A 72089-nucleotide genomic window follows, 5' to 3' on the forward strand; every position below is an offset into this window, starting at 1 on the left:
TTCTTTCTATAGATGTGCCCTATAGTTTCAGTGCAGGGTACTTTGACTTTGGTTCTGGGTGGGTGCAATAGCGTAGTTTTCCTGTGATTTCTTTGGCTGTAATCAGCATCAGCAGTGTCAGAAAGTGCCTCAGTGGCCTAGATTGTGGGTGTTTGTGGAGGCAGTGGTGTAGCTTTGCTAAGGACCAGGGTCACTACATAGGCTGATTGTCAGGCTCTGTGGGGATATACACAAGGCACAGTTGCTCCGTTGGTCAGTCGGCAAAGGTTGTCAGTGGTATTGGGTGCCAGTCAAGACAGTCCTCAGGTTCCAAGATGCATGTGTGGGGTGTGGCAGCTCAACTTACCTTGCGTTTTGGAAAGATCTTATACTTCCGTATGATTTTGCAATCCCACGTATTGGTCATTGAAAAATATCAATTTACTGAGTGATACAGATATTTTTAATGTTGACACATTTCATTATACAGAGTTCTGTGTCTTTCAGCACACTTTGTTTAAACTCTCAGTTTCACTTTTGTCATTTGAATATGGAGGCTGAGGAATCCAAAGATCTACTGTTGACAAGCTGAAGACCCAGGAGAACTGATAATATACTTCCAGTCTAAGTTTGAGTCCAAAGACAGGATGAAATAAGAAAATAATACATAAATAATAAATAAAATGTAATAAAATAAAATATAATAAAAAATAATAAATAAATAAATAAATAATAAAATCAGCTTAGAAGCTGATTGCTGCCATGAAGTTTCCTGAAATATGTAACCTTGACTTTGTGGCCAGGTAGCAGACAGTTACAAAACTATTCCAGACATCTGTGTACTTATTATTATTTCACAGATGCCACACTATTCAAAGAATTTCCGTTTTGATTATGCCTTAATTTCCAGAGAGTTATTGCTATTAAAAGTGATATATTATTTTTAATTACATTTTCTAATCAGTTATTGGGGATATAAAGAGATATCATTATTTTTCTTTTTTTAACTTTTACTTTAAGTTCAGGGGTGCAGGTGCAGGTTTGTTACATAGGTAAATTTCTGTCGGGGGGGTTGTTGTACAGATGATTTTATCACCCAAGTATTAAGCATAGTACCCATTAGTTGTTTTTCTTGATCCTCTCCCTCCTCCCATTCTCCATCCTCCGAAAGGCCCCAGTGTGTGTTGTTCCCCTATGTGTAAATGCATTCTCATCATTTAGCTACCACTTGTAAGTAAGAACATACAAGAGCTACCATTATTTTCATCCACAAATGTAGTATATCGATTTTATCATTTTGTATAATTTGCTGATTATCTTTTTTAATGTAAATGTTTCCATCATTACAAGTAATAATTGATTTATCCTTTCACTTCTAATTCTTCTAGGTCATTTAATTTCCTGGCCAGTTCTGTTAAATAGTAGAAGTGATAATGCACATCGTAATTTGTTTCTTACCTTAAAATAAATGTATATAACATTGAACACAGATGGATATAAACATGGGACCAGTAGATACTCTGGACCACTAGAAGTAGGGGAGAGAGGTAGTGGGGAGGGGGGTGAAAAGCTACCTATTGGGTGCTATGCTCCCTACCTGGGTGCAATACACCCATGTAACAAACCTGCACATGTACCCCCATAATCAAAAATAAAAGCTGAAATTTTAAAAAAAGAAATGAAACTATAAAAACAATCGATATTATTAAATTATATTTAAATTTAGAAATGTAAATTAAATACATTCTTCACCATGAAAAAACAAAAATAAATGTATTTGTAAATTTCTGGTAAAGCTTTTGTCAGCACAAGAACATTTTTATGTATTCTTAGTTTTCTGATTTTTAAATTATTTTATTAGCCTTGTTTTACTCAATAAACAGTACCAAAGTATAATTACAATTAATGCCATTAATAACAGAAACGAGACTAATATGAATGCGATAAGAGCTGAGTGAGTGAAGGTCAGGAAGAGTGGCAGTTGAGGGGTCAAGGCAAGACTCACTGATGATTTCAATCTGAACCACTAAACAAGTGACTCTCCCAAGTTTGCCAGGAAACTGCTGCAACTCTCCGATTTCTGGGAAAGGCCAAGGTGTTGGTCTTGATCTGCAGCAGCCAAGTAGGAATTTGTGCAGAAATCTATGAAACCATGGTATCTGGCTCTCACAACCTCCGTGGAATAAAAACCTCTCCTATAGTTCACTTTCCAAATATCGTGCAAGGTCCTTTCATTGGCAGGCTCTAGCCTGAAAGTATATAGGGAAGAAAATTCTGTAAAATAAATTTTCTGGCATCTGCAATGCAGAGTAGACCACAGAAGAGGGTGGGTGGAGTAAAGCAAAGTTGACAGCTGATCCTGCAGCCCAATGCAGTTTTTTTTTTCCTGTACATATTGAGATGACTGTGTAGATTTTCTTTTTTTTGACTCAATATAGTGAATCACACTAGTATATCTTTCTGATGTGGAACACTTTGGATTCCTAGAATAAACTCTGTTTTGTCTTGATGTCCTATCTAAAAAAACACTTTAGGATTCAAAATCTTAAATATACTATTATCTGTGTTTCCCACAGATAGATACTCATTGTAAGGAATCTAAGAGGATGTACTCCACTAAAGGAAAATGAATTTAGAAGAAACTTCTGTGATATGGAAAGTAATAACAAATAAAATACTTAGTAATAATTATACTGTCAATATTTGCAGTGACTAAAGTATTTGCCATGTAAATTTGCTTTTAAAATTCCATTTTCCACTTAATAAACATTAATATTTATTTATATAATAAAATACTACTTTTATAGTATTTATTATTTATAAAAGATACTAGCTGATTAGATACTAGTTGATATTAATCATCTGGTATCTGATAAATATAATTCATTTAATTCTTATGACAAATACTAATTCATTTAATTATTATGACAATATTTTGAGGAAGGTAATACTAATATCCCCATTTTACAAATTAAAAAACTGAGACATGAAGAATAGTTGACTTTGCTCAAGGTCACAGATTGATCAACTGTGTAGCTGGGATTTATACCCAGGCAGTTAGTTCCATGTACTGCTATTACCTACTATGTTAAGCTACCTCGATGCCAACATTTGGTAAAGAGAGAATGGAGATAATCCAGAAGAAGATAAAGACATGACAAAATTCTTATATTATTCATGAGGAAAATATAGAACATGAGACATTGTTCTTTTGCTTTTTAAATCAAATACTTGTATTCACGACATGATTGAATATGACCACATTACAGCTGTTAAATTTACAAATCATATTTCTATCCACCCACATACACTAATTTTTTGTCATTGTATTCCACATTTGGAGTTCATACAAATTGGTGGGCCCACCATGGGCTGTATGATTATTCCTGGTCTAGAGAACTATGGTGAGAGAGTGGCATGAATATAAACATGTTTGATGGTGATCAATCCTTACTGTTAAATAATTTTTCAGGGGAAGTGAGGGAAATAGAAGAACACCACTCCCAGAAAAGAAGCATTGTGTTGTGTAAGTGAAGTATGTTCCTTAGTGTAAAAATGAAACTTAATTTAAGAAAGTTTTATCTTTCTAGAACTGGTGTAATTGGGCCTCTACTCCTGTGGTGTATTTTTTGTGGAAAGGTATGTGCCAGTACACCTTAAGAGTGCTCTTTATAATTTCCTCTGAGACAATTTTAAATAATATATGTTTTACTAACAATGTTTTTCTTATTTTTAGTCAGACCTCTCTTAACTGACACCTGTCATTCTGTAAAACTCATATGCCAGAGACAGCAAATTTATTAAGGCATGAAGGGATAAATACATATAGTTATCTCTTTTTTCCCTAGGAAAACATTGACCTCAGCTATTTCCTGGTCATTTTGTTTCAGTTTTCTGAAAATATGGCTTAACATAGCATCATCCCATAACATTTACTCTATGGAGCAGTCCATCAGCAGTAAGAGAACAACAAAGTGATGGCAAGCACGTAATCACCATCACATACCCACAGAATGTTTTAATTAAGAAAACCTACCAGAAAGACAAAGATATGGCAATATCCTGTGATTGGAAGAAAACATGGGAGAATATTTCAAAAAAGTTGAATATATACAAGCTAATAAATTCCTATTGTAATTGTGTAATTCCCACAATGGTAGTTGTAGAAATAGAACTATCCACCTGCTTACCCTGTCTTCCTCATTCTATCCCTCCTAGACTTGAGAATTTGCTTCTGCCTCTAGAAATCCATCTAATGTTATCATGTTGACACATTTGTCTTATAAATAAATGACTTGAAAGCAAACTATAGGCTTTTAGAGGGGGTCAGGATTATAGTGGGGCAATGTAACAGGAGGGCAGCATAAGTGGGGAGCATTGGAGGCATTTTGGGGTGCTGCCAGGGAAGATGGTTCAAAGGATCTATATCTGAGATTCATTGATAACATTACTACTTAATAAAGACAATAAATGTGAAGAAAATAACATCTTAGAATCATAATCAAGCCAAAAGCTGATGTTGTGCTCAGTTTTTCCACATAGCTTTATGACATAGAAATACGGAGTCACAAGAAGGCTGAACAATGTGGAAAATGATTCTAAATACTCCTAAGAGAAAAAAAATGTTGTTTTGGTGCCACAGTTCTGAAAGAGATTTAGGGAAAAGAAAAATGAGCAGATCCTTAACTCTTGCTACTATGGGGTTTCTAGTAAATTGATTCTGTCCTTTAGGATCTGCTATACTCCTGCTTTCGAGCTCTGAATTGCTTAGGAATAGGTTCAGCAGCATATAAAAATGCTTAATGTGGCTGAACAAAATAGGGAGATTTTTTCCCTCATGCAACTAGGAGTTTGAAAGTTGGTAATTCAGGGCTAATACATTAGAATCACAGTCTCATCAGTGTCTCAGGCTTACTCTGGTCCCCAAGGTTGCAAGATTTCTCTTCCCCAATTCCCCAGCATCACGAATTTTCCTTTCCCCAAGAGAAGAAAGGAAAGCTATGAGCCAGCTAAGTCTGTGACTGTTTTGCAGAGCATTTCTCAAAGTTCCGCATAATGGCCTCCACTTATATTTTTAGCCAGAACTGTGTCTAAAGCTACTTCTGTCTACAAAGGAAAATGGAAGATGTAGTTCTTAGTTGTTCCCATTACTGTCTTCAGAAAAAAAAAGACATTTGTTGAGAGAGAATAAAGGGAAATTGAATACTGGATAGTCAGGCACAGTGCACTATGTGGTATACACTTCATACACTTCACTATCTGGCAGGGGCTATAATAATATCAGATATTATTGTTACTTGAGCAAATATGTATGATTTTCCTACAAGGCATATTTAGAATAGTACTTCCTTCCCTCATTGAAATTAGGTGGGTCCATGTTTCTTGTTTAGCCAATAACATCAAGAAAAGTGATATGTGTCTTTTCATGGAGAAAACTAAGAGCTATTGTGCAATTGGCAACTCTGCTACAGGATTTTTAGTGTTCCAGATGGTGGTAACTGCTTCAGCCTAAAGACCCTGAGTGATTACAATGAGCAGGGTTCCTCTGTTGATAATAATAGGCATGAAACCTGAAGCCTGTACATGGTGTCAAGCCACAGAGAGTCAGGGGTTACTTTTTACTACCATATCATCTAGCCTACCATGATCATTGCCTCCTGGCGCTAGACTCTATAGAATATCTGGTCATTTCTATTTCTTTATCATATTTTTAGTCATCTTCCCCTTTTATGTTTCTGATCCCTTTCTCTTCCTTCCTTTCATTAGCCACCCTCCTCCACCCCTTTATCTTTATCCAAGTGAGCTGCACTTGTGAATACCACCTAGCCTTATTATTTGCACTGAGGTCAAAAGAGTTACTTTCTCTGAGCTGTGGAATAAGATACCATAATTTACAGAAGCTCTGTTTTGCTCTACTTAGCACAACTTAAAACAGCCAAGTGCTGTTGACCAGCCAAGTGCTCTGTGCAGCATCTGAGATTGTCTTTTTCTCAGCATTCCTTTCAATATTTGGATAAGATTAAAGACTGGCACAAAAAGAAGTCTTCACTAACATAATTATGTTACTGGATTAAACTTGATGATAGCTGAGCAAGTAAATAATGGTTTTAATTTAAATTTTTACTGTACCAGCCAAGAATGCAGAGAAGAAATAGGAAACTGGATGTGCTATCACAAAATGTAAGTCCTGAAATCTAATTGAAATGACATAAAAGAGCATGTATCTGGAAGCTTCACACATTCTACTTAGAGTAGGCTTAATTGGCTATATAGTGCTATATTTAGATGTCATGATTATGGTATGTTTTTAAAGCAGAGATAAATAATAACTTTCACTGCTAAGCAAGATTTTATGATTATTATATCCTACACAGATGATAAAAATCATCTAAATATGTCTTGCTTTAGAAGCAAGATATTGTGTAGTAATTAGATCAGGATGACCAGATTTTTAAGAAGTGTATTAAGTGCATATTAAGAGTAGAGGATATATAAGACTCTTAGAACTTAGAACTCATTTTGGAAGTTTAATTAAGTTAACTCATGAGTGCCTTGGCATGAAGATTAGGAGTTAAAGATCCTATTTTTACCACTCTCAAATGGTTTAGGATCCTATTTAATTAGACATATTCTTCTTTTTGTCCTAACCACCTTTTTACTGATATTCAGGGAGTTGCATTCATTTATTCAAGTTAAAATAACACCTCTAAAATCTGAGTTAATTGTCTCAGCAAAAGTGTGCATAATGTCATCAGAAATATCAGAAATTTTGCCATTTGTGGTAGGTACCAGTTGTTTTTGTTGTTGACTATTTTTTTCCACGTTCCTCTTCAGGCTGTGGAGTTGCTCCTACCATACCTCATGTGGTTCTTTCGTAGTGGTCAATTCTTGTGTTCAAGGGATAATTCACGAATTATGTATTTGTTGGATGTGATTTGCTAATATTTTTAAAGTATTTTTTCCATCTATTTACGTGAGGCATACTGGTCGGTAATATTCTTCCGGGTTTTTTGTTATAATTCTTTATCAGATTTTAGTATTAGTGTTATATTGACCTCATAAAATGAGTTGGGCATTTATTTCATCTCCTCTAAATTGTCTGTAGAAGATTAATTCTATTTTGTCCTTGAATATTTTTAACGTATTAATAATTCATTAATGAAAATATCTTTGCCTGGATACTTCCTATCAGGATTTAGGCAAAAACACTTCATTTCTGTAATAGACGTAGAGCTGTTTCTTCCCGTTGATGGAACAAGTTCAAAAATTTGTCCTTATTTCAAATTTGTCAAATTTGTTGCCATAAAATTGTTCATAGTATTTTCTTATTATCCTTTTAATGTCTTTCTTATAGGGACACCATCATAAAACGTATACTAAAGACTCACTACTTTTAAATTTTTTAACCTTTTAAATATTGGTAATTTCCAGGGTATAATCTTTACTCCTTTTCTTTTCTCACTTTATGAGCTACCTGAAAGAGGTCTTCTCTACTTCATAACATTTGAGAGTAAGGCCAGGCACTAGTATAACAAACATCTCTCCTAATGGTTCAAATGTGCATCCATAATTGAGAATTGCTGCTTTAAATGCTCAAGATTCTAACCTCTAACTTCTGATTCTTCCAAATTACTTCCAAGAACCTCCAGTAAATTTGTTTTCAGCTGCATACTAGAATGTTTGAGAAATTTGAGTTCATTATCATTATCTCTAAGACTTGCTCTTCTTTCTCTAAGTTTTTTCTTTATAAGCCAACTCAGTTAAGATAAATTTATACTAAAATGCCTCATTTTTAGTGTAGAGACCAAAAGCTTTTGAAAAATGTATTCACATATGTAACAACCACCCTAATCAAGATATGCATTCCTGCCATCCCAAAAAGCTCCCTTATGTTCCTTTGCATTCATTTTCCCTTTTATGTATCATGTCAAATTAGTAAAAATAAATGCAATGAATTGGAAAACAAGTAGAGTTAAGATTGGGCCTTGGAAAAGCCAAAGAAATGAGTTAGCCAGAACCCCAGCACTTCTTATATACTTCCTGCTATGCCTGATCTTACTCTTATTATAATCTACTGAGATATTTCCCAGGAACAGAGGACATTTTGATCTGCCTTGCAACTGAAGTCTGAGGCCATGGGGGAGACTGTTAAACAAGACTAGAGCAATAGTCGTAGGGCCAAATAAGTCCTAGACTAAAGGTTTCTCTGAATTCGTACCAACAAGGCATTAGACAAGCTTTGAAAGGGTATAATTTACTTGAGTAACTTAACTAAATTAAGGTAACTGTGTAACAGTGCAAACTCCATCAATAGATAAAGTATACAAAAATCTAGTACCAAACAGAATTGAAAATAGCCAGTATTCAATTTTTAAAAATTTACTAGGCATGCAAGTAAGTTGAAAATTAAGACCTTTAGTTATGAGAATATTTAATCATTAAAAAGAGATACAGATATGGGATAATTAACATAAATAAGTTAATACAGCTGTTTTAAATATACTGTATATGTTTAAAAAGTAGAGGAATCATGATTATGATGAGGAGAGAAACATAAAATTTAAAAAATAATTCAAAACCTAGAAATAAAAAATACAGCATCTGAAATGGATAATACAACTGAAAGTGATCAATAGAAATTAGACAATGTAGAAGCAAAATTTTGAACATAAATACTTAGCTATAAAAACTATTCCCAAAATAAAACACCAAAAGAAAAAATATGACATAAAAAATTGAACAGAGCATCAGTTATGTGTGATACACTATCAAATGGTGCAACACACGTGTAATTGGAGTCCTAGGAAAAAGAAAAGATGTTGAGGGTAGTGGAAAGAAAATATATTTGATGACATAAAGGCAAAATTTTCTAAATTTGATGAAACATTTTTAAATAAAATAAAACACAGAGAAAATACTACCAATGTACATCACAATAGAAATGCTAAAAACCAGTGAAGAAAAAGTCACACAGAGCCAGTGAAAAAAAGACTCTATCTATCTATCTGTCTATGCAGGAACAAATTTAAGAGTTATTGTAGATGCCTTGTAATGACCTAAGGAAGCCAGAAAACAATGTAATGACATTTTAATGTACTGAAAAAAAACTGTCATCCTAGAATTCTATTTACAGAGAGATAAGAAGAAATTTTAAAAATTAAAAAATTTAGAGAATACATTATTAGCAGACCTGCATCACATGAAACGTTAAGAAAGTTTTATAGGCAGAAAAGCAATGATACTAGATAGAAATTTGGATCTAAAGAAATAAAGAACACTAAAATGGTAATGTGTATGGAAATATAAAAGTTTGTACCTCACTTTTTAGACTCTTTAAAAGATAATTTACTATTTAAACAAAAAGTAGTAACAGTATATTGAAAGATTTATAAATTATGTGGAAGTAAGATGAATGATAAAATTATTACAAAAGATAAGGAAAATGGAAGTACATTACTGTGTGATTCTTACACTGTATATGGAGTGATATAACATTATTTGATAGTAGCCACAATAAGTTGAAGATATGTTATGTAAATTTTAAAGCAATCACTAAAAAAGAAAGAAAACAGATACTGCTAATGGGTCAAAAGAAGAGATCAAATGGAGTCATAAAATATACTCAATCAACAAGAAAGCAGGGAAATGGAACAAAAAGGATATAAAAAATTAGAAAAAAATACCAAGATGGTAGATTTAAATTCGACAATATCAATAATTGTATTAAACTTAAATTGTCTAAGAAATCCAAGTAAAAGGAACATTTTTCTGATTTCCTTTTAATTAGAAGAAACAATTATCCTTTTCTACAGGGAAGCCTCTTTAAATATATAAACATAGATAAATTAAAAGTAAAAGGATACAAAAAGACATATCATGCAAGTATATATTGAAAGAAAACTGGAGTAGATATATTAACATCAGACAAAGTACATTTCAGGGCAAGGAGTATCACCAGAGATAAAGTGGTCAATTCATCAAATGAAATAACATTTAATAACATTTAATAAAAGAGCTTCAGAATATATGAAAAATAGGTGCAGTTGCCTGCAGCTGTAGTTCTATAACAGCTACTCAGGAGGCTGAGGCAGGAGAATCATGTTGGCCCAGGAATTCAAGGTTGCAGTGAGCTGTGATCACACCACTGCACTCCAGTCTGGATGATCTGGATGATAGAGTAAGACCCTGTATATCTAAAAAAATTAAATAAATAAAAGAAAGAAACAAAGAGAAATTGCTACTACTTAATGGAAAAATAGAAAAATCCACAATCCAAGTCTTGCTTAAATTGCATACTGAAAAAAAACCTTGGCATTATAAGAAACATCTATCTTGATAGTCCATATCAGAAAGATACAACTTTTTTTCTACCATTGCCAGATCTTAGCCTGTTCATGAACTTAGAACTCTGAATAAAGCAAATGTCTGCTCCCTTTGAAACTACTGGCACAGGTATGTGCTATCAATCTTTCTTCTAGCCTCTACTAAAGACTTGTAGTCATTTACTAGAGTGGTAGTGCATTGGGAAAAGGACATATTGAGACTTTGGGGGGGACTTTTGAACATTTCTTTAAACTACTTTAATTTTTTGTGATCCAAGAAACATCACTGTGATGAGAATGAGGGGTTGAGAAGTTATGGCAGCCAGCTGATATGTGAACATTTGGTGAGAACTCATTTTACAATTGTCCAGTGAATCTAAGAACATACTCCGTGGTTATACAAATGCATAATTGGAATAGACATGGAAATATTGAGCAGATGGTAGAATTCCTAGATTGGCTCTTTAAACCAAGGAATGAGAATTGTTATGATAGAAATCATTAAGTAGAAGCTTGATTTTCCTTGTCCATCAAAAGAGTAGACTGAAAAGCAATAGTGTATTCTTGAAAAATAATCCTAGAGTTTATTCCATCATCAAAGATGTATGAGGGATGATATCACACCCCTACTTAACTCATTTATTAGGACTATGTGAGAAAAGCAGGGAATTTGAGGAATGACAGGGGATTATCATAAATTTAATAAGGTGGTGATTCAAAGTACAGTTACCGTTCCAGATGTGATTTCTTTTTTCTATTTTTTTTTTTTAATTTTGAGACAGAGTCTCACTCTGTTGCCCAGGCTGGAGTGCACTAGCACAATCTCAGCTCACTGAAACCTCTGCCTCCTCAGTTCAAGCAATTCTCATGCCTCAGCCTCCCAAGTAGCTGGGATTACAGGTGTGTGCCACCATACCCGGCTAATTTTGTATTTTTAGTAGAGACAGGGTTTCTCCACGTTGGCCAGGCTGATCTTGAACTCCTGACCTCAAGTGATCTGCCTGCCTCAGCTTCTCAAAGGGCTGAGATTACAGGCATGAGCCACTGTGCCTGGCCCGGAAGTGATTTCTTTACTGGCCACAACTAAGCTTTGATCTGGCAAAAGAACTTTTTTTTTGATTAGCAAAAACTTCCAAAAGTAGTTTGTATTCACGTGCAAAGACAGTAGTATATTCTTTTAAGACCTCTCAAACTCTGTGTTTTAATAGAGGATGCAAAGACCTTGATATTTCACCATTCCTTGAGGTATCTATTTTTTTGCTTATTAAATTGATGGCATCGTGTTTATTTGACCTTTAAATAGGAAGTAGCATACACACATAGTAAAACGTGTATGTCATGGGGAGAGAAGTCAACCCCATTACAATTAGGTGCTTGCCTCTCCAGGGAAGTTTCTAGGCATCCAGCTATCTAGGACATAATAATTTTTCTAACCCAAAGTGTAAGAAAAGTTGCTGCACATTGCATAACCTGCCACTGAGAAAGAGGAACATTTGATGGATCTCGTAGTAATTTCTAGACAATATATGTCCATTTCTCTATGATGCTTTGGCTCATTTACTAAGAAATTTGGAAGGCTTCTTTTTAGTAGATCCCAGAACCAGAGAAAGTTCACTAGCTAGACTCATCTCCAAAATAATTTTCTTTCAATTAGGTTTTATTACCCAAAATTTCAAAGATGCTCAAAATGTCTGCTGTAGGTACAGATTACTTGTGGAGTCTCTGGCAAACTCTAATACAAGAATCACAGTTCCGTTTCATAGGGTTTGGAATGAAACTGTACCACGTTCAAAGAAAAACCTTCTTTTTTAAAAAAAACTAAATTAAACAAAACCATACATTTCTTAGCTCACTAATGGTCTGTAGTAGAGACCAAATATCTGACCAAGTGACACCAAATGACTATAAAATCTCAGCTGCCCATCATGAATTAGATATCAGCTGGTTCAACAAAGCATAAAGTTGAACATATTAGCTCTATGGTCAAGTAGAAGGGATATATGAAAGAGAAAGAGAGGTCTAATAGACACTGAAGTTATAGGTATACTTTGTTCACAGAATGGTAAGATGCCAGTAGCCTCTATCACTTCTTGCATCATCCTCACCTTTGACCTCATGATGAGTTTTCTAAAATTCCTATTGAATACGAAAAGATTCACACTTTACTTACAGATCATTTCACCCAGTATCTTGTTGCTAGACTGAAGTGGATTTCTGCAACATTATAATTTATCAGGAGTGACCCTGAATGACAGAGGAAAGGGAAGTCCTACAAATGGGCAAATCTTCAAGCAGTTGTCCACTTGCTTAGTAACATAAATGGCCCAAAGTATAGGTTTATAGCATTACTTTTTAGAAATGGCTAAAGGTTTTGTCAGATTCTCATGAACTTGGAAGGAATGAAATGAGATGGTTGGTAAAAAAGATGTCCAGAAAAGTTGTCTTAATGAATTTCTTGGAATAGTCACAAAATGTGAGGATATTTGCATCTCAGCGAAATAATCATTGACGTGCACCCACTAATAAGGAGGTTCTCTGTGATCAGGTTGACAAGAAGATGTGTCCTGTAAATATTAATCAGCCTCTTTCCCTTGCACAGTTTTTACACAATAGGCTTATGTGGCCATGGAGGCAGATATGAAAGTTACAAATGTACTCAACAAAATAGACTGGTCCTCATGAAGTTTTATCTGGCCGTTAAGTGGCCATCTAAGTGCCCAAACTGTCAAGATTAGAGAGCACTGTTGAGCCCTTTCCTTAGCCCCATTCTGCAGAGAACCAATCAACCATAACGTGGTGGGTTGATTACATAGAGGCATCAGTGATGATTTGTTCTCAAATAGACATGTAGTCTGGATATGGATCTGTATTTCCTACCTGCAATGCTTGTATAAGTATAACAATTTGTGAAGTTGCTGAATGCCTTGTTTGCCATTTATGGTATCCTGCCATTTATGGTATCTTACCAAAGAACTCATTTTACAGTAAAATAGGTAAGAAAAAGGCCAACACTCATAAGATTCATGGGTATGATCATGTACTCCATTAGCTGACTTGATGAAATGGTACAATAGCCTAATGTTGACTGATTCATGTTCCTTACTGGTTGACAAATCCTGCAGGAATACTGAGCTCCCCTATCAGGTTGCGATATATGCTTGCAGATAACGGCAGCATACGTAAGTTCAAAAACCAAGGTGTGGAAAGGGAATTGCTTCTATTTTTTTACATAGTGTTCTCATTTGGGCTTAATTTTGCACTCCTACTCCCACCAGACATCTGGCAATGTCTGGATACATTTTTTATTTTCATGACTGTGGGAGAGGTAGAGGGCAAAGATGCTGCTAAACATCTTGCAATAAATAGGAAAACTCCCTACAATGAGAATAATCCAGTCTGAAATTTCAGTTACGGTAAGTCTGATAAACTTTGATCTATACCTAATGACACACTTAAAAAATACATGATTCCCATTAGCACAACCTTGGGTTCTGCTGATTAAGAATCCTTCTTAGTTCTCAGGAGTGGAACTAATATGATTTATGGCCTCATGACCAATTATAGAAATGAAAACAGTAGTAGCTATGCATGTTTTTCTGTTTCTTTGTCAGGTATGTATGTATTATGTATGAAATTTCCTTCTTCATTTAGCTGAATATCTTACATAAAGTGCATTGAGGGGAGTTATCTTAATAATTTAGTCTCTAGGTTATAAAATGCCCAGAAGGGCTGTGACTAACTGGAAAAAGGAATTACATGATCCAGATATGAATATGGTGTTTTCTGAAATGTGTTTTCATTTTGGGGGGATAAGTTAAGCTCATCTTGGTTTGTACAAGGAGAATTTCATCATTTTAGATGGAAACATGATGTTATTCTTTTTGTTGTTTGGAAGCTTAATGGAAACATGATGTTATTCTTTTTGTTGTTTGGAAGCTTAATACTGGCATAATGATGGAAATGGATGCTGACTGGAAGCCAATTGGGGCTTTGAAACTTTCCTGTTAGCAACTTAGTACAATTTCCACTTCCTTCTATGCTCTCCTGTTGCACAACCAAATTCACACCTTATCTTTGCAGAATTCTGTTGGTTAACTTTCCCACATCCACTTCATTCACTCTAAACTCCATTCCCGTGAATGCCTTCTGCTGCTGACATGTCTTTATATGTTTGCACATGACATAGTCTATCTACCAACCTCCTTCCCTTTTTCAAATTTAAGACTCACCCTGAATGCCACTACAGAGGTGAATATTCCCTGAAATCTCTAAACATGATGAATCACATATTTCTCTATGTTCCCATGTATTCTATACGTATCTTTAGGATGGCACTAGATATATTGTGGGGGGTTAGCTAATATTTCTTTACATTTACTTTTAGATCATTCCAAGTGTTTAAGCAGTGTGCTATGCATGGTAGGTGTCCAATACATGCATTGTTTAAGTATCATAGAGGTTCAATAAATGTTCGATAAAGTGTATTTATTGAAGCACCTCTATATTTTTCTTAGTTTTCTCAATTAGAAAAAATAACACAGTTGGCTACATAAAAACACATGTATTAATTTAATTATAAAAATGAAAAATTATCAAAAACCTACCTTGAGATATGCATAAAATAAAGTATTAATTTAATAAACAATTATGGAATTTTTTTCACCATGAAGCAGACGTCATGGAACATGCTTAGAATAAAAGAAATATAAGATAAAGTCTCTGAGGATTTCACAGTCAGTGTAGAGAACTAACAAATAATTACACTATAGTTCAATTATACATCTATGTTTAAAATATGATCAGAATATAGACACTTTTTAATCCCTGGGAGAAGTGGGGAGGCCTTCACAAGGCAGGTGACAATTTAGTTGGGTCTTGATCGATACATTGAAGATCAACATGAAAAGAATGAGAATAAAATTGGTTTCATGAACAACTTCCACATATGCTATTTATATAAACAAAAATAATTACGTAAATATAACACATGTATTTAGAGATGGATGAGCATTTGTTCTATGCAGTTAGACAAGAGCAACAAAGATTAATATTGCAAAGGCAGGTTGAGGCCAGATAATGAAAGAGTTTTATGCCATGCTAAGTAATTTGGGCATTCCCCTGCAGGTAACATTGAGCCACTGAAAATTTTTAATTAGAAAAATCACATTTGAACTTGTGCAAAGAATAAACTACGCTGTAGAGAAACTGGATAAAGGTAGGCAGATCATTACAATAGTCCAGGTGAGATCGCTAAGATGAGGAGGAGGAGAGAAATCAAAACAGCATTTAAGTAATATAATTGCACATCTCCTTCCAAAAATATGTAAAGAATAGCTAATGCAAAAGAAACCATGACAATCTTGATTAAATTCTAGCATCATGTTTTAAATTAAGGCATTATTTTCTGAAGCTACTGATCTGGGATTTGAGCAATGCAGGGGACATGTTATCACTCTGTTTTAGTGTTTATCATATACCAGCTAGTAATTTTCAAATACATTATACATGATCTTTGAAAGCACTGTATCTATTAATTCTTTTGTGAAAGTAGAGATACTTATAGGAAAGAAAAAAGTTTAAAATCTAATACTTTTAGGTAAGAACGATATATGCTTCAGTGGAGAAAATACATTATTTTTTTGAAGTTCAGGATATGTTTTGTTTGACTTTACCAACTCTGATAATTCTATTATGAAAAATGAGTAAAATTATGAGCATAGCTTGTAAAAATCCTCTTGGAATCCTTCTGGGGTTCAAATTTGAAGTCATCACGATATGCTTTTTCTTGTAGCCAAAGTATTTAGTTGAATGCTTTGCAGTGTTAGTTAAATACTAAGAACTTCATATGCTAGTCTCCAGACTCAAGCAGGTTTGGTGGGGAGGTATTGTAGATGAAACACTAATGTAGAGTGTTTCTGTGCATAAATGCACAAATGGGCAGTGTGTAAGTATATCAAGGAACCCACTGTAGACTCCTATGTGTGCCTCCTTAGAAGGAATCATAATTTGCAATAAATGGTCAGTCTTGAGTACATTGGTTATATGTATAAGACATGGAATGTATCAACATGCTACGTTATATTTAAGCTTAGTGTCAGCCTATAGCCATTCCCAGAGATTGATCTCAAAGAATGCAAGATGGAAGGCTGTAAATATATATATACATATATATATGTATATATATATAATATTCACAGGAGAGACTGGGTAAGAACACTGCAAATATATATATAAAAAAATATATATATACATATACATATATATGACTCATGCTAGAGATACTTCTTGCTGGCTTCAGTAAGTGGCCATGTTGGGAAGACCATATAGCAAGGAACCCAAGGCAGCCTCTAAAACTGTGTGTGTCCTCTGGAGCTGAGGGCAGCCTCATTATATGTCATTACCATCAATACCTAGCAAGCACCTAGGCCTCTTAATCCTACCAGATAAAGGGAGTAAATTCTGCCAACAACCTGAGTGAGCTTGGAAGTAGACTCTTGTCCAGTAGAGCCTCCAGATGAGAATACATCCTCACCAACACCTTGATTGTGAAACCCTAAGTAGAGAACCTAATTAAACTCTTCCCAGGTTCTTGGTACACAGAAGCTATGAAATAACAAGCGTGCATTGCTTTAAGACACTAAATTCATGGTAAATTTGTTTTGCAGCAATAGAAAACCGATACATCCTCTAAACTCAGTAACTCAAATTTCCTTGCAGACAAATGAAGTCTGAGGTGCTTCTCTCTTCATTTGGCCTAGTTGACTTGAACAGACACACAAAATAATGATCTGGGTGGAGAAAAAATGAGAGAGGAGAAGGAGGAAAAAGGGAGTGTATAGCAGAGAAAGGGTAGGAAGGCAGAGGCATGGGGTAAAAAAATCAGAAAGATGCTTAAGTACATAATATTTGGGCAACGATTCACATTTCAAAATTATAGTCTAATTAACCTAGAACGTTTTTTCACTTTTTTGAATCCCTTTTTCTCCTGTGCTGAGCTCTAAAGCTGTACATACCAAATACGATCCTGACTAGTTTGGGGGCTTCCTCATCCTCCTAGATGATTTATCAGATCTAGCTTGGTCCCGGGGGACACATGGACAAAAACCTCCTGCCCATTCAGAAATCTTGGAAGGGCAAAGGAGAACAGGGATGAGTGTGGTTGAAGAAGGAGGGTCTCTCTGTGCTGACAGCTGCATACTTAGAGCTTTTTCACTTGCTGTCAAACACTTGTGACAATTGAAATATTCACACATATCCAATTTCTTTCCTACTATTTTTCTTTTTTAAATTTACCTTTTATTTATTGACTGATACATAATGTTTTATGGATTTATGAGGTACATGTGATATTTTGTTACATGCTTAGAATGTGTAATGGTCAAGTCAGGGTATTTGAGTTATCCACCACTTTGAGTATTTTTCATTTGTATGTGTTGGCAATAATTGAAGCCTTCTCTTCTAAGTACGTTGAAATATACAATACATTGTTGTTAACTATAGTCACTCTATTGTCGAACAATAGAACTTACGTCCTTTGTCTAACTTTATGGTTATACCCACTAACCTATCTGTCTTCATTTCCCTACCCCCACCCATCCTTTCTAGCCTCTAGTATCTATCATTCTACTCTTAGTTTTATGAAATCAACTTTTTTAGATCCCGCATATGAGTGAGAACATGTGATATTTGTCTTTCTGTGCCTGGTTTATTTCACTTAACACAGTGACCTCCAGTTCCATCCATATTGCTGCTAATAAAATGATTTCATTCTTTTTTATAACTAAATAGTATTCCATGCATATATATGCCATATTTTCTTTATTCATTCATCCATTGATGGACACTTGGGTTGATTCTATATCTTTGCTATTGTAAATAGTGCTGTAATAAACATGTGAGTGCAGGTATCCCCTTGATGTACTGATTTCTTTTCCTTTGGATAGATACCCAGTAGTGGGATTGGTGAATCAATATAGCAGTTCTATTTTTAGTTTTTGGAGAAATCTCCATATTGTTTTTCATAGTAGCTGTACTAATTAACATTTCCACCAACAGTGTATAAGAGTTCCCCTTTCTCTACACCCTTGCCAGCATCTTTTGTTTTTTTTTTTTTTTTTGTATTTTTAACAATAGCCACTGTAATTGGTATAAGGTGATATCTCATTGTGTTTTTTCTTGGCATTTCTCTGATGATTTTGAGCATTTTTTCATATATCTGTGGGCTATTTGTATGTATTTTTCTGAGAATTGTTTATTCATATGCTTTGCCCATTTTGAATAAAATTATTGATTTTTTATTGTTGAGTTTTTTGTATGTTCTGGACATTAGTTCCTTGTCAGATGAATAGTTCGCAAATTTTTTCTCCCATTCAACAGGCTGTCTCTTGACTCTATTGATTGTTTCCTTTTCTGTGAAGAAGTTTATAGTTTAATATAGTCCCATATATCTATTTTTTGTTTTAGTTGTCAGTGCTTTTGAGGTCTTAGCCATAAAATCTTCACATAAGTCATTGTCCTGTAGTGTTTTTCCTATGCTTTCTTCTAGTAGTTTTTTTTTTTTTTATACTTTAAGTTTTAGGGTACATGTGCACATTGTGCAGGTTAGTTAGATATGTATACATGTGCCATGCTGGTGCGCTGCACCCACTAACTCGTCATCTAGCATTAGGTATATCTCCCAGTGCTATCCCTCCCCCCTCCCCCCACCCCACCAAAGTCCCCAGAGTGTGATATTCCCCTTCCTGTGTCCATGTGATCTCATTGTTCAATTCCCACCTATGAGTGAGAATATGTGGTGTTTGGTTTTTTGTTCTTGCGATAGTTTACTGAGAATGATGATTTCCAATTTCATCCATGTCCCTACAAAGGACATGAACTCATCATTTTTTATGGCTGCATAGTATTCCATGGTGTATATGTGCCACATTTTCTTAATCCAGTCTATCATTGTTGGACATTTGGGTTGGTTCCAAGTCTTTGCTATTGTGAATAATGCCGCAGTAAACATACGTGTGCATGTGTCTTTATAGCAGCATGATTTATAGTCATTTGGGTATATACCCAGTAATGGGATGGCTGGGTCAAATGGTATTTCTAGTTCTAGATCCCTGAGGAATCGCCACACTGACTTCCACAATGGTTGAACTAGTTTACAGTCCCACCAACAGTGTAAGAGTGCTCCTATTTCTCCACATCCTCTCCAGCACCTGTTGTTTCCTGACTTTTTAATGATTGCCATTCTAACTGGTGTGAGATGATATCTCATAGTGGTTTTGATTTGCATTTCTCTGATGGCCAGTGATGTTGAGCATTTTTTCATGTATTTTTTGGCTGCATAAATGTCTTCTTTTGAGAAGTGTCTGTTCATGTCCTTCGCCCACTTTTTGATGGGGTTGTTTGTTTTTTTCTTGTAAATTTGTTTGAGTTCATTGTAGATTCTGGATATTAGCCCTTTGTCAGATGAGTAGGTTGCGAAAATTTTCTCCCATGTTGTAGGTTGCCTGTTCACTCTGATGGTAGTTTCTTTTGCTGTGCAGAAGCTCTTTAGTTTAATTAGATCCCATTTGTCAATTTTGTCTTTTGTTGCCATTGCTTTTGGTGTTTTGGACATGAAGTCCTTGCCCACGCCTATGTCCTGAATGGTAATGTCTAGGTTTTCTTCTAGGGTTTTTATGGTTTTAGGTCTAACGTTTAAATCTTTAATCCATCTTGAATTGATTTTTGTATAAGGTGTAAGGAAGGGATCCAGTTTCAGCTTTCTCCATATGGCTAGCCAGTTTTCCCAGCACCATTTATTAAATAGGGAATCCTTTCCCCATTGCTTGTTTTTCTCAGGTTTGTCAAAGATCAGATAGTTGTAGGTATGTGGTGTTATTTCTGAGGGCTCTGTTCTGTTCCATTGATCTATATCTCTGTTTTGGTACCAGTACCATGCTGTTTTGGTTACTGTAGCCTTGTAGTATAGTTTGAAGTCAGGTAGTGTGATGCCTCCAGCTTTGTTCTTTTGGCTTAGGATTGACTTGGCGATGCGGGCTCTTTTTTGGTTCCATATGAACTTTAAAGTAGTTTTTTCCAATTCTGTGAAGAAAGTCATTGGTAGCTTGATGGGGATGGCATTGAATCTGTAAATTACCTTGGGCAGTATGGCCATTTTCACGATATTGATTCTTCCTACCCATGAGCATGGAATGTTCTTCCATTTGTTTGTATCTTCTTTTATTTCGTTGAGCAGTGGTTTGTAGTTCTCCTTGAAGAGGTCCTTCACATCCCTTCTAAGTTGGATTCCTAGGTATTTTATTCTCTTTGAAGCAATTGTGAATGGGAGTTCACTCATGATTTGGCTCTCTGTTTGTCTGTTGTTGGTGTATAAGAATGCTTGTGATTTTTGTACATTGATTTTGTATCCTGAGACTTTGCTGAAGTTGCTTATCAGCTTAAGGAGATTTTGGGCTGAGACGATGGGGTTTTCTAGATAAACAATCATGTCGTCTGCAAACAGGGACAATTTGACTTCCTCTTTTCCTAATTGAATACCCTTTATTTCCTTCTCCTGCCTGATTGCCCTGGCCAGAACTTCCAACACTATGTTGAATAGGAGCGGTGAGAGAGGGCATCCCTGTCTTGTGCCAGTTTTCAAAGGGAATGCTTCCAGTTTTTGCCCATTCAGTATGATATTGGCTGTGGGTTTGTCATAGATAGCTCTTATTATTTTGAAATACGTCCCATCAATACATAATTTATTGAGAGTTTTTAGCATGAAGGGTTGTTGAATTTTGTCAAAGGCTTTTTCTGCATCTATTGAGATAATCATGTGGTTTTTGTCTTTGGCTCTGTTTATATGCTGGATTACATTTATTGATTTGCGTATATTGAACCAGCCTTGCATCCCAGGGATAAAGCCCACTTGATCATGGTGGATAAGCTTTTTGATGTGCTGCTGGATTCGGTTTGCCAGTATTTTATTGAGGATTTTTGCATCAATGTTCATCAAGGATATTGGTCTAAAATTCTGTTTTTTGGTTGTGTCTCTGCCCGGCTTTGGTATCAGAATGATGCTGGCCTCATAAAATGAATTAGGGAGGATTCCCTCTTTTTCTATTGATTGGAATAGTTTCAGAGGAATGGTACCAGTTCCTCCTTGTACCTCTGGTAGAATTCGGCTGTGAATCCATCTGGTCCTGGACTCTTTTTGGTTGGTAAACTATTGATTATTGCCACAATTTCAGCTCCTGTTATTGGTCTATTCAGAGATTCAACTTCTTCCTGGTTTAGTCTTGGGAGAGTGTATGTGTCGAGGAATGTATCCATTTCTTCTAGATTTTCTGGTTGATTTGCGTAGAGGTGTTTGTAGTATTCTCTGATGGTAGTTTGTATTTCTGTGGGATCGGTGGTGATATCCCCTTTATCATTTTTTGTTGTGTCTATTTGATTCTTCTCTCTTTTTTTCTTTATTAGTCTTGCTAGCGGTCTATCAATTTTGTTGATCCTTTCAAAAAACCAGCTCCTGGATTCATTGATTTTTTGAAGAGTTTTTTGTGTCTCTATTTCCTTCAGTTCTGCTCTGATTTTAGTTATTTCTTGCCTTCTGCTAGCTTTTGAATGTGTTTGCTCTTGCTTTTCTAGTTCTTTTAATTGTGATGTTAGGGTGTCAATTTTGGATCTTTCCTGCTTTCTCTTGTGGGCATTTAGTGCTATAAATTTCCCTCTACACACTGCTTTGAATGCGTCCCAGAGATTCTGGTATGTTGTGTCTTTGTTCTCGTTGGTTTCAAAGAACATCTTTATTTCTGCCTTCATTTCGTTATGTACCCAGTAGTCATTCAGGAGCAGGTTGTTCAGTTTCCATGTAGTTGAGCGGTTTTGAGTGAGATTCTTAATCCTGAGTTCTAGTTTGATTGCACTGTGGTCTGAGAGATAGTTTGTTATAATTTCTGTTCTTTTACATTTGCTGAGGAGAGCTTTACTTCCAAGTATGTGGTCAATTTTGGAATAGGTGTGGTGTGGTGCTGAAAAAAATGTATATTCTGTTGATTTGGGGTGGAGAGTTCTGTAGATGTCTATTAGGTCCGCTTGGTGCAGAGCTGAGTTCAATTCCTGGGTATCCTTGTTGACTTTCTGTCTCGTTGATCTGTCTAATGTTGACAGTGGGGTGTTAAAGTCTCCCATTATTAATGTGTGGGAGTCTAAGTCTCTTTGTAGGTCACTCAGGACTTGCTTTATGAATCTGGGTGCTCCTGTATTGGGTGCATATATATTTAGGATAGTTAGCTCCTCTTGTTGAATTGATCCCTTTACCATTATGTAATGGCCTTCTTTGTCTCTTTTGATCTTTGTTGGTCTAAAGTCTGTTTTATCAGAGACTAGGATTGCAACCCCTGCCTTTTTTTGTTTTCCATTTGCTTGGTATAGTTTCAGGTCTTACATGTAAATCTTTAATCATTTTGAGTTGATTTTTGTATATCATGAGAGATAGGAGTCCAATTTCATTCCTCTGTATATGGACATCCAATTTTCCCAGCACCATTTATCAAAGAGAGTGTTCTTTCCCCAGTGTATGTTCCTAATGTCTTTGTCAAAAATCAATTGGCTGTAAATATGTGGATTTGTTTCTAGTTTCTCTATTCTGTTCCATTTGTCTGTGTCTATTTTTATATCAATATCATACTGTTTTGTTTATTATAGTCTTACAATGAAAATGTATTTTGCATTCAGTTAGTGTAATACCTCCAGCATTGCCCTGTTTGCTCAGAATTTGACTATTCAGGATCTTTTTTGGTTCCATACAAATTTTAGGATTTTTTTTCTATTTCTGTGAAAAATGACATTTGTTATTTTGGTATAGACTGAATTGAATATGTAGATTGCTTTGGGAAGTATGTTTATTTTAATCATATTAATTCTTCCACTTCATGAGCATGGGATGACATTCCATTTGTGTCCTTTTCAACTTCTTTCATCAGTGTTTTATGGTTTTTACCTTATAGAGATTTTTTATCTCCTTGGTGAAATTGATCCCTTTTTTTTGTAGCTATTGTAAATGGGATTGCTCTCTTGTTTCAGCTGTTTCATTTCTATGATATAGAAATGCTATTCATTTTTGTAGGTTGATTTGGTATCTTGCAACTTTACTGAAGCAATTCCTGGTCCTAAGGACAAGAAATTTTTGTTGTTGGACAAGGAAGAGGAAAAACAAGAGAAACAAATTGAACACAAACTTTTTTTCTACCTGTTGGCAGCATTTATAACACAAATACTCCGTAATTAAAATAATTTTATTTTTACTATAAAAAATATTAATAATCTTTTCTGAGCCATATTCTTAGAGAATAAAGGTAACATTGGGGAGTGTTGAATATAATGTTTAGTTATGAGCAAATATTCATTATTTTTCTCAATACTGATATTGCTATACTTTGGCAGAGGGGGAAAATATGAGTGAAACTCTGGAGTACAGAGACTTAGGCATGAATGCTAATTTTAGACATTTTCCCAACTTCTGAGGTACCTTTTGTGAATTTAAAGAGCCAGAGAGTATAGAGGTAAACAGAATAGGTATGCACTGAAATTTCAACTGAATACTTAGGTTTCCATTTGGCTTTAGAAATAAAGTATATACTTTGGTGGCCGATAGGTATATACAAATGATCCAGTTTATGGACCACCATGTATGAACAGTTTGAAATAATAGGCAAATTTTTACTTTGTTTGTTTTCTTTAAAGGCCTAAGCTTCCAAAGTAAACATTTTCCTACCTTGACTCTGCTTCTTTTCTGCCAAACTTTAAAGTCACTCCTCAAAATCAAAGGTTAATTCTGGATAACAGCAGCAAAACATTGTCTATACAAAAAACGAAGAGAAATGAAAATTTTAATGGAAAAGACTATCATAATATAAAATATCCTATTTTAGAATACAATTAGCAAAATATACATATTAATAGTACACACCTTGGGATTGGTGCTTTGCCTATTAAAAAATGGCAAACTCCTCTAATTCTACTGCTAGTAGACTATTCTTCCCATCTGTGAATAATGGTATTTTCCAAATGTCAGTATAAGGAAACTTACACAGAAAAAACTCCGTATTGTAGATAGCAGTTTTCCACTAGATGAAAAATATCTATTTTCCTGTCTCTTAGAATACACCATCTGTATTTGTCAAACTTTCTGAACATTGCAGGAATCTGGGCTGTGTACCTGTTCAGCTTTCTCCTAGTGACTGACAATCAGTGACATGTGGAGAGGGAAGGAGCTTTCTAACTTCTGTGAGATTGTGAGTTTTCCAAGTGGGGCATAGGACACAACTCAGTAGAGTTAAAGTATCAGTTTTTCAACACAAATGATCCAATTTATGGACTGTCCACACCTCTTTCTTTTCATTTGCATTGACCTTCTGCCTTTGTAGTGCTTTTTCAAAACTATATCAGATGGTGAGAGAATCAATAAAAATAAATAAATAAAATAAGAAAAATGAATGCTTAAGGTTTTTACCTATGGTGCTTCTAAGCAAATATAATTTTAATTTCTGTGTACAAATGGAAACAGATATATAGCTCTACGTATGATTCAATTAGGTATAATAATTTAAATTTATTGAACTTGCAATAACAAAAGTGTAGCTTTAATTCTGAAATGGATGTGAGGGGGAAACGAAAGGGATGGCAAAGCTGAGGAGGTATGGAGGGATAATGTATTTCATTTTTTGAGCAAAATTTCTGATGGAGTGTTGCTAAAATTCTCCACTAGGCAAAAAGCAGGTGCTGTGCACTGTATCACAGTGGCCCCTTGACTTAAGATGCAGGCCTACAGGCCAATCTTATCAGCATTAGGTATATCACAGAAGTATCTGTTCAAAGGAAATGGCCCATATTCCAAGGAATTTATGAGCCCTAATGTCACAGAACAGGCCCAGTGCCCTTGGCTAATATGAGTAACAGAACTTTTGGAATGGAAGAAAATTCCATTTTCCAGTGAGCGAACAGAAACCTAGAAAAGGCAAATTTATGGTTCACAGCTCTCTAACTGCTTCTGTTAGAACTGAGACCTGGTTGCCTCTCCAGAGCTGTTTGTGGATGCTCTCACAGCAAAATTCTAGATGTCAAAATCATATTTAATAACCATGATATGATATTTAAAATCAATTAATAATATAAATATTATATATTTAATATACATATGATGATATGCATATTTTACCTCTGGTCTTTCTCTTCCAAACCCATAACTCCATTCTAATAGTGAGAAATATATCAAACAATATCAGTTAAGGGACATTCTAAAAAATACCTGACCAGTAATCTTCAAAACTGTCAAGGTCACCAAACCAATCAAAGTCTGAAAAACTGCTATAGCCAAGATGAGTGTAAGAAGTCATGATAACTAAAAGCATTATGGTATCCTAGATGGGATTCTGAGGCAGACGTGGGACATTGGATAAACACTAAATAAATCTGAATAAAGTATGGATTTCAGTTAAGAATAATATGTCAATATTAGTTCATTAATTGAGACAAATGCATTATAATTATGTAATGTGCTAATAATAAGAGAAGCTGAGTATGGGGTATATGAGAGTTCTCTATCAAACACCAAAAGCTGGTGAGGATATAGAGCAACAAGAACTTGCATTCATTGCTAGTGGAAATGAGAAAAAGCTCAGCCACTTTGTAAGAGAGTTTCATAGTTTCTTACAAAATTAAACATACTCTCACCTCACAATCCAGCAATTGTGCTGCTTAGTATCTACTTAAAGGAGATACTAAGTAGTATCCACACAAAACCCTGCACATAAAACTTACATCCACACAAAACCCTGCACACAGATGGTTATTATTATGAGTAATGAGTAGCTTCATTTGTAATTGCCAGAACTTAGAAGCAAACAAGATATTGCTTAGTAGGCAAATTGACAAATAAACTTTGGTACATCCAAACAATGGAATATTATTCAGCACTAAAAAGAAATTAGCTATCAAGTTATGAAAATGCAAGAAGGAAACTTAAGTACATATTATTAAGTGAAACAAGACAATCTAAATTGGCTATGTACTGTATGATTCCAACTATATAACATTCTTGAAAAGTCAAAACTATAAAGATTTTAAAAATCAGGGGTTTCTAGGAGTTAGGGGACAGGGAGAGATGAATAGGTGAAATGGAGAAGAATTTTAGGGATCTAAATATACTCTATATTATATTATAATGGTAGATAAATTTTATTATGCAATTGTCTGAGCCCATAGAATATACAACATCAAAAGTAAACCCCAGTGTAAACTACAGACTCTGAATAATAATTATATGTCAATGTAGGTTTATATATTGTAACAAATGTACTAATATGGTGAGGGATTTCAATAGGGTGGAGGCTGTACATGTGTGGGGGCAGGTGGTGTATGAAATATCTCTATACCTTCCTTTCAGTTTTGCTGTAAACCCAAAACTGCTCTAAAAAATACATTCTTTTTTCTTCAAATCACTATTAAAATCATCTTCATTTATGACAAGTATGTACGACTTAGTTAAGCAGGAATTTGAATCATTGCTTATGAGTACAGTTATGATTGCCTATTGGCTTTATAGGAAAATTATAACCAAAGCTAATTTTCCATTTCTGAGGTTACTACAATCCAATGTTTATGTGAAATAATGATCTATTGGACCAAGATTCTGGAAATTTTTACTTTTACCTGGTTATAAACTCATGTATTTTAGAGACAATTGCAATGTGAAATAGCAAGATAAATTTTCCAGAAAAGAAATATTTCCATTTTGAGCTGATTCATCTTCATAATTTTGACTTTCTAATTAATGTATTCCAATTACTTGCTAACTCTTTTATATGAATCATTTATTGTCTAGTTATGGAAAGATTGCAGATTATTGAAAGGACAAAAAATTATAAAATTATATTGAATCACAGAAAATATATCCTACTTACTGGTTTATCCTGACCAAAAAAAAAAGTTCATGATTACACGTTGCTTTAATTGCACATTTTTAAATTCTAAATTCACATGCAGTTGTTAAAAAAAAAAAATACAGAGAAATTTGTATACCCTTCAGTTTCTCCCAAGGGTAGCATCTTGCATAACTATAGTACAGAATTACGACCAGGAAAATGACAATGCCATCCATTAACCTTATTTGATTTCACTAGTTCTACATGCACTAATTTGCATGTGTTTGTGTGCTTCATTCCATTTTATTTTTGTCACAGGTATAGATTTATTTAACAACCATCACCGTCAAGACACATAACAGTTCCATCAGCACAAGAATCCTATGACAGTTACACACTCTTCTATCTGTTCCTTTCTCCCTTTCTCAGTCCCTAGCAGTAATAATATATTTTCTATCTCTATAATTTTATCATTTCAAGAATGTTCCACAAATGAAACCTCATAGTATGCATAAGCTTTTGAGAGTACCTATTTTCAGATAGCATAATCCCCTTGAGATCCATTCAAGTGGTTGTATGTGCCACTTGTTTGTTCTTTTTTGTTGCTGAGTAGTAATCCATAATGTGAATGTTTTTCAATAATTCACCCACTGAAGTCTATCTACATTGTTTCCAGTTGGGGGCTACTATGAATAAAGTTTCTACAAATGCGTGTACCTGTTTTTGTGTGAACATAAATTTTCATTTATTTGGGATAAATGTACAGGGTCAAATTGCTGGGTCATGTGTAAGTGCAGATTTAATTTTCTAAGAAATTATAAAACTATTTTCTAGAGTGTTTACATTACTTTACATTCTCATCAGCAATAAATGAGTGGTCTAGTTTCTTTGCATTCTAACCAGCATTTGACATTATCACTATTTTTTGAACCATTTTAATAAGTGTGTAGGGATGTCTACTAAGTGTGGTTTTAAACGTTAATTTCCCTCATGGCTAATCATCTTTTCATGTGCTTGTTTACCATTTGTATTTTTTTTTCAGAGAAATACCTATTTATGTCTTTTGCCTACTTTCAAACTGGAGTACTTGGTGGTGGTGGTGTTGTTTCATGTTGGATTTTGAGAGTTTTTATATATTTTAGATACAAGGCTTTTGTCGGGTATGTGATTTTCAAATATTTTGACCCCATATGTAGCTTGTGTTTTCATCCTCCTGACATGATCTTTCACAGAGGATAAGTTGTTTATTTTTATTTCTATTTTGAAGAGGTCTATTTTGTCTTTATTTCCTTTTATGAATCTTTTTTTTCTTGGGTGTCAAAACTGATACCTTTTCTCCTAGTCCTAAGTCTCAAATATTTTCACTCATTTTTTTTTCTAAAAGTTTGAATTTGAAGTTCATCTTCTATCTTTAAAGGGTGTACAGTTTGGTTGAGGTTCATATTTTTGCCCATGGATGTCCAATTTCTCCAGCAATGGATATTGAAAAGACTACATTTTCTTCACTGAATTGTTTTGTACCTTTGTCAAAATTAGTTGAGAATATTTGTGTGGGTCTATATGTTCCATTGATCTATGTGTCTGTCCCTCTGTCCCTCTGCTAACACCATACTGTCTTGATTCTTGGCATACATGGCTTTTTTTTTTTTTTTTCAAATAGTTTTTACCTTTAAAACAAAGAGAACAATTCACGACACCCTCTTATCTATCTATGTTGGTTGGTTAGGGACAAAAAGGAAGAAATGAATCATTTAAAATGTAGAGGGTATTTAGCAGATTTTGTTTCCAATTAGAAACGGATTGAGATTCATGGCTTTGGGAATGATTTCTCTATTGCTTTCTCTCTCTTTGGTGTTCTTGTTTATCCACAATGTGTTATATTCTCCATTTTATAGATGAGAAAATTAAAGTTCTTTGAGGTTCCCACAGAATATGGTAGGACCAACATCATGCTTGGAAGCCAATTCAGCTTGTTTCCAGAGTTTGAAATTTTATCCACTATGTTATACTGCTCATGACATCTCAGAGTCCAGTGCCCCTCAGACCAACATCTCTTACATATATATGGGAGATTTTTGAAAGTCTACATCAGTGTCTACTGGTAATGGTACAAAAGGATCATCAGGTGGAAAATAGTCTTATTTAATTACAAAATACTCATTGAGTACCTATAGACCATGCCCTTGACCTAATGGAGCTTACATTTTATGGGAAAAGCAAACAAACACACAAGCAAGCAAGTCTCTCTATATATTTACATTTATATTTTTATATGTATTCCCCAAATCTCCTACCCACAGTTCTACAATTCAAGAAGTTCTGAAAACCAAAGATTCTTTTATAACTTATTTGTTGGCAAAAACTTGTCTTGAACTGACATAAAGCTATCTATAGTCTTTATTTATCCCACTTAAAATTAATTACTAGTAATGAATTTTATTGTAAATCAGTGGCTGAGGCCAAGTGTGTTGGGGGAAGGGGTTACATAATATACAGTAAATGTCCTATATTATCTTTCTAAAATTTGGGAGGAAAATGTCTTATTCTGGAAGCACATTTATTCTCAAAGGGTTGGGATAAAGGAATGTAAATTTATATTACTAAATGCAGGAAGAATAGGTGCTACATTGAAAAATAGAGTAATGAAGGAGAATACTGTTTGAGATAGGGCAACAGAGAAGGCCTGTCTGAGGATGTGTCACCTTAGAGACATGCAGAGGAGAGCTATGGAGAAGGAGCATCCCAGGTAAAGAAAAAAAAATAAAACAGATGTAAAGACACCTAGACAAGAATATCATGCTCGGGGAGTTAGAAACAGCAAGAACACTGAGCCTGGAGTGGAGTGAACATGGTAGAGGGCAGTAGGAGGTAGATTTGGACTTTCAGTCAGACCATATCACCTTAGTCAAAGAGCAAAATTATCCAGGTGTTTTCCCTTTTGTTCACTGTAAACAAAAAATATCTGAGACAAGTCTCAATCAGTTTAGAAGTTTATTTTGCCAAAGTTAAGGACATCCTTCTGACACATCCTCAGGAGGTCCTGAGACCATGTGCCCAGGGTGCTGGTTTTATATGTTTTAGGGAGACATAAGACATTCATCAATGCATATAAGATGTACATTGGTTTTGTCCAGAAAGGTGGGACAACTCAAAGCAAAGGGGATCGGAGTTCCAGGTCATAGGTGGATTCAAAGATTTTCTCATTTGCAATTGGTTTAAAGAGTTTATTTAAAGACTTAGAATCAATAGAAGGGACTGTCTGGGTTAAGATAAGGGATGGTAGAGACCAAGGTTCTTATTAGGCAGATGAAGCCTCCAAGTAGCAGGCTTCAGAGAGAATAGATTGTAAAACTTTATTATCAGACTTATCAAGTGCCAGACTCTTAGTTAATTCTCTCCTGAATCAGGAAAAAGACCTGGAAAGGAAAAGGAATTCTCTACAGATTGTAGATTTTCCCCTGTAAGAGACAGCTTTGCAGGGCCATTTTCAAAATATGTTGAAAAAATATATATACTTTGGGGTAAAATGCTTTTCTTTCCTTCAGGGCCTGCTGTTTGTCATGTTGGTATCATATTGCTACAAACAGTCTGCTTTGTCAGTCATAAGGTCTCTGTTTTAATGTTAAGGCTGGTCAATTGTGACTAAATTCCAAAGGGAGGAGGGTATAATGAGGCGTGTATGACTCCCCCGTCCCATTATGGCCTGGACTAGTGTTTCAGGTTAAATTTGTAATGCACTTGGCCAAGAGGAGGGCACCATTTAATTGGTTGGGGAGCTTAGGATTTTATGTTTGGTTTACATCATAATTGCTTTTATTCTCTTTAAGTCATTTCTCTGTGTCTCAGTTATAATCTCTAATATGGTTTGAGGCTTGCAAACACCTTGCTATTATTTTTTAGTTATCTGGCACTGACTCAGCTTGTAAAACATCAAGAAGATTCTAAATCTTCCATAAACAAGGCAGTGATAATACTTACATATTGGTACATGAGCTAGAATATATGTAATAACACCTTAATACATTATTTGAAGGCCTTAGGAAAAGAAGGATTATATTCAAATGCAATATTATAATATTTCTAATTTAAGAAACATTCTTAAGATAAAATCAAAGTTATTATTCAAAATTATTGAATTGGCCTTTTTTCTTTTCTCTTTATTAAATCATTTTGGAGGCTGCCATCTTAAGAAAGACAGACTTTTGCCAGTTCAATTACACTTGCTGTGTACTGTTCTGTATCAGTTAACCAGCTGCTTTTCATGGGATGCCCAAGTCCTTACTAAAGATGAAGATCTATAGTCACTTATTAAGTGAATTCACATCTGAGAAGGATAAAATGTTATTTAAAACAAAATACAGGTAGATTTAATGTAGAAGGATCAAATTCAATTCTGGAGACAGAATAATCTGTTGACCACAAAGTCTGATCCTCTCTGATATGTCTATAGTTTCTTTATTCTAATGCCAATGTGAGGATTGTCTTCTGTCCCAATGTCATGTGTATTTGCCCCAGCCTAGAGGTAATAATATTGCTTTAATGTGAAAATAAATAAATAAATAAATAAGTAATTACTTCTCTGGTGCTGACACCATCTAACTATAGTAAATTATAAATCCACATCCTTCTGTGACCATCCTGCACCCCCAGTGTTTCCTCAAATTACTTCCAGAACTTTTCAGAGAAGCCTCACATATGGTCACAGGCAAGTCCTTTCAGCCTCCACTGTCTACTGAGTTCTATAGTGCCTGCAAAGCTGGGCTTTGTTGCAGTTTTATCCTCTGAGTGCTCTAAGTTCTGTTCAAAGGAATGGCCTCGGTAAGCTATAGCTGAATCCACTGCTGGAGGTGGTGTCTCCTGCTATGAATAACCCCAGTGCTGACACTCCTGTGCTATGGTGGGCCCATTCCTTCTTGCTATATTTACACATGACCTGTGAAAATGCCTCTTTGAACATCCAACATCTCACAGAGACTTTATGAGTTAACATTTTTTAAGTTTAACTTTGTCACACAGACATTTCTTTCTCTTTTTGACAGAACTCATAGGATTAAAAAAAAAATTGAGTGTATTAATTTGCTAGGGTTGTCATCGCAAAGTATCACAAACTGACTACTTCAAACAATAGAAATTTGTTTGCAGTTCTGGAGGGTAGAAGTCCGAGACCAAGGTGTTAGCAAAGTCAGTTCCTTTTAAAGCCTCTGTCCTCGACTTGTAGAAGGGCTGTCTTCATGTTTACGTGAAGTGCTCTCTCTGTGTGTCTGTGTCTTCTCATAAAAACACCAGTCATACCAGATTAGGGCCCACCCTAATAACCTCATTTAACCTTGAAAGGGTTAACAGCCCACCAAAGTGATATGAAGATTACTTTAACTGAAGAATATCTAAACAATCAGCAGCCACATAAAGAAACATAATCTAAACTTAGCAGAGACTCCCCAAATACAGCTGCCATTGACCCCCTCCAAAGCAGTTTCCTATTAGAGGGCTAAAATGGTTAATTCTACATGGCAATTTAATGGGGCCAAGAGGTGCCCAGATTAAACATTGTTTCTTGGTGTGTCTATGAGGGTGTTTCCAGGTGACATTAGTATTTGAATCAGTGGACTCAGTAGACAGACCTCCCTAAGGTGAGAAAGCATCATCCAATTTATTGAGGGCCTAAATAGAATAAAAGTCAGAGGAAGGAAGATTTTGGCCCCTTTGCTTCTTGCCACATACTTGCTCTGGGACATCAGTCTTCTCCTGCCCTTGGACCAGGATTTACACCATTGGTTTCCCTGGTCTCAGAGCTTCAGACTTGCACTGAAATTACACTGCCAACTTTCCTACTATGTGAGCCAATATTTCATAATAAATCTCTTCATATATGTATATATTATACATAAATATTCATATGTATATATAATTGGTTATCAGTAATATGTCAATATATATTATTGGTTCTGTTTGTCTGGAGAACCCTGATACAGGAGAATACTAGCCCTTGGCAGCAGGAAGTATAAATTACACTGTCATAACACCCCCCCTCCTCTTCAGGCTGAGATTTCAGCCTGGATAAACACTGCCATTTCTATTTGCATCAAAAAGCCAACAGGACTTTCCATACTTCCCCACTGAAACCCTGGACACTGGCCACAGCCACTTACCCTCCTTTTGTTTAGGTAGTATATAGACCTATACCTCTGGCTATTCACCGAGTCATTCATTACTGTGTGTTCCTATATATGTGTGAATTAAACCTGTCTTTTCTCCTTAGTATGTCTGTTAATTCACAGGTTCTGATCACTTGAACTTAAGTTGACAGAAAGATTTTTCTTCCAATAATCTTAATTACCTCTTTAAAGGCCTAATCTCTAAATATACGTTCATGTTCTGAAGGTACTATGGGTTAGGATTTTAATATAGATATTTGGGGACACTATTTAACCCATAACACTGAGCTATAAATTTCTCCAAATCACACCTTCTCTCTGATATTAGAAAATCAGTCTTAGAAAGAGCTTATGTGTCTCATTTCTTTACTCAGAAGGTCTCAAACAATTACGTCAAGCATCCCTTGAAGAAACTAACCTGCTTGCCTACTGGGTATGTCTAGGTGTGTCTGATCCTAGTAGTGAGAGTCAGCAGAATTGAAATTCAAGCTGGGATGTATACTGTGTTCTCTAAACTACCTAATATGAACCAAATGTGTAAAGTGTGGAGTTGAGAAAATATTCCCAAATGGTCAACAATTTAGAGCAACATTCCCTATTTTGCTTCAAGTATCCACACAGAGACACCCAAAAATGAGTCTGGGTGATTATCCTGGGCTCTGAACATTAGATGATGAACAACTGAAGAGAAATAGAAGATCCCACAAATAGAGGTTAAGAGAGGACTATGACATTTCTAACACAGCTGAATCTAGAATAAAAATTAATCAGTTCATGTTCTGCAAGCAGTAGTAGTTCTAGAAGCCTTGACCCCCATTACCTCACATAGCAACCAACTTACAGATAAAGTGCTGATGGGATTTTCAATCACAAAAGATTTGAGAAGAATTCACTGGAGACTGTTTTTCTTAATGAGTCCATTCCTTGCCCAGACCACTTCCCTCACTGGGCTGATACAGTAAGGTGTATTCCTTGGCATCTGATAATTGTCATTAAGTCAGCCTTTTGGGGAGCCATTTATGATAGCTCACAACAAATTTGAGTATTATGTGCTTTTCATGTAGATGCATTTCTTAAATGGAAAAGTCTCAAATGAGCATTGATAGGTTTATTTCAAGCACATTAATTTGGTTATTGCCCTTATGAGGCAGTATTTTTCAACTCTCATATTTATTTTAAAACCTAAAAGCTGTATGTGTTAGTCCATTCTTGCATTGCTATAAGGAAATACCTCAGACTGGGTAATTTATAAAGAACATAGGTTTAATTGGCTCACAGGTTCTGCAGGCTGTACAGAAAGCATGGTGGGGAAGGCCTCAGGAAACTTACAATTATGACAGAAGGCAAAAAAGAAGCAGGCACATCTTACATGGTGAGAGTAGGAGGAAGTGGGTGGCGGGGGGTGGTACCAGACACTTAAAGAATCAGATCTCAGGAGGACTTTATCATAAGAACAGCACCAAAAGGGTAAGTCCCTCCCCATGATCCAAAAACCTTCCACAGCGTCCTACCTCTAACACTGGGGTTTACAATTCAACTGGATATATGGTCAGGGACACAAATCCAAACCATATCATTCTGCCCCTGGCCCCTCCCAAATCTTGTATTCTTCTCACGTTGCAAATTACAATCATGCCTTCCCAGCAATCCCCCAAAATCTTAACTCATTCCAGCATTAACTCAAAAGTTCAAAGTCCAAAGTTTCATCTGAGACAACACAAGTCCCTTCCCCCTGTGAGCCTGTAAAATCAAAACAACTTAGTTACTTCTAAAATACAATGAGAGTACAAGCATTGGGTAAACCCACGAGTTCCAAATGGGAGAAATTGCCCAAAAGAAAGGGATGACAGGCCCCATACAACTTCCAAACCCAGCAGGGAAGTTATGAAATCTTAAAGCTTCAAAATAATTTTTATTAACTCCATGTCCCATATTCTGAGCAGGCTTGCACAAGGGGTGGGCTCTCAAAACCTTGGGCAGCTCTTCCCCTGTGACTTTGCAAGGTTCAGCCTCCACAGGTGATCTCATGGGTTGGCGTTAAGTGCCTATGACTCATTCAGGTGCAGGGTAAAAGCTGCCAGTGGATCTCCCATTCTGAGGTCTGGAGGATGGTAGTCCTCTTCTCACAACTCCACTAGGCAGTACCCAAGTGGGGACTCTGTGTAGGGGCTCCAATCTCATGTTTCCCATCTTCACTGTTCTAGTAGAGGTTCTCTATGAGGGCTCCGTCCCTGCAGCAGGCTTCTGCCTGGATATCCAGGCTTTTTCATATGTCCTCTGAAATCTAGGCAGAGGCTCCCAAGACTCAACTCTTGCACTCTAAGCACCTGCAGGCTTAATACCACATGGATACTGCCAAGGCTTACGGTTTGCATCCTCTGAAGCAGCATCCCAAACTATATCTGGGGACCTTTTAGCCATGGCTGGAGCTGGAGCAGCTGGTATGCAGGAAGTAGTGTCCCCAAGGCTCAAGGCAGCAGGGCTGGTCCTGGCCCATGAAGCCATTCTTCCCTCCTAGGCCTCTGCATCTGTGATGGGCTGGGCTGCCTCCAGGGTCTCTGAAATGCCTTGGAGGCCTTTTTCTCATTGTCTTGGCTATCAGCACTTGGCAACTCCTTACTTATGCAAATTTCTGCAGCCTGCTTGAATTCCTCCTGAGAAAATGGGTTTTTCTTTTCTACCACATGGCCAGGCCACAAATTTTCCAAGCTTTTATGTTCTGCTTCCCTTTTAAATATAAGTTCCAGTTTCAGGTCATTTCTTTCCTCATGCATATGAGCATAGGTTGTTAGAAGTAGGCAGGGCACATCTTGAATGCTTTGCGGCTTAGAAATTTCTTCCACCAGATACCCTAAATCATCACTCTCAAGTTCAAAGTTCCACAGATCTGTAGAGTAGGGGCACAGTAAAGCCAGGCTCTTTATTAATGCATAAAAGCATGACCTTTGCTTCAGTTGCCAGTAAGTTCCTCATTCCATCTGAGACCTTATCAGCCTGGAGTTCAATGTCCATTTTGGTCAAAACCATTCAACAAGTCTCTAGGAAGTTCTAAACTTTTCCTCATCTCCCTGTCTTCCTCTGAGCCCTCCACACTCTTCCAACCTCTGCCCATTACCCAGTTCCAAAGGCGCTTCCACATTTGCAGTTATCTTTATAGCAATGCCCCACTCTTGGTAGTAATATTGTGTATCAGTCTGTTCTCACATTGCTATAAAGAAATACCTGAGACTGGGTAATTTATAAAGAAAAGAGGCTTAATTGGCTCCCGATTCTGCAGGTTGTACAAAAAGCATAGCTGTGGAGGCCTCGGGAAACTTACAATCATGGTGAAAGGTGAAGGGGAAGCAGGCACATCTTACATGGCCAGAGCAGGAGGAAGGCAGGAGAGGTGCCACACACTTTTAAACAACCAGATCTTGTGAGAACTCTATCATGAGAACAGCACCAAAAAGGGAAGTCTGCCCCCATGATCCATACACCTCCCACTACGCCCCATCTCCAACATTGGGGATCACAATTCAACATGAGATTTGGTCAGGAACACAAATTTAAACCATATCACTGTACCCAGCCATCTTCTCAGCCTTATGCCACCCCTGTTAGTTAATATGCCATAAGAAGTCAGAGAAGATTTTTCATATTTCCTAATAACATTTAACTATACTATCCATACTGCTAACAGTGAAAATGTTTTTGATGATAATGAGAAAGTACAAACAAATTATTCTTGTCTCCATTTAAAGCAATTCTTTATATGCTCATAAACTAATTTATTTGAGGCTTTGGTTTACATGGTTCTGTGCTAGCAAGCAGAGATGGTTTAAATTATATTTCTTCAATAAGTCATCTAACACTTTTTAAAGCTTTAATATAGAATGTCTAGTGCTATAGTGTAGATGACTGTTAATTTGTGTCTCTTCATAAATAATGTGAAAGTATTTAACTTTGGAAAGAGAAGACTATAAGAAACTGATTTAAGGAACAGTATGAGTTTCTGTATTACAAATATTTAGATATTCTTAAGAATATTTGTAGATTCCCATATGTTTATATGAGAACAAGACCCAGGTCCATTTCTTTTATTATTCTTATCTTTTTTTTTGCCAGAGGTGCATGACAAATAATAAATGTTTAAGAATCAGTTGTGAATGATGAATGAAGATAATATCACATACTTGAACATGGGATCGAGGAGATGGCCAAGTTAATAGTTGACACAATGCTCAGCCTAATGGTAGGCCCTGTGCATAACACAAAAGATGTCCAAAGTGTGGTCTCTGTTCATGCAGACTTCTAAAGGTCTATGCTTTAATATCCAAATATTTTAATTCATTTGCTAATCATTAGACAGTTAATATAGGCAATAAAAAGATTGTAACAACAAGAGTAAGAAGGAAAAGAATCAGCCAGGTATTTACTGAACACTTCATACATGCCAGTCATTGTTCTAAGCCATTAATTTGTCTTATTATTTGCAATGATCCTGAGGTAAGTAGCATTATTGTTCCCATCTTGTAGATGTGTAAAATAAAGTAGTTTTTCTCCTCAAGATGTATGGAATAAAATATAAGTTAAGTTCAAAGTAGAAGGTATTATTTTATCAAAATCTACAAATTATATTAGTTTAGTAATAAATATATATTACCAATTACATTAACAACTTTGCCCGGGTTTTTTTTTGTTTTGTTTTGTTTTTCTTTGAGACAGAGTCTTACTCTGTCACCCAGGCTGGAGTGCAGTGGTGCAATCTCAGCTGACTGCAACCTCCACCTCCCAGGTTCAAGCGATTCTCCTGCCTCAGCATCCCAAGTATCTGGGATTACAAGCGCCTGCCACAACATCTGGCTAATTTTCATGTTTTTAATATAAACGTAGTATTTTTAATTTCACCATGTTGGCCAGACTGATCTCAAACTCCTGACCTCAGATGATCCGCCCGCCTTGGCTTCCCAAAGTGCTGAGATTACAGGCTTAAGCCACTGCACCTGGCCCAACCTTGCCAGTTTTCAAACAAATATTTCTAATATAGAAAAACACTTTGTAACTATCTGAGATTTGGATAGTCATCTTATTTACAGTGTACAAAGTTTTACAAAATTATTAACATTCACAGAAAAAAATAAAACCAAATACAGAAAACCTAAAACTATTACCATGTGCAGAACTAATGGAATCAAAATTAATTTCTATCTATGAGAACAGAAAAAAAATGCAGCATACAATAATGTGTTTATCCTAAGAATACTATGAAATTCTTTCAAAAGTAATATCGTAATGAAGAGATGCCTTTTTAGTCTCTTACTGATAATTAATTTTCTGTTAATATTTAGTGTTACACACCCTGGAGCCACAACTTAATTCACATATAAAATCCAATTGTGAAATTCTAAACATTGAGAAAGAATCTTTAATTTTGTTAAAACTGAAAGAAAATGGGAAAGATATTTCTAGTACCACTATAATCTTGATAAAGCAACCTTAAAAATGTTGAAAACACAAAAATATTAGATTCTATTCCCAATAAAATCAATGCTGCTAATTATTTTTTCATTCATGTATCCATTTAACAAATGATTATTTAGTGCTTACTATGTGTTAGACATGGAGTTAGGCATTTTTTAGCGAAAATTGATATGAATTCAATTTCTAATTATGTGAATAATTAAGAAAAATCAAAGTATAGAATTTTTAAATGACTTGAGATTATATTATTTCTTAATTTATTCTTCATTATTTTTTGTGTGCCCACTTAACAGAGATACATTTTAAAATATAAAGTCACTTTCTTGCTATTAAAAAGATTGAAATCATGGCAAGAAGAAATTTTATCCGGCCTTGCATACAACATTGAAGATTAGTCTATGATGATTTAGATACACCACACTGCCCTAGTAGATGTAATGAAGTCATTAATTAAATTGTGTAAAGAATCTAGAAGATAAAGCTCAGCATCACTAGTCATAAAAGAAATAAAATTGATAACAATAGTTATCTTCACCTGCCAAACACTAGAGAATTAGAAATGTTGGAACAACTAAGAATATGGAGACACAGGCATGGTAATAAAAAGTGCTGGTGGGCATACAATCTACTTACCAGATTTTTTTTTGCAGCAAGTAGTCATGTGACAAATTCTGGCCGATAAGATATAAACAGAAGTATTGTATATGACTTCCAGGAAAATTCTGACATCTTGTATTATTAATGTTAGTAACCATTTAAGATATCAAAAGAGGTTTTGCAGAATAAAGAGACAATTAAAAGAAAATGGTTTAAAAGCACAGAATTTTCTGTAATACAAATAGCTGGAGAATCAAAAATATTTATATTTGTTTATATAAGACAAAAATGAAGTATGTGCATTTTCTGTGCTGTTTTCTTTGTTAAAAAATATAAATGTTCTCCAATAGCATTATGTTTCTAATGACTAATACAAAATGATGGAACACCCCAACACTGATATTTGATGGATACAATCTCAAGTCTACTTTTTGGGAATACAGGACCTATGCCAAGAGTTCTCAGCCCCTAACTGCCTAAGAACACTGGGAACAGGGCAAGGAAATTCTGAGTTCCTTAAGATTCAAATTACAGCAAAGCTTACCTCAAGTGGTTTAAGCAGTAAGAACACACGCTATTTTGTACAACAAAAACTCTGGAGGCAGATGGTTCCAACGTAGGTTAAATTAATAGCCCAAAAAAGTCAAAAGTTCTAGCTCAAAGTCTTGTGATCCTCTGAGCTTTTCCCTCATGCTCTGAAGATGGCTGCAGCTTCTCTGATCATCAGGGCCTCACATAGTAATCTCCAAAGGCAGATTAAAAATGAAACACTATTCACCCAGATGTTTATAACAGCTTCATTTATAATTGCCAAAACTTGAAAGTAAACAAGATGTCCTTTGGTAAGTGAATGAAAAAATAAACTATGGTATATCCAAGCAATGAATTATTATTCATTACTAAAAATAAGTGAGCTATCAAACCATGAAAATACATGAAGGAAACTTAAATTAACACTCTTAAGTTACTGAAGCCAATCTGAAAAGGCTACAAACTATACGATTCCAACTATATGACATTCTTGAAAAGACAAAACTGTGGAGTTAGTAAAGAGATCTGTGGTTGCCAAGGGTTAGGGGGCAAAGAGAGATGAACAGGAGGAGCACAAAAGATTTTGGAGCAGTAAAAATACTCTGTATGGTACTATAGTGGTGGATAAAGTCATTATAGATTTGTCCAAACCCAAAGAACGTACAACACCAACAGTGTACCCTAACGTATCCTATGGACTCTGGGTGATAATGATGTGCCAGCGTAGGCTCATCAGTTACAGCAAATGTATCATTCTGGTGGGGGATGCTGATAACGGGGGAGGATGTGTACGTGTGGGGGCAGGGCTATATGAAAAATATCTGTATCTCCAATTTTGCTGTGAGCCTAAAACTTTTCTAAAAGAAAAAGTTTTTAGGGAAAAAAAAAGCATTCTTTATTTTCAAAGAAAAGCAACCATAAATAATGATGGAAACATGAAAAATTATATTTTAGGTAGGTACTATCTCTGAGACAGACTAATATCTTCATGAATGTTTACTAACAGTGACATTTTATTTTTAAAACTTCAATTTTTACTTTTAAATAAAAATTATTAAATTATTAACATAAAATTATAAATTATTAAATTGAAAATATTTTTAAATTTTTAAAATTAATTTTTGGTTTTTAAAATTAAATTGTATTAATCAAAAACTACTTGTACATATTAAATAAAATTGAACATGTATATCATTAATCTCACAACTCAATAAGACTCTCCTTTTTGTTAATAACAGTAGTATGGTTATCACTTAGTAAGTTCCAGCCAAATGCCATTTTCTTTGTATATAATAAAGTTATATCATTAGTATATTTATGTCACCTCCAGTCAAATTTTAGCTAAGACTAAATGACATTATGTTCCAGGAACTTTCCTAAGTACTTTACATATATTTACTTAATCCTGTCAATTTCTTGTGAAGTTGGTATTATTAGTATCCCTATAAATATTAATGATTACAGGGTGGTCTTAGTAGCACCAAGCCTCATATCCTCCCAGAAAAAGTGCAAAGCATGGAAGAAAGGAGAGGCTTCTTGTGAAAAGTTCCTGGAAGTCTTCTCTTCAGTTCCTATGAGCTAGCAGTGGAGCTGGTGCAAGGAGAGCTGAGAAAGCCAGGGTGTGGGAGGCGGGCTCTGCCAATAAGGAAGTGGGAGAAGAGGAACACCCTTAGGGAAAGTACAACCAGATCAGTAGCTACTGCTTCATAACAAACCACTCCCAAAACAGTTATTTAAAACCGTGCATTATTTCTAAAGGTGCCATGGGTCACCTGACCTTGGTCAGGTTCTGGTATCTTGGCTGGGATCACTAGTGCATTTGTATTCCATTGCTGGATCAGTTCTTGTAAACCTAGTAGAGAACTACTGGTAGTCCTGGAACAATCTCCTTTGAAGCATTTCTCTTTATTCTTCTTTTTCCATTTTCATCCCTTGGTGCTAGAGCCAGATATTGAGGTCACTATTTCACTATGAGGTTCAGAATCCTGACTACCTCATAGTAGCAATTCTGGGTGAAGTACATATTAAAGAGGAAGCACATCTTTAGTTTCCAGTAACTGGCATTTGGTTATGGGGTGGCTGTTTTTCTACGTGGACCAAGCAGGGTCCCAGTTCAAGTTTCTGCTGCCTATCTGATAATCTTGAGGTATTTATGAAGGACTCCTTTGAAAGTTCTCTACTGAGTTTCCTTAAGGAATTGGAATATGTAAGTAAATTACTGTCCAGAATGGAGGAAAACTATACTAATCACAATGAATAGACCATATATTCCTTATGAAATTCATATCATTTGAAGGAAAATTAGGTTAGTAACTCTACCACATAATGTGTTTGCTTATGGAATTTTTTACTCACTTCTTCAGTCCATTGTATTTGCCATGCTTTAGAACATGGTCATGGATCTTATTGGGGTTATCCTCATCTTTATTCCTGAGCAGTCTCTACCTTTGGTGGCACTGCTTATATTATATTGATATAGTTTTGATTAAGTTTTACCACTGATACGGCTCCAGTGAGTAGAGGAACACCAGGACTCTTGTCTCGTGTGGATTAGCTAAAACAACACGGACACACGTGGAGTGGCTTTAAGGAGTGGAGAGTTTAATAGGCAAGAAAGAAAAGAGAAGGCAGAAGGAAGAGGCTAGCCTTACAGAGACAGAAGGAAGGGGGCTCCAAAGCTGAAAGAGGAAACCCCAAGTGCCACAGATACCAGCCAGTAGGCTGGAGAAGGCAGTGTTTGATTTGCATAGAGCTCAGGGGATTGGTTTGACCAGGCATGTCATTCATGGAGCCCGTGGAAAACGTTGGCCCTCCCACCCCAGCGTTTTAATATGCAAATGCAGGGTGCCATGATATTCTACACACGTGGGGATATGTGGAGGCGGCCACATTGCCCAGAATATGTGGGGCAGGGGCAAGGGCCAGAAGGCCGAGGGAATGCCATGTTTGGGTGGACCCAGTTTCTAATGGCCTGCATTTGCATATCAAAGATTGCTGGCCTGGCTCTAAGAGCTGTTTTAAAAATGAAAACTTTTCAAGGACCCGTTTTCCTCTCCATCTGCCTGAAATAATTACTTAATAACTCCTACAGCACCACTAGGCATGGAAATAATTTGGAGGTGGAGACATTGGCAAATTCGTATACATTCAGTTAACTTCCCTTCCTTGTAGATATGAGAAAACTGACCCTTGAAAAATGAAGAAAGAAAAGTGACTTTCTAAGATTGAACAGCCAAACGATGAGAGTCCAATCCCTTTGGACCTGTTTTCTCACCTGTAAAATAGGTGGGACCATATCCTAGGAACATCCTGTCTTTGGCAAACAGTACAAAAGGAGAATTTGATAAACAAACACATTTATCTTCATGAATACCCAATCCTACTGGTATTTACACTCTGGACATATACTTCAGTCTGGGGAGAAGAGAAGGACACTGTAGAGATACTCAATCTAACAGGAAAGAGAAGTAAAAGTCTTATAACTTGTATGAGTTAATTTTTATCAAGAGTGAAGAAATGATTTATGTCGGGAGAGGTGGGAGTTTGGTGGGGAGTGAGGATATTGCAGCCACGAGAAGCTTGCTCTTGGATATATGCTGTTCTGATTGGAAATTGTATTTTATCCATGTAGTAGCCATCCCTAGTAACTGCTTACCTACTTTAGGACTTTTAGTGAACAGAACCTGATTAAAATATACCCTCCTATATAGCCTCATATTATCTTTATAATAAATTGCCATTGAAAACTACTCAGAAGATAGTTAATGTATTTTTAAAAATACATTTTAAAAACATTTTAAAAAACATTTAAAAAAACATTTTAAAAAAGTATTTGGGAATCTGGATGAAGTTTTAGTTTTAAATGTAATATCTTCTGAGAAAAGATAACTGATTCTTGGTCATCGTTTCAGTGATCTGAAAGAATCAATGCTCTTGTATTCAGCCAACAGGAGGCAAATTGTGAATCCAAATCATAGACTATAAAAACAAGCAAGGACCTTAAAAAGTATCCAGGCTCAAACCCCTGCTTTTAATGATAGGAAAGTAGGCTCAGAGAAGAGCATAATATGCAGGAATAATTTCACGGATTGCTGTTGTTTGCTTCTTTTTCATTTATTAACCTATTGAATACTTGCTGTGTCTCAGCATTGTTGGCTGACAGAGATATAATCATAAACAAAACCCCAGAATAGCACAAAAGCATGTTCGCAATGCCTTCCTGACTTCTTCCAGGCTTATATTCCCCTCTTCCCCAGGCTCTCAGCCTCACCGAAAACCTCAGACACATCCTGTTCTTTCCAACCTCTCTTTCTTTGTTCATGTTGCTGGTCCTTTCGTAATAGTTGATTACAATCGTTAATACAAGTACATGGTAGAAAAATCCCAGAGGTATAAAAGGACAAATAAAATGAAAATCACATCTCTGTTTTGTCTGTGTTTCCCAGTCACTCAATTCCTCTTCCCAGAGATAACCACTGTTTCTAATTATGTATTGTCATGGAGTTAGTTAATGGATACGTAAATATATATGCATGTATAATTGGTAGTCATTTTCTGTCACCAAATGTTAACACGTTCTGCATGTTGTTCAGTACCTTATATTTTTGAGCTTAAATGTGTGTGTTTTCTTCTAAATTTGATAGTAAATTTTTTAGATTAATAAGGTCTCTCTTCACCTGGGCTTTGGTATACTAAGATGATCTTTAACTTAACCTGGGTCGTCTCTTAAATTATATTCTTTATATTATATATAAATTATATTCTTTAATTCAATTTAATTCAGTTACTTTAATTCTTTAATTCAATTACTAATTCAGTATATTCAATTAATTCATCTTGTCATTCAAAGTCTTCAGAGCCTGTTTACCTGCAATCTGTAACCTGATTTCATGCCACTGTCTAACTCACACCTTCATATCACTCAGCCCATTTCCTTATTTCCCCTTGAACGCCGATGCATATTCCTGCTTCTGAGACTCCGCTAGTTGTGTTTCTCACAGCATTCCCTTCTCTCTGATTACAACATTCTTTGAGACTTAATCCTCACCTCCTCCATGAAGCCTTCACAGCTGTTCCCACCCACATTTGTCTCTTCCTCTTTCATATTCCTGTTCCATTTTGATATAATCACATACTATCCTTTATTTCAGCTCAGTGGGACTCAGTCATTACTCAGAGTGTTATAAACTATATTTTCCTGGCAAGTTAATGTTTACAGAAATCACGTAGCCTCTTTGGACCTGTTTTCTCCCCTATAAAATGAGAAAAGCAGTATGATGCAGAGCAAGTTCATGGAATTTGGAGTCTGCTAGACTGGGGTTGTATTCCAAAGTTTGCATCATATTCTATCCCTTAGGCCTATTAGAAAATTGCTCTAAACTCTGTTTTTTAAAATCTTCCAAATGTAAATAACTCCTTCTTCATAGCATTGTTGGAGGATCTAATAGAATAATTGATGAGAAGCTCTTGACATACAATAAATGCCACTTTTTGCATGTATAGCATTTAGTCAAGTGATGCCAATGTGGATGTCACCAATAAATATTTTACTGAGTATTGGCTATGTGTGCGAGACTTCGTATTGGGCACTAAGGTATGAAGATTTACATGCTTAGTACCAGGACCTGGCACATGGAAGGTACCCAGAAAATGTTGATTCAACTCCCGGATGAGAAAAAGTCCCCCAAATGCAGAATCCAATATGTTAGAACATGGATATGTGCATTTGTTTTTTTAAAAAGTCTATAAAATTAAAAACTTCTAAATTTATCACTAAGGATTGCTTTAAAGTTTAACATTATATTTTGAGGAAATTATGAGCCTCAATATAGAAATACAAAGTATTCAAAATATGTAAATAATAATTGTTCTTATGTAGATGTAAATTAATCTCTAAGGTTTTTAGGACAAGTTACATAAGAGTCCAAAACAATTGCCAAGGCCCTGAATAGGGAGTTTGGTTCCTATATTCAAAGAACATCAAAAAAACTAGTGTCGCTGGGGCAAGTTAAGTGAGAGATAAAATGAAATTAAAGGTGATTGTGGCCCTGTCTCCCAGTTTCTACAGGAATTAGGAGTGTGACTTCAGGAATGGCTTATTCCAAGTTGTAAAACTATCCCCTGTCGTGAAGGTAGGATAAAGTTTACTTTTTCTTTGGGTAAGGCCAATTAGCAAACACAGGTGGCCAATGATCCTCTCCTGACACAGCTTTTAAACACTTTCCAGCTTTTCGTCTCAGAAAAGTTGAACTCCAGGCCTTTCTCCTCTAGTTCAATAGCCTTGAATAAAGTCTTTCTTACCTGTATAACTTTATATAGTGTCATTTTTTCTTTGACACAATGATAATGGTAAGAAGTGGTGGGATCACTGGATATATTTTGAAGACAGGATTTTCTGATAAATTAGATGTAGACTGTGAGAAAAATAGAAGACTCAAGAATTATGTCAGGCCAGGTGCAGTGGCTCATGCCTGTAATCCCAGCACTTTGGGAGGCTGAGGTGGGCAGATCACTTGAGGCCAGGAGTTCAAGACCAGCCTGGCCAACATGGCAAAACCTCATCTCTACTAAAAATATAAAAAATTAGCCAGTTGCAGTGGCATGCACCTGTAGTCCCAACTACTTGGGAGGCTGAAGTGAGAGAATTACCTGAGCTCAGGACTGAGTGGAGATCACACCACTGCACTCAAGCCTGGGCAATGGAGTAAGACCCTGTCTCAAAAGAAAAAAAAAAAAGGAATTCTGTCAAAGGAGTCCGTGAACAAATGGATAAATAGAGTTGTCATTGACTGAGATGGAGAACACTATGGTTATGGCATATGGGGGCGGTGAGTTGGGAAATTCAGTTTTGAATATGTGAGTTTGAGATGTCTTTTAGACTATACGGTAGGCTTTTAAATATTGAATGTAAGAATTTGGAGTTAAGAAGACCTGTCAGAACTAAAGATATAATTGTGGGTGTTGTTACAGTTTGAATGTTCGTCCCCTCCAAACTCATGTTGAAATTTAATTCCCTATGTGGCAATATTGAGAGGTGGGACTTTTAAGAGGTAGTTGGGTCATGAGGACAGAGCCCTCCCAAATAAATGAATCTATTCATGAATTAATAGATTAATGAGTTAATGAATTAATAGATTAATGAGTTATCACAAGATTGGGACTGGTGGCTTTATAAGCAGAGAGAGGAGAGACCTGAGTTAGCACACTTGGTCCCCTCACCATGTGATGCTCTCCACTGCCTTGGGACTGTGCAGAGTCCCCACCAGCAAGAAGGCTCTCACCAGATATGGGCTCTCAACCCTGAGCTTCTCAGTCTCCATAACTGATAAAAATAAATTGTTTCATTCATATATATATATATATATATATATATATATTTCTTCATATATATATATATACACACACACTATATATATGAAGCAATTTATATATATATACACACACGTGTGTGTGTGTGTGTGTGTGTGTGTATAAATTGCCCAGTGTCAGTTATTCTATTATAACCACCAGAAAACAGACTAGGACAGGAGTCTTCAAAATACAAAGCATGTATCAAACCAATGCCTGGATATAAAGATTGTGGCTAGAGAGGAGAAGACTAAAGATTGAACCCTGAGCCACTACATCAGTTAGTGAGATAAGAGAACTTCCAAAGAGACTGAGAATGCATGGCTCCGGGTCAGAAAATCCAAGAGTGCTGCTTTGGAAGCCAACAGAAGAAAGGATCTTCAGGAGAAGGGAATGATCCTCTCAGTCAAATGCTGTTGATAAAGTTAAATGTGAGCCTAGAGTTGGTCACAGGATTCAGCAACTTGGAGGTCACGGGTGATCCTAACTAGTACCATTTCACTGGAGTGATGGGAACAAAAACTGGACTGGAGTAAGTGAAGAAGAGTAGGAGGTGGGACTTGGAGAAACTGAGTCTGGTAAGGAGTTTTTGATGCAAAATTGAATAGAGAGATGTGTCAGTAACTAGAGAGAGAAGAGGGGTAAGGTTTTGTTTTAGGTTTGATTGTATGTTAGGGATGACAGAAATAAAAGCACAGTTGAACTGATGGGAAGGATACAGTAGAGAAGAATGTTTTGATGTTTTGATGGCATAGGAGAAAGACAGAGGGGAGAACTGTTAGAGTGAGGCATGATGTCCCTGAGTAGGGGAGATGAAAGTAAATCCAGGGTCTAGTGTACCAGATAAGGAATTAGCCAAGTGATGAGATGCATCATATTTCCACCAGGAGAGGAGGTAGACATTTCACTTCAATAGCCAAAAGGAAGGCAAAATATATGGGCACAAAAGCTGGCATGGATGGGGGATGTGGTAAAGGAGGTTTATGAAAATTCTCGTCTGATTGCTTTTAAATTATATTTTTTGGCTTTGAAAAATCCACGGAACTTTAATATCTGTTATGAAGGAGTAATAGGGAGATTTTCATCTATAATATGAGTTGTAGAACACTTTGAAAAATGAAGCCTGTCTCCAAAGATAATTAAGTATTCCCTTAATTTTAATGACACGTCTGTGACTCATTAGTGGATCTCTCTTTTCCTTTCAAGGCAATAATAAAATAACAGTCATACAATTTAAGTATTATTTTCTAACATTTCTATTTATTACTTTTATTCTGTTTGAATTTTTACTGTTACTCTTTCCACTGCAGTGACAAAAAAGAGGTTATTCTTACCTTATCTATATACAGCTACATTTTGACATTTGGATTTTTAATCTACCAACATCTAGCCCAAGGCATCACATCCTTTCAATTTATCTGAAGAATGTTACTGTTGTATTTTTGAAAGAGAAGAAATATAATGTCTAATAATAAAACTAATAGCAACAATAAGAATAATCAGCATTAATTAACTGTTTATATACTGCTAAATGTTTTACACTTCACACAGATTACATCTTTTAATTCTCACAAAAAACTATGAGTTAGGAACTATTATAACAATCGTTATAAATAAAGTTTCGGTGCCGCAAAAGAAATAGCACTTGAATATAAAATTTTCTTTGTAATTCTCAGCAAGTCAAGTTATTTCTATAGATGGGTACTCCCTTACAGAGGGAGCAATGGTGAGCCCACTTGGACAAGGGCAGGGAAGGGGTTCTTAACCCTGACGCGCGTGGCCCCTGCTGCTCTGTCCTTCCCCTATTGGCTAGGGTTAGACTGCACAGGCTAAACTCATTCCAATTGGCTGATTTAAAGAGAGTGACAGGGTCAGGATAAGTGGTTTGGCGGGAAAAATGGTTATGCAGGGTGGAGAATGAGTTAGGGAGGAGCAGGTAGCAGGTAATCAGAATGAGTCAGGGTGGAGCAGGTGATTGAAATGAGTCAGGGTGGAGCAGGTAATCGAGAAAGGTTGCTTTATGAGGAAGTAAAGTTTAAAAGTAGAAGTCAAAGAATTGAACATACTGACATATTGATTCTTTGAAAAGAAATTTAGAACTCATATCTACCACACCCATTATTTATATTATGCATTTGAAGTTTTAAAAGGTTAAATAACTTGTCTATGTTTACACTGACTAAGTTACAGAGCTGGAATTTGAAAGCAAATTGACTACTCTTTACAACACCAGATTATCCCAGAAGGTTGTACGAGAAAAACCCTACCCTTTCAAATGGTAAAATGTAGGTGAATTCATCATGGCAATGGTGTTAGCAGCAGTGCGTGGTGTGTGTTAAGTTAGTGTGTATGTGCACACATATAATTGTTAAATGTGGACACTCATGCTTATATGTAGGTTTCTATTTATTTAGAAGTATACATCCAGTGGTTTAGAAAGCATTCCTTATTTTTTTGTTTTATATTCAAACCTACTTATGTTTCATTAATTCTTAACCTACTTAACAACTGGTTCTCAGAACGTTTAGCGGGCATTATTCAGGCATCTATTTTAGCTGATAGAAGAAATCATATTCATAGATTCCTAGGGTTCAACCAATAAGAGAGAGAGAGAAATAGAGTTTGAAACAGAGGGTCGAGGAGGAGTGGCTCAGGAGTTAGTGGGGCCTGGAAATCTGAAATTCATGGTGCAATCTGACAATTTGGAAACTTAGGCAAGGGTAGATGTTGCATTCCTGAGGCAGAATTCCTTCTTCTGGAAACCTCAGTTTTCACTCTTAACGCCTCCAACTGATTGGTAGATGTACACCCATATTATCAAGGATAATCTTCTTCACTTAAAATCAATTGATTGTAAATGTTAATTACATCTATAAAATACTTTTACAGCAACCTCTGGGCTGGTGTTTGACCAAACAATTGGTCACCATGCTGTCTTAGTCCATTTGGGCTGCTAAACAAAATACCATAAACTGAGGTGCTTAAAAAACGATAGAAATTTCTTCCTCTCACTTCTAGAGTATTGGAAGTCCAATATCAGCTCTGGCAAATTAGACGTCTAGTGAGGGCCCACTTTCTGCTTCATGGATGGCAGTTTTCTCCCTGAATATGGTGGAAGGGGTTGAGAGGTCTCTGGTGCCTCTTTCATAAGAGCACTAATTCCATTCATGAGGGCTCCACCCACATGGCCTAATCAGCTCTCAAAGACCCCACCTTCTAATATCATCACATTAGGGATTTGGTTTCAACATATGAATTTTGGGTGAGCACACACATTCAGTCTATAACAATAGCCTAGTGAAGGTGGCATATAAAATTAACTACCACAGTAAATATTCCTTGTGATAAGATAAATAATTCCTAGATTACTGCAGAAAATATAATACTGAGTATTACATACATGTTGAGAGGTGTTCCTGAGCACTGCTGCATGTTTGGATGCTTGTTCATGGCAACAGTAACTTCTCAGGTATTTTGCTTAATAAGCTTTTATGTCTGACATGCAGAGAAAAACATAGTCTATGTTTGCAGTAGCAATTATAGTAGAGACTGCTCTCCGTGGACCAAAACTTGTGCTTCTCCTTTCATGTTATAGAGCTGTCAGCTGGATGCAGCTGCCTAGCCAGGGACTACCTGTCCCAGATCCCTATTCCTTACCTTCAGGCGGGGCAATGTGACTAATTCTCACAAATAAAATTTGAGCAGAAGAAATGTTAGTTTCAGGCTGATATGGTTTGGTTCTGTGTCCCCACCCAACTCTCACCTTGAATTGTAACAATCCCCATGTATCATGGGAGGGACCAGTTGGAAGGTAATTGAATCATGGGGGAGGTTTTTCCCGTAAGTTGGTCTCCTGATGGTAAATAAGTCTCATGAGATCTGAAGGTTTTATAAGGGGCAGTTCCACTGCACATGCCTTCTTGCAGGGGCAAGGCAACCCTTTGCCCTTCCTTCATCTTCTGCCATGATTGTGAGGCCGCCCCAGCCATGTGAAACTGTGAGTCCTTTAAACCTCTTTCCTTTATTTATTTCCTTAAATTACCCAGTCTCACGTATGTCTTTATTAGCAATGTGAGAATAGACTAATACAGTAAATTGGTATCAGGTAGTTGGGCATTGCTGTGAAGATACCCGAAAATGTGGAAGTGATTTTAGAACAAAGTAACAGGCAGAAGTTGGAACATTTTGGAGGGCTCAGAAGAAGATAGGAAAATGTGGGAAAGTTTGAAATCTGCTAAAGAGTTGAAAGGCTCAGAAGACAGGAAGATGTGGGAAAGTTTGGAACTTCCTAGAGACTTGTTGAATGGCTTTGACCAAAATGCTGATAGTGATATGGACAATAAGATCAAGGCTGAGGTGGTCTCAGATGGAGACAAGGAAATTGTTGGGAACTGGAGGAGTAAAGATCACTCTTGCTATACTTAAAGACTGGTGGCATTTTGCCCCTGTCCTAGAAATATGTGGAACTTTGAACTTGAGAGAGATGATTTAGGGTATCTGGTGGAAGAAATTTCTGAGTGATAAACTGTTCAAGAGGAAGAAGAGCGTAAAAGTTTAGAAAATTTTCAGCCTGATGATGCAATAAAAAACAAAAGCCCATTTTCTGGGGAGAAATTCAAGCCTGATGTAGAAATTTGCGTAACTAACAAGGAGCCCAATGTTAACCACTAAGGCCATGGGGAAAATGTCTCTAGGGCATGTCAGAGACCTTTGCAGCAGTCCCTCTCATCATAGGCATGGAGACCTAGGAGGAAAAAATGGCTTCACGGGCTGGGCCCAGGCCCCTCCTGCTGTGTGCTACCTAGGGACTTGGTGGCATGTGTCCCAGCTGTTCCAGCTGTGGCTAAAAGGAGCCAAGGTACAGCTCAGGCTGTGGCTCCAGAGGGTGCAAGCCACAAGCCTTGGCAGCTTTCATGTGGTGTTGATCCTGCAGGTGCACAGAAGTCAAGAATTGAGGTTTGAGAACTTCCTCCTAGATTTCAGAGGATGTGTGGAAATGCCTGGATGTCCAGGCAGAAGTTTGCTGCAAGGGCAGGGCCCTCATGGAGAACCTCTGCTAGGGCAGTGCAGAGGGAAATGTGGAGTTGGAGGACCCACAGAATCCCTACAGGGGCACTGCCTAGTGGAGCTGTGAGAAGAGGACCACCATTTTCCAGACCCTAGAATGGTAGATCCACCAATATCTTGCACTGTGCACCTGGAAAATTTGCAGACACTCAATGCCAGTCCATGAAAGCAGCCAGGAGCGGGACAGTACCCTGCAAAGCCACAGGAGTGGAGCTGCCCAAGGACATGGGAGCCCACCTCTTGCATCAGTGTGACCTAGATATGAGACATGGAGTCAACTGAGATCATTTTGGAGCTTTAAGATTTGACTGCCTTGTTGGATCTTAGACTTGCATAGGACCTGTTGGCCCCTTTGTTTTGGCCAATTTCTCCCATTTTGAATGGCTGTATCTACCCAGTGCTTGTACTCCCATGGTATCTAGGAAGTAACTAACTTGCATTTGATTTTACAGGCTCATAGGCAGAAGGGACTTGCCTTGTCTCAGATGAGACTTTGGACTGTGGACTTTTGGGTTGATGCTGAATGAGTTAAAACTTTGGGGGACTGTTGGAAGGCATGATTGGTTTTTAAAAGGATGTGAGATTTGGGAGGGGCCGGGGCAGAATTATATGGTTTGGTTCTGTGTTCCCACCCAAATCTTACCTTGAATTGTAATAATCCCCACATGTCATGGGAGGGACCTGGTGGGAGATAATTGAATCCCATGCCATTTTTGTGATAGTGAATAAGTCTCACAGATCTGATGGTTTTATAAAGGGCAGTTCCCCTGCACATGCTCTCTTTACTGCTACCATGAAATACATCCCTTTTCTCTTTCTTAATCTTCCACCATGATTATGAGGCTTCCCCAGCCATGTGGAACTGTGAGTCCATTAAACCTCTTTCCTTTATAAATTACCTAGTCTTGGGTATGTCTTTATTAGCAGTGTGAGAACAAACTAATACACAGGCTAATCCTGTAAAGGAGAAGGTTGTCTTTCTCCACACATTTTTTCCATCTACTGAATGGAGAAGACTCTGAGATGCTAAGAAACAGTGGAAAGACAGGGTGGAAGGACCTAGGTTGCTGAAGCACCTCGTGGAATAAAGTCACTGCCAACAGAGCTGCCTCCATTGAGCACCTGCATGAATAAGATGTGCTGTTGTATTATGTTAGCAGCTCTGTGTCATTAGACACTTGCATGAACAAGGACAATTATTTCATCATGTTAATCTATTAAACTCTTGGAGTAAGATTATATTAACCTGAACCAAGACAAAACTGGGAGTACACATTTGGACCTTCACATCAGTAAACTGGTTCTTTAGGAAGGGGTCTTTCCTAGTGACTAACCTCATAGCTGCTTTCTGGTTTTTGTTTTGTTTTGTTTTTCAGTGATGCTAGAATGTAAGCTGCATGTGAGCAGGAATTTTTGTCTGTTTTGCCATTGATGTATCTGAAGCAACTAGAAGAAATACCTGGCATAAGGTAGCATTCAGCAATTAGTTGCTGAATAAGCAAATGAGCAAAAAGAAAATATTATCTTCTAACTAGTGATTGGACTGTCATCATGCATAAATTGAAAAAATGCAATGTAAAACTATGAAATAGATTTTTATATAACTGTGTTTCTCTATCTCCATAAATAGAATGTTACAAAGTTTTATGTTATTAATGGTAACAAAATAATTTCTGAAATTTTATGGCATAGTTTTCAGAGTTTTTTGAAAACTACTTGGCAGCTCTAAAAACTGCAAGAGTGTCACATAAATGATAATGCAAAGGGTTAATAAGGAAGAGGTAGCGTTGATCCCATAAGGCATGGAAGATTGTGTGGGCCTTCAGATCAAAAGGGAGATGTGTATATATGTGTAAGAATATCACTGTGTCATAAGAGATTAATTGTTTGGTTTAAGTTACATCTCAAAAAGTAATACACTGCATGAAGTGGATAAAGAACTGAAGATTTAACCCTGGGGAACAGTTGTGGCTGTAATTCCATGACTTTTACTTTCTTCTATAATAAAGTTTAAGGAGAGTCTGAAAATTTAGGATAAATGAGAAATAAGCTTAGTACAAGCAGTGGGTGGGGGGCTCTAAAAGGTAATTCTCTGGGCATCATCATCTTGGCTGAAATGGGCATCTGGCATCTACTTGGTCTGGATATTAACTTATGTAAATCTCTGGGAGCTTCATTTCCTTGGGTAAAGGAAATGAAATAAAAAACTAAAAATGAGTGAAACTACACAAATGAATGAAACCACGTGTAATTTACTATACTATAGGTTGAAGAGGAAAATATATACAAAATTCATGACTACCATACAGTATCTTTTTGGTATTAATGTCCGACTTTCCCTCTTCACTCCTTGCCCCTCTCTCCCCAAACACACATGTATAGAGAATCACTAGAAATGAGTGATAGATCCTGAGCTAAATTTGTCTACAGGACATTTCTGCCATGGTCAAGTTTGTATCTTATTAGGCTTTCACCATTTTGTTCACAAATTCCATTTTATGGAGTCTCAAAATATAACATTTCATATCCCTAGCACAGAATCAGTGGCAGAAATTTTCCATATTTCCATTCACAGCTCGTATGTTATATCTTCATACCTTTCTAGAACCCTTTTCACTGCTTGTCCTGCCTACATAGATTTATATAATTTGGTTCTTTAGGGGTTTCCCTCTTTTTCAATAGCCCTCTGCTATTATGGCCTCAGGGATAATTTACTTCTGTGTAAAGTCACCCATGTGCTCCTTTCTTTTTAAATGCCTAAATCTCTCTGGTCATAACTTGTATGTCTCTCTGCCACGCTTCCACAGTGGGAAGGACAGATTTCCATAATAAGGCTGAACTAAAACTGGCCTCCTAGTTGCATTCTTTCCTGATAAAAGTGTTCTTCTTTCTAATGCCATTAAATATTTCCCTTGGCTGCAACACTGTATTTTACTGTTTGAACATGCATTAAATATGCCTTCTTTCTTTCTTTCTTTTTTTTTTTGAGACGGAGTCTTGCTCTGTTGCCCAGGCTGGAGTGCAGTGACACAGTCTTGGCTCACTGCAAGCTCTGCCTCCTGGGTTCACGCCATTCTCCTGTCTCAGCCTCCCGAGTAGCTGGGACTACAGGTGCCCACCACCACGCCTGGCTAATTTTTGTATTTTTTAGTACAGACGAGGCTTCACCTTGTTAGCCAGGGTGGTCTCGATCTCCTGACCTCCTGATCCACCTGCCTTGTCCTCCCAAAGTGCTGGGATTACAGGCGTGAGCCACCGTGCCTGGCCCCTTCTGTCTTTATTATAGGAGATATTATTATTTCCGTGATAGTTCAGGAACCAAGTCTCAGAGGAATATAGGGGTGGGTTAGACTGGGTGTTGCTCACTCTTGTGATGAGTTCCAGACAGATGACCCTGTAAAAAGCATTACTGGACCACCCAGAAGGCACAGCCTAAGAAGGCCATCCTTCTGGGAATGTTGCCACACCTTTCAATGAGCTACAGAGCTAACCCATGGTAACAATTGGTATGGAGGCACACTGTCTTATTCTACCTGAGAAACAGGCATAATAAAACTGTAGAATTCCACTTAGCCTGTTGTATCACATACTATTTAGTTTTTTTCCTGAAGCCTACCTACCTTCTCCCTCTCAATTTTTGGATTTTTTTATCAGCTACTCTGTCCTTTTCATTTTTCCTGGACTTTCTCTATTCCTCATTTTTGTTTTTATGAAAGCATGGCCTTTTAAAATGCCCACATATAACACTCTTAAGTTCACCAGATAAAACAATAACAATAATTACAAAAGGTTTCACTTATTGCGAATGCTTTATGTATATTAATACACTGTATAATCTTTGTAGCAAATTCATGATATTAGATTGCTTTTCTTTTTCCCCATTTTACTGAGCTAAACTGAAAATTAGAGAATTAGCAAGTTGTTCAAAGCCACATAGCTAATAAAAGGCAGGATTCAAAGCTTGGTCCAATTGACTCGAGAAGACATGATTTATGGATCCAATAAATAACGAGTGAGTGCATTGGTGATAGAGACACAACAATGACAAAACAGGCTGATCACTCACCTCACAGAGCTTACATTCCTCTGGAGTGTCAAAGAAACATTACACCAGACATATTAAGCAGGGAAGGAAGACTTTATTCAAGACTATTGCAATAGAAGAGAGAGAGAGAGAAAGAGAGAGAGAAAATGAACTCAACTCCCGTAACACAGAACCCTGGAGTGTTTTTCTTATGGGGATGAACAAGTAGAAAAGTATTGGAGGAACTTAAGGTGTCTATGTGGTCAGATCATTTGTGTTGCTAATTTGGCACTTATGGAAGTTAAGCTTCTACCTTACCCCAGAGACTGGAAGATAGGGATGCAATTTTTCTTGATGATTGCACTGCAAAGGAATGAATCCCAGGTACTTAAGAAAGACATTCCTGGATTGTCAAACTGATAAAAGGCTGGGAGAAGATTTACATTTCAAAAGGGCAGAGAAAGAATTTACAACAGCAAATTTTCTACTGTAAATGCTTGAAGAAAAGGAAGATGGGACATCAACAGTCAAGAAGAAATCTGTCTAAAGTTTAGTCAAGCTAAAGAAATCATTAAGATCATCTTGGTCAGGAGAGAGACAAAAATATGTAGTGAATGTCCTATCAAGCAGGATACAGATGTTGCGGTGGGGGAGTTTCTATTTTATGTGGTTATGTGACTTTGTCCTAGTTTCTATCTAGAATAGAGGTTTTAAGCTCCCAGTTCCTGATTTATGGAGAAGCTAGTTGATATTAAGGGGAAATATTTCCTGAAGACAAAAACATTACTACTGACTTGGTCTTTACTAGAATACACACTGCCAGATTGGTTCTCCTGATTTATCCCCTGATCCCAGGGCTTTTCAGCCATTATATTCAATGCACATTATTTTCGGACCATTAGCATAAGCAAATAGGCTACTATTGACCACCCTGACCGTCTTCTCCCACCCCAAGTTTCTATACCATCTAACCCAAGACCTTGTTATAACCGTCTCTTAGATAACATGGCTATCTTCTCGTTCTCCTTAAAGAAAACATCCCAAGGCACTTCAGCTCCCTCCTACCCCTTCCAAATCTGGCATATTTGCCTAATAAGCCTAAATATACAGTGTTCATGTATTCCATTTTCTGGATAATAGCATTATTTATGCAATCTCTAAAAGACAGAAAAGACACTTCAGCACTTTAAAAAGTAATGTCCCCACTTGGGTAATCAAGCAGACTTTTTAGGAGCCCTCTCACTGGCTAAATCCGGAAGAGCAACTGCCTAATAGCAAATGTAATCTCCAGCAGGGCACCTCTATGCCATTATACTATTCTTATTATCCTTTTTTTGTCAAAAAAATTTTACAAAGCTACATTTCAAACATAAGAAGACTGAGGCTTAAAGATTTTTATTCAAGCCACGTAGCTATTAAGCAGGAGAACTGAGATGTAAACCCAGGTTATTTTAATTCCAAAGATGTGTTCTTTGAAATTTTTGTTTCCATTATTACATGCTACTACCAATCAAGTTTTATTTTTGGGGATAGGGGAATAAAACCTAAATATTATGACTTTTATTTGTTCATGGAAAACATAGGCATTTTTAATGATATCGCAATGAAACATAAGAAATATTATTCTGGTCTAATGTAGGGTTTCTCATGGGGTTCAATAATTATTACTGAGTTCTCTATTCAAATGTTCTTTTCATAATAGATCACTTGGGAAAAGGCTAAATGATATCAATTAGTCATTTTTATTTCAACATTAGGAGGAACTATTTTACCAGCTTATTCTTTTCCTTTGTGGCTTTATAGGCTCCATCCATCTTGTTCTCTTTAGAGATAAGAATATTGCAGAAAATGGAGAGTACCACAGGGCAAATTTCAATTACTCTGTGGAATATTAGCTATTTTACCTTGTTTGCTTAAGAGGTTTTTTTTCTGATTAAAGAATTATAATTTAAAAGGCAGAAGTAACTGTTCCTTTCATATTACTTCACAGTTCATCTCTCTTCTCTCTGGGGCTGACTTATGCCCACAAGGCTGATTCTAATTCCTTTTTTTTTTTTTTTTTTTAAGACAGAGTTTCTCTCTTGACACCTAGGCTGGAATGCAATGGCGCAATCTCAGCTGACTGCAACCTCCACCTCCGAGGTTCAAGCAATTCTCCTGCCTCAGCCTCCTGAGTAACTGGGATTACAGGCGCCCGCCACCACACCTGGCTAATTTTTGTATTTTTAGTGGAGATGGGGTTTCACCAAGTTGGCCAGGCTGGTCTCAAACTCCTGAGCTCAAGTGATCCACCCGCCTAGGCTTCCCAAAGTGCTGGAACTATAAGCGTGAGCCACCTTGCCCAGCTGGCAGTTTCTAATTCTTTTCTTGGGGAATAATAGTTGGTGTATCCCTTTGAAAAACTGGTCATGCATCATTGTACTTCTGTCTCCCACCTTTTTACCCTAGAATTTATTCTGAATATTTCAGAAAATTCAGACTACATCTTCTATAGAGGAATGGGGTTTGAAAAATGAAAACCCAGGCACTTGTATAGACATAGGAACATCCAAGATGTACTCATGGAGATAGTGCTGTGGCTGCTATATTTCGGATGCTCTGTTCTGCTGCAGCTATGAGCCTACTGAGGCTTTGAGCCTTACTTGTCATTGGCTTATCCCTGCTCGAATGGGAGTAGAAAGATGTGAGATCCTTAGGGCACCTCAGTGTAGCCCTGCTACACAAGATTCTCCATTATGGCACCAGTTAGAGGGAAAGTGTGAAACTCTCTAACTCAGGAGATATTTAACGATCAGTATCAGTGCTGTGTATTTGAGAGGGTGGCCTCTGGGTTCTTTCAGGAATGGTTGGTTGACATGATTGAATCACACAATTTCACAAGGAGATGGACCGTAAAAGGCTACACAGTACAATCATTGTCAAACTCCAGAACTACTAAAAAAGTCACTCAGGGATGAGAGTTAAACATTCAAATTCCTATATCATATCCTGATAACAATAAGTTTCCCTGGGTGTCTCCAGAGTCTGTCTGGTCATAAACTTCTTAAGTATTTCTTAGTTAGCTCTGAAACTCAAAAAGTATTTGACTAAATGGTGAAATGGTGCAATGTACCTTTAAAAATTTGAAAATGACAACAAATAATTCCTGAATGATTTTATTAATAATAGTCTGCTAAAACCTAACCAGATGTTAACTTCTATAGATTAAAAACTTATTCTGTTTTCTCCTGAATGGATGGATTCCTACCTGATTTGATTTTTCCTTGCACAGACATTCTGTGGCTGTGTCCCTCGTGGGAGGACATGAAAAGATGGCCATTCTAGAGAACAGATTCTGTTGTGGTGAAGGGTACCTTTGCTCCTCTGACTGGATGCAGATATCACAGTCTGTAGGAGGCAAGGAAAGCTCTGCTTTTAGCCTCACTATCCTCTCACCCTTCAAATTCTTGACAGAGTGCATCTGAAAAGTAAAATAATTGTTTCCCTCATGACTGCAGCACAGATGAAATGAAAAAGACTGGCCTTTCCCCGACTCCTGAGTAATTAATTTAGTCTAATGTGTCTGTTCTAGCATCCAAGTACTGCAGCAGTAGGCGCCAGGCATATGTGCAGATAGCTTGAGAGAGATCATGTTATTCAGATAATCTAGTTAGCCCTTGGTCCACCCAATGTTAACAGTGACTTGAAGCTCTCATTCATTATTTAGGCTAACAATATCTTACATGTTAGAGCAAATTTTAGCATTTAACACACTTTCATAAATACTGTCAGGAAGCTGGATATATGGGAGGAAGTTTGTATGACTTGTTTCATGGTCTGACAACCCAGAAAGGGTCAGAGTTGAGACTCAAATGCAAGCCTCGAGACTTCAAATCTAGTTTCCCTCTAAAGGACATGAGGGTGTATGTAATACAATTTTTTCAGTTCCTATAGTTATAGAGGAAATCAAAGCTCTGGTTCCAATAAGAGTGTTATTTGGCTCAAATCCACACCCAGATTAAATGAGACTCTAGAGTCACTCCTAACTCTTTATCAGGGCTTGGCTCCTTCTGAAAAACACTCCACTGTCTCCTTTATCCAGTTAGAGTTCTAGGGAAACTTATTTGATTAGCACTAAAACCCAGAGTCATAGTATAATATATTTCTTTTAGCAAGTCCTGCATTAAACAAATACTTGTGTATTCAGCATGTGCTATGACCTGGGTACTGTGCTGAGAACAGGGAACATAATCAGTGGGGAGCAGGGGAAAACTTGCGTGTCTTCTTTGAACTTATAGTAGATTTAGAAGAGGTAGACATATACATAGGGTATGGGCATAGAGGGCTATTTCTGAATGAGATGGATGTATAGAGATAAACAGTTGTCTGGGTGCGGTGGCTCACGCCTGTAATCCTAGCACTTTGGGAGGCTAAGGCAGGTAGATCACAAGGTCAGGAGCTCGAGACCAGCCTGGCCAATATGGTGAAACCCCATCTCTACTAAAAATACAAAAATTATCCAGGCATGGTGGCAGGTGCCTGTAGTACCAGCTACTCAGGAGGCTGAGGCAGGAAAATCACTTGAACCTGGGAGGCAGAGGTTGCGGTGAGCTGAGATCATTCCATTGCACTCCAGGCTGGTGACAGAGCAAGACTCCATCTCAAAAAAAAAAAAAAAAAAAAACCACTAGGCTAATCAATAAAGGATGAGGAGGAGTTAGGTAGGTAAATGCGGATGAGATGGAGAGAAGTTCCCAGGCAGAAGGGAGCAGCACCATGGGGAGGCCTGGACTGGGAAGCCTTGTGAGATCAGCTGTTGCTTACGTTCGAGTCACTGATGTGATGCTGCCACAAACCTCCACATCTGTGTGCATCCCCTTCCCTTTCCAAACCTAATCGCAGGCCTCTGGCTGCTGCCCTTTCTTGCCCCCCACTCTGTTCCCTGATGCAACTTACCTCTTCAACCTACCTCTGCTCCTTTATTTGCAAGCAAGGGAGACTGTATTAGGTAGAGTAATGACTCCCCAAAAGATGTCCATGCCATAATTCCCAGAAACTGTGAATATGCAAGGACATGCCAAGTAGGTAGTAAGGTTGTTTACAGAATTAAGGAAATTAATCAATTGGCTTCAATATAGAAAAGTGCCTGGATTTTCCAGGTGGAACCAATCTAATCACATGAGCTTTGGAAAGAAGAGGGAGGTGGAAGCGTGGGCCAGATGGTCAAGACACTAGAATGATTCCATACTCCAGTGTTGGCTCTGAACGTGGAGAAAGCAAGCCATGAACCAAAAAAACTGGTGTCCCATAGAAGCCAGGAATGGCCCTCAGGAACATACCAGCAACAAAATATGAACCTTGGTCCAATCCACAACGTGAATGAGCAGGAAGCAGATTCTCTCCTCAAGTTTCTGGAAAAGAATACGGCCTGCCAACATTGTGATTTTAGTCTAATGAGACACACACTGGCCTTCTGACCTACAGAACTGCAAGATAATAAATGTGTATTGTGTGAGGCTGCTCAAATTATGAGAATTTCTTACAGCAGCAATATAAAACTAATAAAAGGCTTTCTACTGGAAAATGGGAATCTTCTATCAGACCTGGGATGGCCCCAATTTCAAGGTTACAATATAGGTCACCTGAACTGCACCCCTAGGGGAGCAGTGTATACCCACAGCTCTACACGCTGCCTTGCTGCATGGAAATAACACCATAGCTTTTGCAGACATATTGAATTCAGTCTTCATCCTTCTATAAAGAATGGCCTCCAGGAATCACAAGAGATTTATTTGTGTGGTTCCAATATGTGCTTTATTCTGATCCCCTGTCCTAAAAAGTCTGGTCCTGAGTCTTGAGTAAGCTGATTTCCTTTAGTTTTCCCTCTGAGAGAAAGACCTGTTTTCCGCCTTGCTGAAGCACTTTCCCCTGGGCTTTGTGAGGGAGTTTCTGTCTCTCCATTTCAATGCTATGATGTTTATCTTCATGACTTGAAACCTAAACATACTTTCCAAAATTCTCTAACAATTTTTTTGCGTTTGGAGATAGAAGTGGGGCCAATAAAGGTGATAGTGTGGTCAGCTGGTGGGATTTTAGGGCCTCTTAAAATTTGCTACACATGATGCATGTTGGGCTCCACTGCCAACTGCCATACACCCATAGAGATGGAAAAAGAAAAAAATTTGTAAAATCAAAAGCACATTTATGTCCTTAAAATTTTAAGATGGCATTATAAAGACATCTCTGTCATTTTCTTCCTACAGAAATCAACTCACAATAACAGAAAAATCTAAAAAATAGAAAATACAAAATCCATCTATGATGAAACAAGGGGTCATCTTAGCCCTAAACAACAATATATAAGGAAAGGCTGCTAAGGAAAGATTACACTGGGGTCTAGGAAGACATAGAGCTCTCTCCATACCACTGGGGTGCATGCTACTGCAGATCTCAAACTAGCAAAACACCATCATTTTCTAATGGAAATGCATACCGAGGGAAAAAAACCTCTTTGCGTTTTGGCTTAAAGGGATTAAATAGAACAAGGTGCATATCTTACTGAGGTTATCGTTGAAGACTGAGTGTCTCTGTAGAGTAATAGGAGAGTTAGATCTAAGAGAGAAAACTGAAAATGTCATGACTGCATGTAGATGACACAAAAGTAGAAAGAAACTGAATTGTGAGCAGTTTAGACAGGCCAATCTGCTGTGAGTGCTCAGAAAAATATGCTAAGAAAAATCATGCTTATACACACAACTCCGTAACATCAGAAGTTTCACTGAGAATGAGACTAAAATCCTGCTCACTTTGCCTTCTCTGGTCCCTTTAGTACATAAATTTCCTTAAAATAACTGAACCAGGACTGACTTAGGTCATTCAAAGTGAATAATAATAAATAAGAATAATTACCACAGGTCTATATACCTTACTACTACCACTGCTAGTGGGGAAAAGAGGAAAGAAATAGAAGTGAGAAGAAATGATAGATGCAAGTATCTCCATTGAGGAAATGACAATCCATAACAATCTGAATTGTAAGTTTTCATGAAATTAACAAAAAACACAAACCAGAGATCTAAGAGGTTAAGGGAGATACAGAAAAAATACAGGAGGATGATAAACTAGTAGAGTTCCAGATAAAAGTGGTGCAAAACCATCACATAAATGAAGGTTACATTGAAACCAACAGGAGAATAGAATAGATGCCACTTAAATCCTAGTAATGACACAGAATGTAGGATTGAGAAAAGTGAGGATAGTAAAATATAGTAAGCAAGGATGAAAAGGATTAGAGAAAATATGTTAGATATAGATGGCAGACACAGAAAATGTGATGTATACATCATTGGGTCCCTCAATAAGCAATCTGATGAATTAAAGACAAAAATATCCAAATATATAATTCAAAAAACTTTCCAGAATGAAATCCAGTTAGGATCCACAGATTTTTTTAACAATGTTCTCTGCCACAGGAAAAACTGGTATAGAATGATCAAGCTGTGACATATCCAAGTATATATTACTAGGTTCAAACACTAGGAAAAGAGTCCCTTGATCATTTTTGCAAAAGGAAAAAATCACTGTCCTAATCAGCATGGGCTGCCATAATAAAGCCCCACAGACTAGGTGGCTTCATCAACAGAAAGTCCTTTTGTCACAGCTCTGGAGGCTGGAAGACCATGATCAGGATATCAGCATGGTCAGGTTCTGGTGCGGAGCAGCTTCCTGGCTTGCAGATGGCCACCATCTCATTGTGTCCTAAAATGGCAGAGAGTAAACAAGCTCTGGTCTCTTCCTCTTCTTATAAGGACGCTAACCCCATCCTGGGGATTCCACTGTCACAGCCTCATCTAAACCTTATTATTTCCCAAAGACCCCACCTCCTAATCCCATCACATTAGGGGTTAGAGTTTCAACATACAAACCTGGAGAAACATAGGCATTAAGTCCGTAACAGTTATCTATACAGCATAAAAATTGGTTCCAGTCTTATACCTCTTCATAGATACACTCACAGCACTAAAAGACAATGGACTACACTAAAGAAAGGAAAGAAACACCCTATAACTTTATATTTAGCGAAACTGTCACAAGATATAAGAGCCATAACCCTACATCTTTTTAAACATAAAAGAACTCAGGAAATATAATTGTCAACAAGATTGTTTTTATAGAAAGTACCACAGGGTAGCCTTGAGAAAACCAAGTAATGAATAAAGAAAGGAAGGGACTAGTGGTCAGTTCTGAGTTCATTTAACTCACTAAGAATTAATACTTAATTAAGCTGTGCTTAAGTACTAATTAAGCTGTGCTTAAGTATTAATTCCCCTCTGTGGTTGTAGAGGGGAATGTAAATGTTTAAAATAATGATAATGTAGTTCTAGTATAAATAATGCAAATTGGGAGAGGAAGTGAGAGATAAGGTAGAAGGTAGTGATGAAGACTGTTCTTTTCATAATAGATGAAAAATGTCACCACCAATAAAATTACACAAAATACTGAGTGGATCACATATTTACAACCTCATCACTGGCAGATGGAGTAACATAATTGAAATATTGAAGCAATTTTATTCTTACACAAACAGAGGGTCACATTTCAGGCTGACCTTCTAAAAAATATTTTATGTTGTAAGGAGCTGGATGAACCTCTGGCCGTTAGCCCATTTAAATTATTTCTGGAACCAATATAAATGAATAAAAACATTCAAATGTTTACATTTATCTCACATTTATCATGTTTTCTACTTTACCCTTATTAACACTCCAACTTTCCTCCCACCATGGAATTTGGTTAAAGATTATCCTAATTTTGAATTACTTCCAAGATTATTTTCTTAAAAAATAGTGCTTATTTTCTTTTATAGTAATTGTAATTTTGGGCAAATTTTGTCTGGCATTTACGGGTATATATTGGTATACACTGACAAAATTCATAAATGACTGCGTACCAATTTTGGATGGGATACTCAGTTATACATTTTGCTGGAATTTGTGAAATAATTTCACAAGAAGTTTTCCTTGATAAACAACACTGGAAAGGAAATTTGCAAAATTCACTGCATCATATATGTATGTATATATATATGTGTATATATATATATGTGTGTGTATATATATATGTATATATATACACACATACATACATATACCACTCTATGTTTTCTTGCAAAACTATGATCCTCTTTGGTCTATTCATTAGTGATACTGGGGTAAATTATTAAATAATGCTATGCATTAACATAGCAGCTTTCCCTACTGTGGCTAAAAACTCAATTTAAAATGATCTATCACTAGGCAAAGAGGGAAAAATCTAAACATACAATGATGCTACATTGTCTTCTGTGTTAACCTTGATTGCTTCTTGACCTGTGTGTAGGCGATATTATTAACAGTTAGAAATACTCTATTCACGACAGCTACAGGCAATGGTATCCTTGGAATGATAGATTAATAATCATAGAGTTAGCTAATTAGTTTAAATATTATTTATGTCAGAATCTAAGCTCATTTCTACTTATTCTGAGGCAAACTCTTTGAATATGAAATATGATTTCTCAGGACTCTTACAAGAAAAACATCATATATAAGATTCATATATGGAAACACAAGCTGATAAGTTAGGGAAAAATATTTTAAATTGGTTGATACATGGGAGTAGGGTGTGGAGAGGCTATTGATTGGGAAGGGACAAAAGAGAACACTCTGAGGTGATGGAACTATTCTGTGTGGTGTTAGGAGGGTACGTATTTCTCAAACAGACCGTATGAAATTCTTAATCTGAGCATTTTACTCTATGTAAGTTATACATCAATAGTAAATAATTCTTTAAAAACTCACTAAAAATTACCCCTGTAAATTCCACTTGATTTAGTTTATCAGTGAGTTTTGAAAATACAAGCAGGGATGGTAGCTTGAATTGAAAACACTATTTGAACACTAGGATTTCAAATCTGAGACTCCTAAGAATTTGATTACAAATTATTCAGTATCCATTTCACTCCTGTCAGACATGCATAAAGCTAAGATACTAACATTAACCAAACTTATTGGGCTGTCTGAAGAATAAATTAATTGAATATCTCTAAAACACTTAGCAATAGAAGCAAATCATTCTTTGTATCCTATATAGTTAAACTTGATGTGCAAAATGAAAAGTCATCACTCTCTTCGACACTTGTTATTCTCATTTATGCTATACATTACATTTATAGAGGTAAAACTATGTAAAATACATGTAAAATTGGGGACAGGTCATTGTTATTTTGCATAATTTATTTTTGGTGAGCAGAGAACCTTTTTGGTCAATTTATATAAATACTATAGTGTTTTTGTCATTATAACCAGGAGACCAATTTGTTGAATTGGACAGCTGGAAGCAAGGAAGGGAAAAAGTATTTCACCGAAAAGGCAGAAGACTGGCATCAATTGCAAGCTGTGGAATCAAGACAACTTTGGCTGAGTCCCATTTTATATAGGACTAAAGGAGAGTGCAGTCCTCAAAGGCAATAATATTTATGAGAACAAAGAAGACTGTGGAGAAATTTTAGGCAGTAGAAGAGAGCAGAAAGGCCAAGAGGATCAGGGTTGAAGTAAGCTATATAGCAAATCAGGCATTGCCCAGTTACCTGGGAATTACATTCAGGCAAAGCAGAAATACCTGAAGCTAGTTGCTTATACAACCAAATATTGAGAAGTAAAGATATTTTCATCTAGAACAATCCTAAAAATCACTCTTGTTTCTAAAAGGCCAAAGGTAGTGGGCAGGTATACAAAGAAAGGGATATTTATGAGAGAGGGCCTGACATTTAATCTATTTATGTAAGTGACATCAATACATATTGTCAAGCCTGGATATGACATAATTAATCATTAATACAACCTAATTGCAGAAGTTCTTTTTAAAAATAGAGTTATGTCTCAGAATAAAGAAAGATCCCTAGCTCCAACACTTATTGCCTCTATTTTCTTGGGCAAATTACTTCAACTCACTAAGCCTCAGTATGCTACAGTAAAATATAGATAATAATAGTACCTACTTCATAGGATGTTTGGGAGGGATAATGATAAAATGCTTGCAAAAACATTTAGCATTTAGTACTTAGAATAAAGTAAGCACCCAATAGATGTTAAAATCTGACATATACACACACACACATATATACACACATATTTACACATATTTGCATGTGTGTATATATATATACATATACACATAATATAAATATTTAGCAAAATAGAAAAATTTGACAAATATACATTAAAAACTCTACTTGTTACTTATGGAAGAGACTGGCTATCTACCACATCTGTTTCCCTTTCCTTCTGGGTCCACAGCTATCTTATGTGCCTTAAAGTAAGGTATTGCAGGTATGGAGTTCCTGCCACTGGCATGAGTAGCATGAATGTGTGCTGCTTCTAGATCTGGCAGGTGAAAACCTTCCATGAATTCCTCTACCTGTTCTGTTTCCACCCTGCCAGCTCAATGTTGGGAGTCATTTTCCAAAGAATGGCAAGGCTCTGATCATTGGAGACTCAGAAAGGTGGAGGGATGGCAGAAGGGTGAGGGATGAGAAATTACCTAATAGGCATAATGTACACTATTCAGGTGAAGATTCCACGAAAAGCCTAGACTTTACTGCATGCAATATGTTCATGTAACACAATTGCATCTGTATCCCTGTAATCTCTTAAAAAAAAAAAAAAAGAATGGCAGGGCTCAAATCTGACTGCAGGAACTGAGTGCTACCACTACCACCATCTCCACCCTTGGTTTTGTTTCCTAGAGTTTTAAGTACTTGAAAAATATACTTCTATTGCATTAAGGCCATTGAAATTTGGAACGTTGCCTATTGTAGTAACTAGAGTTACCTTGACTAATACACTGCTGAATCCAAATGGTGTATACATTATGGAACACCAGTTTCAAGTTTTTGCTGAGTGTATGAATAGAATAAGAGTGTGTCATTCAGAATTTTCTTTGGTTCCTCGTAATAGAACACCAGTTGCCAGCAGCTTTAAAACCTAGTTGTTTATTTTTATTATAAGAATGTAGGTCCAGAAATAGCAGTTGTTGCTTTATTTCAGCAGTCAATATATCTGGAATTCCCTTGCTTTTCCCTCATTATTACCATATGACTGCTGTGGTTCCTACCATCATGTCTATGTACAAGGCAAAAAGAAGGTAGAAAACCTCACTGTATCTGTCCTTTTATTAGGAAATTCAAAGCTTACTTAAACTTAGAAGACAACTCAAGTTGCACTGGCAGAATTGTGTCATCTGGTCACCAATAGCCACAGAAAAGATGCAAAGTCAGCATTTGACTGGGCACCTTATTGCTCTAGACATAACTATGGTTCTGTTATCAAAGAAGAATTGAGGAATGGCTATTGGCTAAGTAACTGACAATGTCTGTAACTTATAGTGGTAACAATGAACTCTAACCTGACTGATTTTTAGTTCAGGCTATTTGTCTATACAGCTGATATCAAAAAACCCAGAAAAGGTCAGAAGGGACTGTGTTTTTACTAAATTCCAAAAGTTAACAGAAATAATTATAGCTCTGAAAAGGCTATAGGTTGTCACATGCTTATAACTTCTGCTTCCACATGGAAAGCCACTTGACATCTGAAAACCCTGCTCTCTGTTCACGGGCTTTCTTTGTTTTTGTTCACCACATGATGAGACAGAGACATAAAAACATTTTATCTGTTAACTTTTAAAATAACTTGAAAGGAAAAGGGAAAGTATATTTGAAATTATTTGGGTTAAATCCTTAAAGTCTCTAATATACTATATATTTAATCACGTTTTAATGTTTTCATTTTCTTTTTCAACTTTTCTTTTAGGTACAGTGGGTACATGTGCAGGTTTGTTGCATGGGTAAATTGCAACAAACCTGCACATAGGGTTTGGTGTATGAATTATCCCATCACCCAAGTCTTGAGCTTAGTACTTGATAGGTAGTTTTTCAAACCACATCTTCTTCTCTCCATTCTCCTCTAGAAGTCCCCGGTGTCTATTGTTGTCATCTTTATGTCCATGTTTACCCGATGTTTAGCTCCCCCTTATAAGTGAGAATATGCAGTATTTGGCTTTCTGTTCCTGTGTTAATTCATTTAGGGTAATGGCCTTCAGCTGCATCCACGTTGCTGTAAACTAGTTAATTTTTGTTGTTGTTACTGTTGTTGTTATTGTTGGAGACAGAGTCTCACTCTGTCACCTAGGCTGGAGTGCAGTGGTGCAATCTTGGCTCACTGCAACCTCTGCCTCCCAGGTTCAAGTGATTCTCCTGCCTCAGCCTCCTGAGTAGCTGGGACTATAGGCGCATGCCACCATGCCCGGCTAATTTTTTGTATTTTTATTAGAGACGGGGTTTCACCTTATTAGCCAGGATGCTGTCAATCTGACCTCGTGATCCACCCGCCTGGGCCTTCCAAAGTGCTGGGATTACAGGTGTGAGCCACTGCGCCCGGCTCTAAAGTACATAATTTTATTTCTTTTTATGGCCACATAGTATTTCATAGTGTATGTGTACCACATTTTCTTTAACCACCATTGATGGGCATCTAGGTTGATTTCATGTCTTTGCTATTGCGAATAGTGCTGCAATGAATAGACAAATGCAGGTATCTTTTTGGTAGAATGATTTATTTTCCTCTGGTTATATACCCAGTAATGGGATTGCTGGGTCAAATGATAGTTTTATTTTAAGTTCTATGGGAAATCACACTGCTTTCCACAGTGGCTAAACTAATTTGCACTCCCACCACCAGAGTATGTGTTCCCTTTTTTCCACAACCTCACCAACATCTGTTATTTTTTGACTTTTTTTTTTTAATAATAGCCATTCTGACTGATGCGAGATGGTATCTCGTTGTTTTGATTTGTATTTCTCTAATGATTAGTGATGTAAAGCATTTTCTCATGTATTTGTTGGTTGCATGTATGTCTTCTTTTGAGAAGAGTCTGTTCATGTCTTTTGCCCATTTTTGGATGGAGTTGTTTGTTGTTTGCTTGTTGAATTGTTTAAGTGCCTTAGAGATTCTGGATATTAGACCTTTGTCAGATGCATTGTTCGCAAATATTTTCTCCCATTCTGTAAGTGTGTTTACTCTATCGATAATTTCTTTTGCTGTGTAGAAGCTCTTTAGTTTAATTAGGTCATGCTCATAGATAGAAAGAATCAATATTGTTAAAATGGCCATACTGCCCAAAGCAATTTATAGACTTGGTGCTATTCTTATCAAACCACCAATGTCATTTTTCACAGAATTAGAAAATAATATTATAAAATTCATATGGAATCAAAAAAGAGTCTGAATAGCCAAAGCAATCCTAAGCAAAAAGAACAAAGCCAGAAGCATCACACTACTGACTTCAACCTACACTAAAAGGCTACAGTAACCAATACAGCATGATACTGACACAAAAACAAATACACAGATCAATGGAACAGAATAGGGAATCCAGAAACAAAGCCACACACCTACAACCATCTGATCTTTGACAAAGTCGACAATAACAAGCAATGGGGAGGGGACTCCCTATTCAGTGAATGGTGCTGGTATAACTGGCTAGCCATATGCAGAAGATTGAAACTGGACCCCTTTCTTTCACCATGTTAAAAAAGTAACTCAAGATGGACTAAAGATGTAAGACCTAAAACTATAAAAGTTTCATAGAAGAAAACCTAGAAACACCATTTTGGACATCAGCCTTGGCAAAAAATTTATGACAAAGTCACCAAAAGCAATTGTAACACAAACAAAAATGGACAAACAGGGCCTAGTTTTAATTTTTAATTAAATTAAAACAGGTAATAGTCTTGTTTAGTTTGAGTGTTTAAGTACAATGAAGAACACATCGACTTGTTTTCTCATCTTATTGGGAATTTCTAAATAAGCAACTCTGCTATATGACTCATTAATAAAACATATACTTTTGCCCTGTGAAAAACACCTTGAAGCTGCTTTTATATATTTATGACAGATTTCACTTGCTGTCATGACTCATGGATGGTAATAATTATAATTTATTTGAAGGTCATTGTTTTCTTTTCTTAGTATGGGGGTAGTTTTAAATGAGACATTCAATCTAAGCTGAAAATTTTAATGTACTATATATATATATCTGGAGTATTTATATTTTCTATTTATTTTCCTTGTAAGTATTTTCTTCAATTTAAAAATTATTATGTGTAAGTATATTTGCATAATATATTTTCTGTGATTACTTGTTCATTTATAGTAAATTATAATTATTTTAATGAATTTTCATATAAACATATTTGTTACTTAGGGAAATTTATCCAAAGCCTTGAATTTTTTGTTTGTAAATATTCCAAACAAACATTAATTATTGCCAACTTTTACAGCTGGTCAATATTTTTTTAGCAAGAGCAGAAATTTATACCATTGTCCTGAAAGGACCTTAATAGATATCAAGTAGTCTGCATGATATACAGACATTGCATTTCAACTTTATAACTCAATATTATGGTTTCCTTATTATATTGTGCTTGCTAAAGGGGAAAATACTAACATTATTGTCAGCATGGCACACATAATTTTCACCTAAATTAGTTGATTTCTGCAATGCTACCATATCTGCTGCCTGTAAAAGCATAGGAAGCATAATTCCATTTCATTTTTTATTAAATGATTGTTGCAAATAAGTTATAAATTCTTCTATCTTAAAAACAAATAAAGCCAGCCTTGACCCCATA

At 36.5% G+C, this 72089-nt stretch overlaps 1 long non-coding RNA gene across 1 annotated transcript; it reads right to left on the bottom strand.

The window, feature by feature from the left end:
* Positions 1-22974: 22974 nt before the first annotated feature.
* LOC105377502 (uncharacterized) lies at positions 22975-41818 on the bottom strand. Its single transcript, NR_188465.1, has 3 exons — positions 41723-41818; positions 24052-24136; positions 22975-23446 (listed from the first exon to the last, which is right to left on the bottom strand). It is a non-coding gene; the product is annotated as an uncharacterized LOC105377502 (long non-coding RNA).
* Positions 41819-72089: the final 30271 nt, after the last annotated feature.

This window comes from Homo sapiens, chromosome 4 (genome assembly GCF_000001405.40).
Source record: "Homo sapiens chromosome 4, GRCh38.p14 Primary Assembly".
NCBI classification, from domain to species: domain Eukaryota; kingdom Metazoa; phylum Chordata; class Mammalia; order Primates; family Hominidae; genus Homo; species Homo sapiens.